The sequence below is a fragment of the Galleria mellonella genome, unplaced genomic scaffold, assembly GCF_026898425.1.
Source record: "Galleria mellonella isolate WM207_F2 unplaced genomic scaffold, CSIRO_AGI_GalMel_v1 utg515, whole genome shotgun sequence".
NCBI classification, from domain to species: domain Eukaryota; kingdom Metazoa; phylum Arthropoda; class Insecta; order Lepidoptera; family Pyralidae; genus Galleria; species Galleria mellonella.
In genome coordinates, this window is record NW_026442107.1 from 1,464,955 (window position 1) to 1,537,043 (window position 72,089).

The following is a 72,089-nucleotide window of genomic DNA, read 5'->3' on the forward strand; positions in this document are numbered from 1 at the left end:
ATACTTATCTCAAATTAAGTATATATTTCTATTTATATACATATATAGGTATAAACAATCAATCAAATTGTACGTCTTATATTTCGTATCTTGTAATTTGTAATTGTCTAATAAGAATATATAGAAACAAAGTAGCAGGCTTTTGTTAAGATAACAAAAAAAAAAAACGCGTAAAAGCTTGGGTAATATAAGGAAAAGAATGCTTGGTTGGTAGTTGCGTCAAATTAATATTATTTAAGCAACTGAAGAACTGAGGAAGTGCTTCGTCGCGACATTTTGTGCGCATGCGTCGACGACATCTCTGAATACTAAGTGGCATAGTCCCGTTTCATATCTTTTTTTATTAGAATAAAATATATTGGACTAGTTGGAAAAATACCTAGTATGAATGCAAAATGCTCGCTTATAGTTAATTTTTATTTCAGTATACGTGATGTTGCGTTATATATTCGTAGTTATGTTTGAATTGAACGTAGGGATTAGAGTGATAAACTGACAGATAAAATAAGGAACGTATAGTGCATTTTCAAATAAGTTAGTAATGAACTTTTTTTTTATCTTATGGTATTTATTTTTATCTAATGCAATATGTTCGCGATATCTGAACTGTTTGTATATGATTATTTATTTTAATCGTAAGGATTATTTTTCCTTAGTATAAAATGATTAAATCTTTCCTTTCCGTATAAATAAAGATTTAATCATTTTAAATTAATGTTAAAATCCAAGGAAAAATAGTTATAAGTGGCTGTAGTGTTGCGAAAAAATAATATTATCATATAAATTGACTACAGTCGATCATGGGTTATGAATTCTTTAAATAAAGGACTGTTGTTCGTTGAAGAATTATTTTGAGGCGTTGAATTCATTGGGATAAAACGTCTTCCGCGTGCTGCGCATATTTTTGTCTTGCGCCGGCGCAGTGAGGCAAACATCGTGGTGACAATTGACTTGACACAGATTATGTAACTACAAGAAAATGAAAAGGTTGAATATAATTAAAAAGGGGCACCTAAAATGTATTATTTATTATTTTGTTTATTACTTTACGTATAGTAAACTGTACTGTAACTATGTAAAATTTTGAACCCCTAAACCACTATGTATTGTGTTATAAAATATTTATTGTACATAGTTTACATTGGACATATTAAAAAGATTTAATGTTGAATGGCGGTCTTATTTTATGGAGATTTCTTACAGTCAAATTTTAGGAAGCTGAAAGAATACTATAAAATGTTCGAGGGTGAAAATTGTACAGCTATAGATAGAATTTAATAAAACTGAGTTAAAATTATATACATACTGTTTTACACTTATGTTACAATAATGAGTATGTACACATACAGAATTTGATTATTTCAATAATATACCTATATTACTGTAATAAATAAATTAGTTCATTACTCAAAGAGGGGAAAGAAAAGTAAAAATACTACACGTACTTAAAATAATATAAAGAAATAAAGATATAATAATATATGAGTATCATTAAATATAGATAGGTTATTTTTGCAGAAAACATACTTTAGTTGCTTTTTTTTTAGAAAACTTTGAATATAAAATATTAAGATTAAAATAGAAAAATGTAGGTTAGTATCATAAAGAGTAGATAGAATTATGAAAAAAATGGGAAGAGTATTTAAAATTAAAGTAATGATATTTGACTGACTTCAGAAAGTTTTTAAAGCAACTTAGTTATTTGTCTTCGTAATTTGAAAGGGTTATTAAGATTAAATAATTATAATTAAACTACTTAGAGTGATATTTCTAATTGTATATGTAATAATAAATCTAGTGTGAGTAAATAATTTACAAATAATAAACCTCATTGAATAATTTATAAATCTTTTTAATGCCGTAATAGATCCAAAATTTCAATATTCATTCTTTGTTTTAAAGAATAACAATAAATATATTTTTTTTTAACATCCACAGGGCCTTCGGTGGACGAACACGTTTTGAAATTGACAGGTTTTAATTTTATTAATTTACTAGCTGTTTCCCACGGTTTTATCTACATGAATTATTCTATCATTATTCTATGTGTTAAGTTAGAATGCAACTTACCTGAGTACTAAATTTATTTTAACTATTCAACTGTTTAAGCGTGATTGAGTAATAAACATTCAAACATCTTTACGAACTTTCACATTTGTACTAATATTATTATAAAAAAAGAATTGATTATTTTTTATTCATTTGTAATATATAAATTTAACAACAGCTCAAACGGCTTTAACAATTCTTTCACCTATAGAAAGTTACATTATCAGCAAGTAACATAGACTATATATTATTTTCAGTAATTCTATTTATCCGTGCGAAGCCGAGCAGCATTACTAGTTTATAATGTTGGTAGGATTACACGTACACATTAATATAAAGTGTCTACCTATCAAATGTATATTTTCTGTCAATATTTGCAGAGTTCTTAAATTAAGTTTTACAAATATATTTTTATTATTATTTATTACTTTATGCGGTCTTCGAGATATTTCCGTAACCAAGTTACATGTTGTTTGGCGACGAATCGCGAAACCGGCAGACCTTCGGGTCGGGCGTGGACGGTCGACGACTTGGTAAATTCTTGCCATCTCGGCCTCTAAAGATAATGCACCTGTATTTTACAATATAATCATATATATATATATATATATATATATATATATATATATATATATATATATATATATATATAATAAAGGCATAAGTGGATTTAAAGTCATAAAAACTTACATAACTAAAGAAACAACATCATAACTTATTAATGTCTTACTTTTGGGCTTTCCGTTAAGTGAACACACTCCATATTAGTCTATGTACTACGATTTTAATATTCGTAGATTTCTGGCGAAATCTGGGCATAACTAGTAGATATTAAATTTACCATAATGGCTACAGCCGACGAATTCCTTTGCCTATTCTATTCAGAATTACAGCTGTGAGTGCATCTCGAATTCAAAGATAGGTAAAGTCTCAATTTTACATATTATTTTTTGTTTCATTTATAACTCGTCTGATGCACATATATGCCAATTCGGGGGCCGAAGAATAAAAATAGAAAGTACTTAGATTAAATACTATATAATACCAACAGTTTTGCGTAGTCAATGTGTAACGATGTGATTGTTGATTTTCAACACTGAATATATATGAAATAAGTTTTAATTGATAAATTGATACGAACGATGATTAGTGCTACGTATGCTACCTATTACAGAATTAATGATGTTGACAAGAATGTGTAGAATAGTAATGGAAATTTGATTGCTTTTATTTTAATATGTACCTACTTATAAATAGATAGTGCAAGCCATAGAAAATCCAACTGGAAAAAATATTCTGATTGTATTATAAACTCGAATTAGTTGTTTGAATCTTAATCGGAATAGCTTTTAATTTAATAAATAAGACACCGTTATTATTGTTCATACTATATTAGAATCATGCATCTGTTATGTTGTTTTCTCTCATTATACATATGTGCTTATGTTCAACACTGGACAGATAATAGCTGAGATGATAATGATACATATATATGTAGATGCATAATAAGTTTTTAATACATAACCGCGCCTTATAAATATGCATAATAATTTTTGCTAAAGCATTGAATAGATTCACGAGTCTAATGCGTTATCTTTGACATTCTATTTATGAGGATACAGTATTGTATACTGAGGCATCTTATCTTTAGAGTAGTCTATAGTCGATACAGTCTTTCGCCTTGTACTTTTAGCCTTCAAAAGCTATGTAACGTTGGAGACAATCGCTCATTTATGAGAAATTAACTCTGGTGTTCCATTCATTCGTTTTTCTTCATGCTTATTTATTACCTTAACCTCTAGTAATGGTGGGCGCTAGATATGTAGTTGCGTTGTAAATATTCGATACTAGCTATATTCCATGGCTTTATGTGAATTATTATTTAAAATATTTTATATATAAATCATCATCATCACCATTATATCAGTCGTTATCTGTCCACTGCTGAACATAAGCCTCCTCACTCGCCAAGTAGTTGCCCCGCTTGGCAGGCGGGTTGGCAACTGCAGTTAGGCTTTTAATTATATTTTATGAGGGACGCTGCTACCCATCTCTTTATTATTAAGTTCCCTTAGTCGCCTCTTACGATACTCACAGGAATGATATGGGTAGCCTATTCTATGATGAGACCATACGGCTATACGTAAATACAGGACATAATCTATCATTATACTAAAATTTACTAAAATCTGTCACGTGAACGTGAATAAGTAATAAGCTTTTCTTAATTTTTTACATTTACAATATTGAGTTCTACAACTTAGATTATATCTGTTATGTAAAAAAGGGGGTATGCTAATGCTGTATGCTAATCTAAGTCGCCATAATGTGGTAAAAAGTTTCATTTCTATTTAACTCTTCTTCAATTGAATTTCACCCTAATACGTCCAACTGTGGTATTTTAATCTCAGAGGATTTATTAAAAACAAACACCATTATTGTTTTAAACGTACAATATAACAATACAATATACCATATAACAAATACAATAATACAATGCGTAATTATTTTAAACTAGCGTTTTACTTGCTACTTTGTACATGTGAATTTTAGAAGTATAAAATAATCCACTTCTGGATAACGTATCATACCCAAGATACTCCAGATATTATGATCTCGAGGAACATAACTTTATAAATCGCATATTATTTGGTGCAGTAGTTTTTACGTGAAGCCAAAACAAATATACAGACAGACAGACAAAATTTAAAAGAATTGTTTTGGCATCTTTTGGTCTTATTAAGAAATCTCAAATAATTTTATGTGAAATACAATTAAACATCCTTGTACAGTACAATATTTATGATTTTATTATATTAGTAAGATGCTATATGATATGTAGATATATTTCTTACATAATAATATATAAATTCATTACAATAATCCTACTGAATATTGTTAATTAAGTTTTGATTAGGTTTAAAATATTGCAACAATTTGTATAAATTTTAGTGTAGAGTTGGAATATATTTTAGATTATCGTCTAGTATATTTTATTCTCCATTCACACAGACAATGTCGCGAGCTGCAGCTAGTATCAGAATATACGAAGACACTATTATCTGTTTCATCACGTTATCGTTTATTATCTAATTATGAGTCATTGATGTTAGATATTACTTTCGCTATCGCAAGAACATGCGAGTTCGCTCAAAGTTCGTTCACACACGAATTAAAATTAGTACTTTTAGTGAATTTTGTAATAATATTCTGTTGAATATAATTTTACATATAGTAAGATATCAAATATAATATAATATTTTAAAAATAGAACGTCACGACATCTAAATTCTACAAAAAAGTATGCAGGAACTGATATTATCGAATCTCATCCCTATCTGGTATAACACGTGTGGTTTTTGTCGTATGAATTAAATTTTTATAATATAATAAAAGGATAAAATAGAAGAAGAATAATTGTGTTTAGGAATGAAAAAGACCATCATTTATTACATTGACAAAAAGTGGTGAATAATTTAAAACAATATGTAACATTATTTATATATGTATCACTAGAATCAAATATCGTTGATGTCTAATATACGGAATATATTATATCGAAATGTTACAATCACATAGAAATTATTGGAATATGAATGTAAACTCTTTATTGTTCTCTCAAAGAATAATACAGATTATAAAGATTAACAATATGCATACAAAAATATGAATATTTAATTACATAAACTTAATTACATAAAAGCAATATGATTTTCATATTTATATTTATATTAATATTAATTATTATTTTTTAATCTTAATCTTCATAACAATATTTCTATTTTATATCAAGTTATTTATTTATTTTATAGTATTGTTATTTAAGATGCAGCCTTATTTAGTTTGTTTCTAAATTACGAATACACATGTTTGATTTAAAATGAGAACTCAATTAGAGTCTGTTTTTTTTTTGTGTGTTAAATGATATTTTGGCTAATTGTGATCCACATTAAACAGTATACTTTTTTAATTGTAAAATTTCTGTTTTAGTACATTATGAAATTATTTTTCTTTTAGCTATTTATTGTGCCAAATATAATTATTGATTTTTTCTATATTTAAAAAAAGAAAAAAAAAATGTGCTTACTATAAATGCATAAAGTCCAAGACAGTTACGAAGAAAGAGCGAAAAATGTCATTGGCACATTTACTCTTAGTTACTTTTTAAATTGTGGCTTCTATAATTTAAGTTCATTTCATTTAAAATACGGTTGCTGCCAAATAGCTGAGACATCGAGGTGCTAATTTGTATGTTTCGTCACGGGATGGGCCGCAACCCCGCGAGCGGCACCCTCCGCGGCCGCCGCTTTTCACCGCTGCGCGTACGCCTACCCAATATAAAAGCCTCTGCCGCCCATTCACCCGCTCGCAGTCTGTGCTCGAACGTAATAGTGTCCACTTCTCCTGTGCAAGGACTTACAGTTCAAAGATGAATTCACGGTGTTTAGTAGTGCTAGCAGCCGCCCTCGCCGTGGGTACGTAGCATTCCAAACATTTAGGGTGCGGCCACGCGAGCCGAACGGAACTGGTGTCCAGCGGTACTAGTGCTTGTTACTCGAACATGAGAACCGATATCACTGTGGCATATCGCGGAGCTGGAGTGTGATCGACAAGTTTCCACACTGAACCGTCGCAACTGTGCACGCGCAACAAAAGTGTTGAGAGAAATTGCAATCAATGTGGTGTAACGATAACTTTTTAGTGCGGTCTCACATATTTTACATAGAGTGGTATTTCTGCAACATGTCGTTGACCTCGGAAAATCTCAGCACTATACTGATCAGTTCATTAGTATTATTTTGTTCGATTCGTTTAAACGTTGTCATGAATAAAATAATACTTATCTAGTAACGAATGGAATAAGTAATATGGAATTATGAAAAATTACATCTGATTCAATATTCTCAGCATTTTTGTTGCACATGCACTTTTGACTAGACCACTTGTATCGTACGGTTTTGCCCGAATGAAAGTGGATAAATTATACATTAATTCAGGATATGGTTCGTCTCTGCACAAGATTTTATTACATTGTTTTTTATATATTTCTCTGCGATTCACTAACAAACATGTATACATTTTTACAGAATTTCAAAATTATAATATTAATATGTGACTTTTATAACTAGAGTAATAATGTTTTTTTTTTTTATTTAATAATCAGTTACATATGAATATAGTCCACTAAATAGGTATATGTTTTGATCTGAAAGTAACTTGAACTTGCCTTATATTATTCACTTTCACTTCGTTTTGTAATTTAAATCGATGAAAGCTTAATAATGTCAATAAAATTCTGCATAACATTTCATAATACTATTATAATTCACCTTGTCTCTCAATTTAATAATATCGTACGCGTGGATTTCAGAAATAGAAAATTTAATTAAATAGACCAATAGATAAAGTATCAAGATGATACAGTTACCGGATTTTAAGTTATAGATTTAGTAATGCAATTGCATCCAATTTCGTGCAGTAGTTTTTATGTGACACTAAAATAAAGACACCTATAAATATAGAAATAAAATTAAAAAAAAAAAAAAACAATATGGCTTTTGCTATACATTGATCTTATTTAGATCGCTCACAATATTTTTTTAAATATCATCCATTGTACATATATCGTTTAGTTACAATTTTATTATATTAATAAAATTCTCATGACATTTTTAATTGAAAAATAAATAACTTGAGTAACTAGAATAATTAATGCAAATCAAATTTAAAACAGGTTTCACAACGATTACTATGGTTTTTCGTAACGAGTATTAACATGGCCCTGGGCTTATAATATATATTCTAGGTTACGGCACACATGCTCCTGTCGTAATGTATCTATTATAATTGATTTATCGAGTACCCATTTGATACCCCATTGTAAAATGTATGTGAACATGACTTGGTATTAATGAAAATATACACTGTTAAATACGTGTAAGTTTCGAAACTGGTCGCATGTATAAATAATAAAAATATTTCAATAAAAACTGTGGAATAATGTATAAGTATTTTGAATAATGTTCATTATCATCATCATCATTATATCAGCCGTTAGCTGTTCATTGTTGAATAGGACTTCCCCATAAAAGAGAACATTGCGAGTAGTTATCACTCTTGGCAGGCAGGTTGGCAACCGCATTAGTTTTTGGCGATGTTTTAAGAGGAGCACTGTTGCCTATTCTTCGATCGTCAAATTCCTTTAGTCGCCTCTTACGTCACCTGCGGGAAGGGAAGAGGTGACCCATTCTATGCCGGGAGTACATGGCAACTGATCAATATTGTATAGTCGAAAATATAATTAATTAATTAAGAAATAACAAATCAGAGATTCAGCAACGGAAGTAATAGTAGATATAATGTCCAAGTACACAACATTTGTCGCGAGATATTCAAGGTGTTTCCTGTTCAAAGTTTGAAAGAATAAACAATATCGTAATCCGAGAAGTTATTACTGAATGTATGTGAAGTAATATATGGAAACACTTACATATTCGTATTAATTGACGAGAGCCTTAATTTCGCGGGCAACGACCCGGAATAAAATGTTGCATCCGTCACAAAAGCAACAGTGTTAGAGGCTTGAGTAAAATATTAAGAGTATGTCTGACAGGATGTTCTGCCTTGACTTTGATAGATATGATTATAGTATTGTTTAGAATTTTCAACACGTATTCAGTTCTCACGAAGCGCAGTGCGCACGAGTATTACGCAAGTCCCAATATTTTGAGCGTTTTCTAATAAAAAAAAAAAGTTATACCGTACAGCCGTTGAGAGATAGATAATAAACGATATGTACTACGCAATCAAATATTCATAGTGTTATTGAGCGTGAAGCTATTCAATTATCCAAGCTCGCGGTGCGTGCACAAATTTCACGTGAAAAAAAAAAGATAACAAGGTGAAAATGATTCAGCATGAATGCGCATGGACACGATTATCACATTATTGATGTTTATATGTATTTGAAAAGACAAATATAAGATTAATAGAGTAATTGAACAATATAAAGTTATAATAATAATATGTGGATAAATTGTGTTAAAGAGAACAAGCTGAGTGTTTTCAAGTATGACTATTAATAGAGATCTATAGAAGAGGAAAAAAATAGTCATTGAGTTTCAAATAAACAGAACAAAATTAAGGTGACGATAACAATACATATAATTATTAGTTTTATAGAAATTGCTAATTGCGAAGAAACTAATTATCTATTAATTCGGTATTTTATCATACCGAAAAGTCATCTTAAATAGATTTGTAAATTCGATGTTTCAAAAATTTATATTATATAGTCTTACTATAAGCTTGATTAGTACAAATCTGTTATTAAAATTTTATTCAAATGACAAAAAAAAGTGAACAGGTTAAACAATGAAATAACACCTACCTATCTCAATAATAACAAATGTACATTTTTTGCCCATAAGTATTAAACTATGACGAAATATCTAATTCTAATCGAGAGATTAAATGTGACTGAATTTATGACTCAGCCAGTTAGACAAACAAATAATAAGCTAAGGAACAAATGTTTGCAAGTTTTGATGAAAACTTACACGTAAAAATCACACGTTGATGTCTATAGTCGACTATTATCGCTTTCCATCAGGTGGGCCATCAGATTGTTTGTCAAAAGAAAACAATTTTAAAAATAATCATCATATAATAATAATATATTGTCATAATAATGAACAAAATTAAAAATTTTGTTGCCCATATACTCATTTGCACAATAAATAAAAATGAATTAAGATTCAGCTATTCTATGCCAATACATATTATTCTAAGGTCATCTCTCAAAGATTAAGGCCTTATATTAATTATGTAAGAGGTCAATTACAACCACCGGAAACATACAAGTAATTAACAATTTTGCTTCTGAACAATACAACGGAAACTAAATGGCAAAATTCTTTTAACAATGCTATCTCACGGTACGACTGTGTTCTTAGGCCTTAGACAATGCATCATTGATTCTAGCACATCTATTCTTATCCTGAGCTAAATACAATGTATCACAATATGAATTATTAGAAAATATATAGATTGTAAACAAGATTATGAAACAAAACTGCATTGTTTATGTGAAACATGGTTCTAATATGTAAATGAATCGATACAATCGAGAAAGTTAATAAAATCGAGTATGAAAAACAATCGTTTTTAGATTTTCTCCGATTTTCTCACTGTTTCTCTTTAGTTCACAGGTAGGTATTGTATTTCTCACATAAACTTGTTTCGAGGCAGCATTGTACTGAATGGTGACTGTCTGTCCTTCAACCAAACGATATAAATAACCTCTTGTTAGCCCTACGTATTGTGTTTTTTTTTTTTTTAAGATACATCCTTTACCGGTATCGGTGGCTTCTTTTGTCCTTCTCTTCAGTTTCTTGTAGCTGTCAATACAATGTATAATAATTTTAGGGGTCAATGTTTGACTCGTATGTTTCCGTGTATAATTTTAATAAAAGTATATTATTATTTAACAATATATAAAAGTAATTAGATATTGTTGAATAATAATATATAATTACAGTATTTAAATATATAAACAGAACATAATATCGATCATGTTATTTATATTGAAATGCAGTATGTTCATATTGCATAATGCTATTAAATATTTTATATTTATTATTTCAAAGGTATACATAAGATGAAGAAAATAAATATAAAAACACCATTGAAGAAATAACGAAGCAGTTAAAATTAACAGAGCAACGGAAGATGGTTGTAACATATAAAAACACATAAAATATGTGTTAAGTACGTAGTAAATGTATGCTGTATTATAGTGTTATACAAGACACATCATATTTGAGAGAAATATAATACATCAAAATGTAACAGATGCTCCGAAATGCCACTATGAAATTGAATTGCTTTACATAACTATTACGTATCGACTACGCAGCTACACAAAGAATTTTAAAAACATTTATTATGTCAGGCAGGTATTTACTGTAAACGTGCAAGAATTAAAATTAGAAGTCTAGTTTGGAATTATTTAATATAATTATGTCGATCGCGAGGCTGCAATGTACCTCAAACGATACTATGCAAAATTTATTGATTAATTAATCGGAGAGTATCAAGCAAAGCTGCTATGACGAGCCAAATTATAAACGTTAAACACATGATAACATAGAAAAAATTACAAACAAAAAATGACTTGTTAATAGAATTAATAGAATCTATAAAAGGAGTTTCTCAATTTCATTGCATTTTTATCTACATATGTTTATCAATATGGTCATGATTTTTTTTTAATTAAAAACCTTTGCTCATGTATTATGTGTCTGATATTATAATCGAGGTAGCGTCGTGTTACATATAATGTCACTGCAAATATTATACTTTTAGACCATACATAATACATAAATTTATCTATACAATTATATCCGTGATCATTCGTACAATAGTATAAGTTTATATAACAATAAATCAAGGACAACTTGATAGGCTTAGATAAAACAACATCATTGACTAGTTACTATAAACGTATCGTGATCATAAAATAACAAAAAACGAGAGCACACGAACTTTCACCGGCGTGTGTTCAACAATAGTTATCTAATGCTGTTTTAAATGTTACGTCAGCGCGGGCCAGTCATGTCAGGTGTGGATAATCGTACCTCGTAGATCACAATTAAAGAAATTACTCTAAGAGAAAGACGTTGCGTGTTGTTGGGTTCTTTTATTGGCTTTCCCAGCGTACTTGCTTGTTGACTGTGAACGAAAGCGATCGTAATACTGAGCTAGATGACATTGATATTGTCTCAATTAGACGTGAAATCGTTAGCTATTTTATACTTATATCTTGCGCTTTGTCAGTAAATAGTAATTTGCTTAATTGCATACTCGCATTGATTCGATTAACATACTTAATTGTGATACTTCGTTGAATTAATTAACTCAAATATTAATGTATGCTTAAACAGTCATCTATTTTAAATAATCATTCTATGCAAATGTAATATAAATCAGATAGTTCGGTTTGAAAAAACAAAAGATAAAGGTCAGTCGTGAGCCGGATTGCTCAATGCACGAGTATAGGCGCGGGAGCATCAGTGCTGAAGAAATCGAAAGTTCCACCCACATTCGAAATTGTTCGGTGGGTCAACAATTATGTTCTCACATACATTACTTAACATACGACCTTTGTTATCTGTTAAATAATATTTATGTAATGTTTGAGTAACATTATTATCAGTTATAAAATTCGGAAGCAAAGTTCAAGGAGCGAATATAAATAATCTATTTATTAGCAGGAAATCCCACTTTCTACATATTATATAGTGTTATTTAGTTATATTATGTATTATACAGTAATATAGTATATATTATGTATTATAAATATTCAGATAATATATATATTTTTACATAATATATATATTTTTATTCCGTTTTATTTCCACTCCATAAACACATTTCTTTAAGCTTAATTACATTTATATTTTTTTTTAATCAAACAGACTGAAAATTGATTTGTTGAATTCGAAAATAAATTTATAACTTTAAGTTTTTGAGTTGGGACAGTGTTCTCTATTAGGTCTTATATACGTCGTTACTATATTAGTCTTCGTGAATACATGAAATAGTGCATATTTGTAACAAATCCTGATATTCTATATCTGTATACAAATGTTATATCATGCGTTATGACAAGGCAGCTCGATTCGATAATCTGTCACACAAGTGCGCAGACGCACGCGACCGCACAGGGCTCTGGTGACACGGGCTTACGCAATGTCACAGCTGGTCACGTTTGCGCACCTCCTCTAGATCTGATGACACCGATCTATACAGACTTAAAGTATAATGTATCAATGGATGAGGTCAGTAAAACAAATAGCTCTCACCGTATTTAACACCGCAATGTATTTCCAAACAGTTTGTACTACGTGAATTAGACAAATGAATAGGAAGTGTCTAGACGAAAAATAAAGCGATCTTAGTAATCTTAGCATTAGGTACAAATTAAAAGATACTGTATAATTTAGGAAAAGTTAATAAGTCTTTCATGGAAATGGAAATTAAACGTTATAATAGATATCCAAGTATATCTTGGATCTAACTTTTCATAAAATGTAAAATTGTTATTAAAAACACTCGAAACGATTACCCGAATGACAAATGTACATGGTGTTCGTCGATCACACGGGCTTTTTAATGAGCATGTTTTTACTATTAGACGTCGTACATTTAAATAAAATTAAATACATTTAATGTTAACAGAGATTTAAAAGAGTAACTAATGAGTTTGTTGTAAGTTTTTTCGCAGATAACAACTTTCCGAAACCTAAATTCATAAAAAAATAACGATTTTAAAATGCTTGTACATCTATTTGAATCAAGATGATATGAAAATTCAAATTTGATAAATTAATAAAGACAATTGATTTATTGTACGGAGATGAAACCGCGGCCATCGAAGGTTAAGACAGTGTCTTAAGCTACTACTACACTACTAAGATCGTCATTTAAACTAATATAATTACAAGAAATATATATGGTTCTTTTTGTTAGTTAACATTTTATCGGAATCGACACACACAGTTTGTAAAATAACATTTTAAAAAAAAGGGCAAAATTTTTAAAAATAATAGAGATATATTGTATAAAAAAATTGTGCATAGCTGGGACTGGTTACTAATGTATACTTCTATAATACAATATTATAGAGAAAATTTGATTTTTTATTTGTATGTTATATGTGAGGATTATTTTTAATGGATAAATTCAGAAACTACTCAACTGATTTTGAAAAATCAACCCAAAGTATCGGAAATTGGCATATTATGTTAATATAACATATTTATTTTTCTATTTATCTACCCATGTGAAGACGGGGCGGAACGATAGTTTGTCATATAACTTAATAGTTATAGTTATATCGTGAAAACTAGTGAAGTTGCAACATTATATTAAACAACTAAGTTTTAAATTACTGCACTATTCATTCTCATCAATTTTTATAGCGGAAATAATAAATTTGAAGTGTTCATTTTGACAGATGAGGTGTAGATGTCTATCATTTATTACTATGATTATTGCACTCCGTTGATTGTAAAGAAAGTAAATAAACATGTATTTTAACATCTAACATTCTGTTAAAAATTTACATATAATAAAAATTTATATTTATTTCAGTCATAATCTATTTTAATAATTGACATACTTGTTTGTCACCTTCGTATAAATATTATATAAAAAACTTTAAAATATTAATACACATTTAGAGATAAATAATAAAACAAATAGTTCTAATTGTATTTCACAACGCGATGTAGTTAATTAACTTAACAGAGCTTATATTACGTGAATTAGACAAATGAACAGGAAAAAATAATAATATGTATTAAATCATGAATACAATATTTGATACATCGATCAATTGAACATAAAATAATTTAACATTATCCTATATGTGAATGCTCGAGTAAAATTCGTTGTTATTTATAAAATAACAAGTTCGCTCATTCGTAAAGAATTTCAGGTATGCAGTGGGCACTAGCTTACCTCGATTTATTCAATAAAATAAGAAAGGTTGTCTAGACTACAAATACTATGTATATAGATGATTTGTTCGAGGGATCGATGCTTTAAAATTGTTATATAAAATTATTGTGTCTAATTAATTCATTACACTTAAATATTTATCTCTCGATATAGAATGGTTTTAAAGAAATATTACATGAATCTAATAAACATAATTATTTTAGTCACAATATCATATGTCCGTTAGTAATTTTATTTTATCTAGAGCTTGAAAGAATTGTATGTTTTTAAAAAATATGGACCTTTGTAATAATGGAATAGGTAAACAATGGTAATAAATAAGAATTTTAATGGATAGTAGTAAATACTTGGAAATAATTATAATGAAAAGAAAAAGAAACTATATTTACTCAATGTCTAGATATGTGAAATCATGTTATGAATCTATCTAGACTATACTATACAGTTTCATTTTGTAAGATCGATATGAACTCAAAACCAATGAGTCCATGGCGATTACATAAAGTAATTAGCGATATTTTCACAACAACGTATGTTCGTGTCGCAATATTGACGCGATTCGATACTTTAAACATTTAGTACTGATACAATTGCAAGTTATTGTAATATTTTGATATATTATATGTACACAAAATATATACGTTTCATTAGTCATTTTAGAAAAAAAAATGTTACACAGAAAAACATGTTTGATCTAGTAGCTAAACAGTCCGAACAAAATTTTTGTTCTCATTTGTTTTGTCTATCGGAGGACCCGCGAAGTTATCTTTGAATAATATCAAAGAATTTCATGTGTATCGAAATGTCTTAGAAATTCATAAATAAAGAGAGCATCACTTCACACGACTAGTATATTAGCAGATTACAGTTTTATATGTACCTGTATGTTAAACGTCATTTAATATGCTTCACACAATTAAAATCCATAAAATTTTAGCACAGAAATTTCTTACATAGTGTAGGTTAGCGTTAAGTAAGAATCTTTCAAAATTTGTCTCCTAAAGAGTTTGAATAGGATATGAAAGTTTGTATGGAATTTACTAATGAGAAATACAAACCAGTTTTTTTTTTTAATAAGTTATGCGAAATTTTTCTTATTAAAAATGCAAGTGTGTCATAATAAGTAATTTTACACAATCTCTTGTTTTCTTATGTACGTGTAAACAAATTCCGAGAGAGTTTATTGCAAAACTGCACAGATGAGTTGCTTTCCTGGATGTAGCCGGCGCAAATGTCAACCGGTGTGGGTAGCCGTTGGCATACGTGATGTAATATGACATAAACGATTACTGTTTTTATCACAAAATAATATTGAATTTTATTAATAGTGATTTTTCAGTACATATTGTAGTAATTAATTATATTTTATCCATAATATCAGAAATAATAAGCCAAATCTTAGTTAAAATATTAGAATTCAAAGGGTTTGTAAGAAAATATATTTTATAGCAGATACATAATAAAATGAGCTTCTTTTGGTTAAAATACATTATCTTTAATTGGAATGTTTACTAAAAAGGAAATGCGTTGTACAACTATTACCTAAATATTTTGTTATTAAGTTAATAGTAGCATTTATGTGAAATTTATGCAAGTAATGTAATATTACGTTCTAATTTCATTTCTAATTAGCTCTAAAAAAATTAATTTAATTCTGGTACCATTTTTACTAGTAGTAATTTAAACATAGGCAGTTCAAAATTGTTCTTAATAAATGTCAATGGGAAAAGTTTGTGTTCAATAGTAGACAATTAATGACTTACGTCAGAAGGTGGTAAATGTTTGTAACGATGAATAAATCGTAACGATGAAGTAATAGTAGATTTGGATTACCGGTTAACCAATTTCCGCAAAAACAATGGCAGAGTGCGTGCGCCGCGCGTGCCTACAATTAGTCAAAACCACAACAAATGTGCCAATAAGGCGTGGTGACAACTGTACCGTGTTGCTTAACACGGGTTTGTCGTGTCGCATACCTCGGAGAAAGAGCGGCCCTGCCCCAGACCAGTATGTTGCAAAATAAGTTGAGCGCCATTAGCGCTTTGCAAACCCCTTGGTGGTTTATTTTGAAATTTTAATTAAAATTCAAGAAGACTCGTGTTTATATTTCTTCATATCGTATTATGCTTTATATTGATAATTTATAATATTTTGTTAAGCATCTCGACCCTGATATACGATTTAATGCAAAATTATGGAAATATTGGAAAACAAGTTGACAAGGTCGCTTGAGATAATCAAAGCTAATATTATAATGTATTTCGAAATTTAATGATAATTAGATAGAATCTTCGATGGACTAGAACTTTTTAGAATGAAAGAAAATTATTATAATATTAATTAGTAACTAGTTAGTCTATCTATTTTTACGCAAAGTACCTTACGAAGTAGGCAGATATTTGACAATCAAGGACTTTTATCCTTATTTATACCTGTCGCTTTATCCACTTTCATAATACTTTCTATGCATATATCTCAGTTTTGAAGAGTTTGATCCAACTCTCAGATAATATACGGTATCTCTAATCAAGATACTTTAGATAGATAGATAGATAGATACTCTTTATTGTTTCCTCCAAAAGATTACAACAGTAAACTTATTATAAATACAAACAATCACAAGAAATAATCACAATGAGAAAACAATGGGCGACCTTATCGCTAAGAGCGATCTCTTCCAGGCAACCTTTGGATGGAGAGGAGTAATTATAAACAATTTGGTAGGAGGCATGATAAAAAAATTTGTTAGTTCTAGATATGGGATATGTAATACATATAATAATATAAAAATTATCCTTACTTATTATTATATATACATATATATACATATACACATACATATACATACACACACATATACATACATATACACATACACATACATACACACATATACATACATGCATATAAACGTTCACGAAAAATATGCAAGAAATAAGTATGCTAAGCAGACATATAAACATATTAAGGAGATGACAACTTGCTTAAATAAAAGTCCTTAACTTTTGTTTTAAAAGTAACCAGACATTTTATACTTCGTATGGAAACTGGTAGAGCATTCCAAAGCCGTACAGTACAAACTTTCCCTGGTATCATCTGTGCTTTTCTACTTTCGGATTATACATATATACCTATTTAATTATTCTTTTATCAGACATATTGTCGAAATGTTCGAACGAACATAAGTAGAATTACTCTCATTATACATGATAGGTAGTTTTTATTCTCTTGTATCTATTACTATCAATAATTAATACTCCGTTATATTTACAGCGGCCGCCCAAGAAAGCTTCAAATGTCCAGATGACTTTGGCTTCTACCCTCATCACATCTCTTGCGACAAATATTGGAAGTGTGACAATGGAGTTGCAGAACTGAAGACCTGTGGGAACGGTTTAGCTTTCGACGCCACTGACTCCAAATACCTCACAGAAAACTGCGACTACCTCCACAATGTTGAATGTGGGGAGAGGACGCAACTTGGTAAGTTCAACTTTGTCTTGTCTGATAACGAAAATTTTCGTATTAACAATATTGTCTGTTCAATATGTATATTAGACTTCTTATATTTTTGGTATGTTATTTTCTATCGCGTAGTAACAGGGAATCTATACAAATCTAAAAATATCTTCGGTCAAGGTTACTTTAATTTGCATAACATAATCTCTAATCTTTATAATAAAACCAGGATGTGGTTAGAAGGTCAACTGAACATTTTACGCACTGGCGACGTGTCACTGTTGTAATATTGTCATATATGTATATGTATATAGACTGCATAAACAAGATAGAAATACTAGCCTTGAACTAGAACCACTCCTTGTTTTTTGTTCACCATAATAAATAAACGAATACTTTTTGTACCTGTTCATCATTTTTTCTCAAGCCATTTTAGGATCGCTATTAATTATATCCTTCATGTCGAAACATGATCTTGACATCACGAGAATGGATTTTTGCTTTAATTTTAAAGGTCGACTATGGTTGCAACATAAATTTTCCATGTTTATTCAACAGAGCCACCTATTTCAACTCCTCATTGCGAAAGGTTGTATGGTATCTTCGCCGACGCAGCCAAGTGTGACGTATTCTGGAACTGCTGGAATGGTGAAGCTTCCCGCTACCAGTGCAGCCCTGGACTTGCCTACGACAGAGAATCTCGTGTGTGCATGTGGGCTGACCAGGTTCCAGAATGCAAGAACGAGGGTACGTTTCAGAAACCACAATATATACATATATGTATTTATTAACAAATTTTGATTCTGTGTATTATAAAAACTGGCAAACAAAGTGATAACTGTTCTAATATCACGAACATTACATATTTGATTAGTGACTAGTATTAATATTTTGATAATCTGACATTTTAAAGTCATGCATAATCTCAAAATTTTGTACGTCAATATCAAAATTGTAACAAACAGTTTTAGTTTGGTAGATACTTATATTGAATTTATTATTGTGTTTCATTTCTCTGACGTCACAATTCTCTGAACGTTACTATAAGCACATTTACTTTAATGCACCAATCTCTTTCAGCGAATTTCCTCCGACTCTGCACAGCTGTTACTCATCTGTTTGATTTCGCCTTCCGCACTTTTCATTCACGTAACCTTTTCTGGTGTTTCCCAGAAGTAGCGAACGGTTTCTCTTGCCCTGCGCCTGGTGAAGTTTCCAACGCCGGCTCCTTCAGCCGCCACGCGCACCCAGAAGACTGCAGAAAATACTATATCTGCCTTGAAGGCGTTGCCCGTGAGTACGGTTGCCCCATCGGAACTGTCTTCAAGATCGGCGATTCTGATGGCACAGGCAACTGCGAAGATCCCGAGGAAGTGCCTGGATGGTGAGTTTAGTTTTTTCTTTTACATAATCTTATTGGATGTCTGATTTAATCGAATAAGTCACCATCTCGCCTTGTGTGTCACATCACATGAACATAGTACTTCACTTTTTGCTTGTTTACTGCTGTTTATATAGAAGTCTTATCAATTAGGTCAGACATTTGTGTTTTTTGAGTCTTGAATTTTAAATTTAAATATACAACGATCCTTTTCAAACTCACTGGCTCTGTGGTGTTTGATCAATCTCTCGAGGTATAGTTAACACTTTGTCTTAACTGACACACCATCTTTTTATCGATGCGTATTATAAATATATATATTTATTAATTAGATATATTACATTATATATAATTATTTTTCATTTAATAGTGTGACAGCATCTATGTAAACATTTGGTGTATCAGTACAATAACCCATTATATAAATATTTTAATATCAGAACCCAGTAACCACTTCCAAGCAACCAATGTCAACCTTGTGACTAACATTTCTTCTGCACTCGTTCTTGAAATTACCACAGTTCAGTTGCACTTGATTCGTACAATAAGCAAACATAGAAGTATAGGTGTATAATTTATTATATAAAAATTGACGCAGTACACTGTTTAAGAATTTATCGCCCACCTAAATACCTGAAGGTAAATGTGGTTTGGAGCTGTTACAACATATTTAGGCCAGTATTGACATTAACATAACTTAAGACAAATTTCAACGGGCATTATATGAGCGTCATACTTATTCGGGCGACCGTGGTCACTGTCGACCGGTGCGTAACGGCTTCATATGGTAATGACCGTTTGTTTCATGCAAACATATCTCAAACCATGCTAGATCCTTAACTGTACTTATATAAATACTTTAAGCTGTCAATACCATTACCTGTTATGCCTATTATTGCCCGGTTCTGCCAATTCGACAAAGTATCAATATTGAAATGTGACTTATCTTTAGAGGTTGTTTTTTAAATTATTATTTACTTCAGTTGCATATAAAATATATATATTTAATCTGATTTAACTTTTAAAGATTTTATACTGATTTAGAAGTTAGATTTTATATATTACTGCGCAAATGAGTTAAAATATTGTTATTATGTTATATATGTTGATCAGTTCACTTATCGAAGAATTTTTTTGCTCCTAATCATTTAGTTGTGTATAATATAGGGAAAACAAACATTACATAACGTTACTTAGAAAAGCGAACGGGTATTATTCTGGTTAGTATTTCAAGGCAATTCACTCAGTATCGCCACATAAGAACGAGATTTTGTTACACAATTCTCTTAGATGTAATAATACAGTAAAACTCGCTCGAAAATAAAAGCCGTCTATATGCGTAAAATAGGCAGTATACGTACCTAATATTAAGAATAGTAGCAAGCGGAAGGCAGTAAGGTGCCCGTACCTTTTCAGCGAGGACTACTACGGTGACTTGGATCTGAAGGCGATCCGCAAGAGCGAGCTCCTGGCTGGACTCCAGCAAGATGGCCAGACCCGCGTTACCCAGCCCAAGCAGCTCAAACCTCGCCCCCAAAAGGAGAACTAAACCCATTTTCCCCACCTTAACCATTTAATACTCACATCTTGAATTCTAAACCAAACGTCTTTGCGCGCCAAAAACAAAATCAATAAAACAATACGGGCAATACAGATAAATAATTGGAATTTGATTTTGGCGCGCGAAGATCGTATTCCAGGTTCAAATTTAAAATTCGAATTTAGTGAGGGTATTTGTATTCGTTTCAAGTTGCCAAATACTTTTACGTTGTAGCCTTTATGTTAATGCAGTTTCACGAGGCCGGTTAGGAAATTAGATGAAATTATACAGCGATAGAAATATTTATTTTAATATAGTTTTGATAGTATCCTATAGCTATCAAAACCGGTGGTAAGTTTGCCCGTCACGAGTACACAATGTTTTGTATGTAATAAAGTTTAAGATCAGGTTTGCATTTAAAAGTAGTTCTGTGTAAAATAGAAAACATTTACATCTCCATCATCCTTTATCAATACCATGACCTTGTAAATATTTTTGTACTGAATTGTTTCGCTGCGACTGAGTGTTGTTGTTTGATAGAAACTGTAATACTTAAGTTTATTTTTAGTGATAATATAAATAAAAAAATATAAAATATTATATTGTTGTATTTATTCTGTATGTAGTTCGCACTATTGCACAGTCTTTCTAACAATTACTTTCACACCCACTCCGTTTCCATTTTGATTGCATTCACTTTCTATTAACATTTATTATCTACTTGGTTCCTTTAGACATTCTCTTTGTCTAATTAAACTGTCTACTTATTCCCTGATAATATTATAACAATTTTATTGGTCTACTGTGACACTCTATGGGCACCTACAGGTATGTTCTTTTAATTTTCCTTAACTAAAACCTTATATAATATTATATTGTAACTGGCCAGTAATTGTTGCATAAAAATCTGAATATTCTATAACCATAGACTAAAGTTTTTTTTTTTTTCTATACATTTCTAAGGCTGATAAATTCTAAGCCACAGCCAAATAAATTCGAAAAAAAAATGACATCTGTTGCTTGCTGACTTGGTCTTTGAATTGTTATAATGGTTTACAGCGAGGATTACTACGGCGATGTCGACCTGAAAGCACTGAAGAAGTTGGGATTCTGAATGACAAGGAGCGGCTCCAAGGACAGACTGAAATTCAATCTTTATGACTTGATATAAAGCCTCTTCAGATAAAATTAGGTTACGTCAACAAAAATACCATCCAACGATAACAATCGTTCGAAAGTCAGTAATTTAAAATTGAGGTTCGTTCTGTCTGAAGAGGCGCTCGATACTTTATTTATTGCCTAGGCTTTTAGTTTCGAAAGTCTGCGACAGTGTCGTCAACTAATTTCAGAGAAAAATTAATTGGGGGTTCAAGTTTTATATCTTCTACTTTAAAATGAGATTGTTTTAAAACTTTTTGGTTAATTAGGAATAATAAAAAGCACATTAAATAACATATTGTATTGTAAATAGTTGCAATATTGTACACATTTTTCTAAAATAATTTCGAAAAGTATTTTGAAAGGAGGTTGCAGCCACCAAATTGTAAATAACCAAATACTGTTGAAATTATAATGTGCTATATTATGATTTACCGGTATAAGATATATTAGTGTGTTAGGTACACACGGTTACGTATTTATTTGCTAAAGTAGGAATTTTGTTTTCGAAAGTATTTTATCTCGAACTACTGTTGCCAAAAAGAACTTTCAGAGATAACCTTGACATGGTGCCAACATTTAAATGTTGGTGCTGTGTCGAAATACATGTTGATTTAGTCATAAACGTAAAATTTAAGTTAAGATAGTATTTTAATGCGGATTTATGTAAATAAAATTACTTATATTCTTCTTTTGCGTAATTATTTAGTTTATCACGTTTCTAGTTTATTTATAGTAAGTATTAAAACAATATTTATTAGATGAAAACTAAAGTTCAGAAAACCAATCAGCTTCATCTTAGGCCTAGTGGTTTTTTTTTTGGATGTAAATGAAAAGGATTGTCCAGGGCAGTTTATGAAATTAACTTTTCTAAATAGACTCGGGATTGACTGTTTTGAATTGAGTGTTCAAATGTTCTTTGTTCGTATTCTTATGACAGAGGGTATTTTAGTTTGGGGTCCAGAGAACAGGAGAAATAGTAATCATACTATTTTTATTTATACATATCTCAGTACTAGTGTTCTTTTTTATAGAACAAAACTATGAAATAAATCCTTAATTATTTTATTAATATTATGAATGCGAAACTTTCTTAGTATTGATGGATGGTACGCGATAACAACTAAACAGATTTTAATGAAATTAAATACACAGTTAGGTTAGGTTTGGATATAAATCCAAACTTAGCACATAGGATACTTCATGTACTGATTCACGCAGGAAAAGCAACGAGATATAGCTAGTATTTACTAATTTTATGGATATGAAAGTAAGTTTGTATGTTTGTTTATTTACTATCCCTTGGCGCCTTAACAGTTAAAGCAATTTGGCATACACACAGTAAGTATTTATCACCGAGAAGGACATATCGCTGTCTACTTTATTTTCCTCTTTGTGAAAAACCAATGAGGAAATAAACATTGCCTTTAGTTTGAGAGCTAATTCGCGAGAAAATAGAATTAAAAAGTTGATATAATAAAAGACTCGTAGTAGTATAATACTTTATTTTCTCGTGAAAAATTAAAAATCGCAGCGACTTATATAATTTTTTTACTTAAATAGACTTTAAATTTCACTAGTGCGTACTATAATTAACACTTGCAAAATGTTTCGTGATTTCACAAATTATAGTTTGCATGACGATGATTTACGTAAAAAAAAAATAGTATTTTGCGATTATTCAATATTTATGTCATTTATTAGTTTTATGTCAAACTATACAAATCAGTATCTCTAGCAGACCATAAAGATTGTTCTCTGCAATTTCAATAGACATACCTATAATATAGACTATGATTTTCACCATTAAATAAACGCTTTCACTTAAATGTAAAGAGAACTTGTTCTGTCAAGAAAATAATAATAGGTGAGGCTTAGGAGAGTTGCAACAGAGGCAAATTGGAATTATTCACAATCTACAAATTGATCCGGCGACTGTGCATAACATTAGCACCGACTGCTATAAAATAAAAGTTTTTAAACGGAATAAAAATATAAATTAATGTATAATAACGTTTATATATTTTTGGGTGTTAATGGAATAAAAGTACAATGTTACAACACTCCTTTTTATCCCTAGATTGTCCACGTTCTGTAGACAATGGTGTTATTAGGATTTTTAGTATACACGGTGACACCTATATTTAGGTATCACTGTGTATCCTGTGATATTCATAGTGTTCTTTATGCCATAGACATTTCTAATACTTTTCATCAGATGGGTTATCAGTTTCTTTTCTATTGCAAATTGGACAAAAAAATTAAATAATAAAATGAATATTATAAATGTAAAAGTTTGTAAGGACGAATGTTTGTTACTCTTTCACGCAAAAACTACTGAACGGATTAGAGTGAAATTTAGTACACGAGTAGCTCCTAATGTAACACATAGGATACGACATATGAGCAAAATAGCAGGAAACAGCTAGTATAATGCAAGTAACAAAATTAATCGTGAATCATTCACGCTGAGCCATGATACGATAAAGAGATCCTGATGCTTAAGAATGATAAAATAGTAGGTATGTTTAGTCACTTCCGAACTTTATGTAAACGGACTAGTGAGCAACATTTATAGACTTTATCCAAAAAACGCCACTTCTTTTTTGACAAAATTGAGAAGGTAGCAACAACAACAAAATAATTATTAAAAATAAAACATCTAAAGGCAATAAGATATCCAATATCTAAAGGCAATAATCCCAGTCTTTCTTAAATTGCTTAAAATACTTAAAAATGACGTGAGATTACAATTTTATAACCCAACACTCACAACACCAGTGACTCACAAGAATAAAATCTGGTTGTAAATAAACTGTTTTGCGTGTTAATGTAAATTTCTGGCTAACTTTTCGATGATAGTGAACACATTATTACTAGTATAGTATTATATTATCTATGACATCATCAACTAATAGGTGGCGATCTAGATGTAGGACAGTCTCCTTCAAAAATTACTCAAAAATATTTGGTGAAATGTGGCCCAATCATAAATATTCTGGTACGTAAATATGAGCCAAACTCACTAATTTCTCTTATCAATATATAATTAAAGTTATCAGAATGAAAATAATTTATATGATTATGTGAGGAATTTTTTGTTATTATTATTGTTATATTAAATTCTAATTTTAACTTTTAAAGTCTTGAAATATCTTTCCATGCGGTTTTTTAATTTTAATTTCTTAACATAAATTACATTATCCGTTAGATTTACTTATTCAAAGTCATTGTATCGCAGATGAATTCAGAATTTATTTAGATGCTATCGATGTAATATAATCATTCCACTTTGATGAAAGAAGAGAGCAGTTGGCGGATTGCATCTTCACGCGACGACGCTTCGTGGCCAGCAATCAAACCTGGAAGTTAAATAAAAGATATTTAAAAGATGTAGTTCTAAATTTGAATAATAATAATTAACAATTTCAGTAAATGCTTTGCCGAAATGTGCTCAAATTTTTTAACCGACTTTAATAAAGGAGAAAGTTCTCGCTTAAATTTTTTTATGTTTGTTACCTTATAACTCCATAAATTATAAACAGATTTGGGAAATTATTTTTTATCTGAAAGGATGGACTTTAAAATAGGTAAAAACAAACAAATTAACAAAAACAAACTGTATCTGAAGGTATTTTTTAAAGGGTTTAATATGAGAAATGGTTTGACATAAATAAATATCTACTAGAACTGACAATGCTCACATCACATAATACTATTACACAGTGTATTGCTATTCTTGAGAATTAAGGCGTTATGCATATCCACCCTGTAGGTTTATTGCACACACACACACATACACACACACATATACAAACCACTCTTCGAGCTAAACATAGTCATACAAGTACAGCTGTTTCACGGTACAAATACGAAAGCAAACAAAAAAAAAATAGAGATCGCTTTTAGCGGTAAGATCGTTCATTATTTTTTCATTCTGATTATTTCTTGTATTTGTTTATATTTATAATAAGTTTACTATTGTAATCTTTTGGAGGAAACAATAAAGAGTATCTATCTATCTATCTATATGTATGTATAACGATATAATCTTACCTTCATCATCGTCATATCAGTCAACTGTCTACTGCTGAACATAGGTTTCCCCCATAAGGGGGGATTATTAATAATATTATTGTACTTTTTATTAATATAATACAATGGTAACTAAACAATGTCTGTACATGAAAGATATTTAAGAAGAAGAAGTGATTTAATAAGACCAATAGATGCCAAATCAAATTTTTTTTAGAAATTTTGTCTATCTCTGTCGGTTTGTTTGTTACTGCACCAAATTTAATGTCGTTTTAACACTTGTATTTCTGAAGATCTAACTTAAATACTGGTGTATATTTAATCTTAATGGCAATCTTGAATTACTCATACTATTTGTTTACCTGCTTTTGAGATCCATGCATACAAAGTAGGGGGAAAAAACTAGTGAAGTTATAAAATAAGAGGGCACAAAATTACACCAATTGCTTGGTTCTCAAGCTGTGTTATGAGGTACCAGATAATAAATATATGGGGGCACAATCCAGTACACTTAGATTAAATTTTTTGTACAGACAGGTAATTTAGAAAAAAACATTTACTAAATTGGCGCGATCAAGAATCGAACCCAGAGGGCCTACCATGAAATGTTTTCTAAAATTTCGGGGCTGAAGGAAACACAAATTTGATGTTAAAATTAAATAATATATAACGTTTCAAAATATTAAAATATCATTCTTTTATACTTTTATGGTAAGATGCGGATAAGTACTGGGCTAATTTCGATATGAACGCAATTAAGAAATTGAGTCTGAAAATTCAGAATTTTATTTCATGGTGGGCCCATGAGGACTTGACCTCATTTACACGAAGCGATATGCGTTATTAGTTTATTTACTTACTTTCGCTGTTATATATCGAATTTTTGATGATAAACGTGTTCCCCATATCTTTGCTAGGTGCGAATGTAGGTAAACTGGGTATCGTCGGTTCAACATTGCTGGACGGGATAGTTGGTGTGGAGATTGGCAGAGGTGGTGGAGTGGCTTCTACCGGTAGATCAGCTTGGTATACTCGGCAGTTAACATTGTCCGCATAGTCGCAAACTCCAAGCCTCTGTAACATTGTTGATTTATACATTTTTACCTTATTAAAATTTAGTACCCCATCAGCCTGACAGCGCAAGCTGCGTTATCATTCTATTAATCATCCATTAAAAAATCTGGCGAACTACCTGATGTTAAATGTAACATCTCGCTGAAAGGCGTTAAGCATTAAGAAGAAGAAGTAGGTACAGTACTTGTAAATAAGAGGATATTTATTAAAAGGATAGGAGGTACAGATACGAGTACATTATTTATTGGTAATCATAGTATAATAATTCCAAATAGCAAATACTCTTATAATAATTAAATAAAAGATTGAATAGCTGATTTGAATATTTGAACCTGTATACCAAGAAACCGGTATTGAAACTACAACACAATTAATATAAAATTACTTATACGAAAAAAAATTGCAAAATATAAATATACAATTAGGAAAATTCACGAATTAATAAAACTGGTTAGGTACCTATGTACTTTTAGGTATCATCTACAAGCAAGGTTAAAATTAAGGAAAACAAGTCGAAAGAACCTGTTTCGCATCAAATAAATACCTACTGATAAACTAGTTTTATTGTCATTAATTTCGAAAAAAGTTAATGTTATTGAATGAGAGGCGTGTGCACAATATAGCAAGCGGATGCTGGTAAATTTTAAATTTAATTGGATGACTAGATAGCATAAAATTAATATGGGGATTAACATTACTATGGAAACATTATGGACTCATGTGAGAGAAAGTCCTATAGATTGATAAAAAGAATTGTAATATTGCTTCATGTAAGTACTTCTATAGCATTATATTTTCTGCGATATAAGATATAGAAAATGTAACATATAAAAAAATCTATATAATCATACCAAGAACGTTTCGTTGGAGAGAATTGAAAACTATTTACAAAACATGTAGATACCCTAATAAATTCGGTCTGATAGTTTAAATATTCTTTATGTAAATAATATAAATTATTATCAAAGTTTGATTAACTTTGATTAGATGGTAAAACGATTACATAAAATAGATTAGAAATTCTCTAATCAACTTTTCACTAAATAATTTAACTGACTAATGACAAAAGCTTAAGAGAAAACATCTGCTTTCATTATCTCTATTACTTTAGTGAAGCATATCGCAATTTGTTTAGCTTCATACAGTCAAGAGTTTAATTTAAAGCTCAAAAAAGAAGCGGCGGTATAACAAAGAAGAAACTGGATATCGTTCTATCAACGGCAAGCAATACCTGACAACTCGATAGAAGTTTATTGCTAACATTACTAGTATAGTTAGATATATTATCTGTGCTGGTACATAGTAAGGTCTATAGAGCGGTTTATAAAATATCATTTTAATTGTATTATTGAAACTTCATAAACAAGAATTCTTTGGAATCGAAAATATGTTCGGCGAAATGTGAGCTTGTTAAATACATTTTATTTTATAGTAATCGAAATAACTATCAAACATGGAGTGGACTGTTTTTACCGACCTTAAAAAAGAAGGAGGTTTTTTTGTTACCTTATAACTCTGTCAGTTGTAAAAGGATTTGAAAAGTTATTTTTTTATCTGAAAGGATGTATCTACAAATCAGTCCTACAGAAATTTAATCAAAATCTGTTTAGTAGTTTGGTTTTTATATCAGAATAATGGTTTTGTCATAAATTAAATAATTTTGTTGTGGAACAGTCTTGTTTGTATTAGATAATAGATAGTTTTAGATTTTATTGGATGATAGTTATTTAAAAAATCCAAAAACTGTTTTGAGGGCAATAAAGTCATCCTCGTAACAACTCATTAACCTACTGCTAGCATGGGTATTGATCTCTCCCCATATGAGGAGGCTATTAGCCTGCTATCACTACGCTGATCAGGTGTTTTATTTGCGAGTTTTACTCATAGGCACTGCTTTTGCACAATGTGTTGTGTATCGTTTCTCTAGTTTACTTTTGTGACAACTCGGTAGTGAAAAAGTAAAGCATATTCAACTAAATATGATCCATACTCTCTAACTATAAATCATCTTTGATCATAGATGTAAATTATAACAGAATAATAATGTAACTTTTTTTCTTTTTGGGAGTGAAGAGAATCGGGAGTAGACGATGCCCCGTGTTAAAATAATCTGACTTCCATACTCGGCCGTTTGCGTAGAACAAACGTTGAAAGAACACGTAGAAAAATCATATATTAAATTTGTATTTCTGGAAATTTCTACACGGATTTAATTATCGTAAAATTGTAGGTATTTGTTATTAGACGATGTTTGTCCGTCTGCATATACAAAAATTTATATAAGAGGTGTCTTAATAATAGTAATAAAAGTGAAAACTATACTTTTAAGAATTTTGTCTTTCTATCTGTTTCTTTTTTTTTTTATAATTCCGGTATTACGCAAAAACTATTGCACTAAATTGAATGCTGTTTTCACATTCCTTCCTTAAAGGTTCCTGAAGATCTTATTTGAAGTCTGATGTATGATCTAGTAGTAAATGTCTACTCCAAAATCCACGCATACGAAGTTGCAGATAAATGTTTGTTTTAACATAAAAATACTTTAATATTTTAGTGTCCATCAACGTTTCAGAGTGATATATTATTATTACAATTTTAAACATTGTTTTTCATGTGTCACTTGTATTGAAAGGAGAATGCGGATGGTGAAACAGGGTTGCCTCGTATGCGAGGTCGGTCGGTCACTTGAATTGTCGGGCATTCCCGGTTGGTAATGTCTGCGAAACGAGTGGCGAGCTTCATTTTCCCAATGAAATGTCATCGCCAAGGTTGAAGTTATTTCTTCTTTGATGTATTGAAAAAATTAAAAGGTGCAATGCGCATCTCAAACAATACTGCAATTAAGACGAGTAGGCAATTGTATTGTTGAAATATTTAAACGGTTCGAGTAATTTTGTAGTGTTTTAGTAAGTGTATACAGAATGAAATGAAATTTATTAGTATACCTTTAAGAGATACGACATACAATAATTTTGAGCATCCTATATTTACATATACGGTACGTCAATCAAGTATGGTAGCCTCAATTTATTTTTGCATATTTTTCTTTAGTTAAGAGAATAATTATTATTTTTAAAATTTTATTACAATTATTTTTAAAATTATATTACACTTTTTTTTATTTTACGGAAAAAATGAGTTTATTATATTTACACATATGTACTTACCTCACTATAAGCAAGATTCGCCGGGCACTTGAATTTAATTGGCTGTCTATTGACACAAACGAAAAATTCGTTACAATTGTATTGATTTCTAAAAGTTTCAAAATCCCTGCTGCACGTGGATCGACTTGATGCTGAAAATATCAAAAAATATTATATATTATTGTCTCTTTGTTCTACAATAGTATCTGTTTATTATAAAACTGTTGCAATTACATCATATTACGTCATGTAAGCTTTAGCCCACAGTACTTTAGTACTAGTATTCTTTATTACTCTAGTATTAGTACAAGTTATATTGCCAGCATTGGGGCTGGTGATCCACATTACTAATAATCCCGTCCCTGCCCCCTATGAGAGATGTTACTCGTAGGTGAGGATTAAGTCAGATGAATCGGCCAATCTTGATAAATTTATCAGAAATTAAAGCACGATTGTTTCTGGAGAGAAGGTCGACATATCGGATATAATAATGAGGTCACTGATCTCTATTATAAAAAAAAAAAACATATCTCCAAGAGTGAATGGGGACGTAATATTCCTGTTTAGGTTAATATTTTTACAAATTTTTGGACATAGTTTCGTATATACTATAAGGAATACTATACTAGAAGGAAATCATCCCATTTTTGGCAGTTGTGTGACCATGCTCTTTTATTATTTGATATACGACCTCCGTAACGCAGATGTTGCTTTGCGTAATTGAGAACTGAACTTGGGACGGGTTCAATACTCGTTAGGGTTAATTTCTAAATTTCCTAAAACGAAATATTTTAAAATTACCTCGGATCCAGATGTTCTGAATTATGATTATTAAAAATATCTAAGATGTTTGTTGTCTGGTTTCTTATAACATAGTATCGTAGCTTGGAGACCAGGCAACTAGTGTAATTGTGTGGCACTTATGGTAACAGGCGGATGTTTAAGGTGACTCGAACGCGATGCATAAAATTATAAAGGTTACAAACATGTGTTCAAATTGTGTAACCGCTGGCTACAAATTGATGCCTTTACATAATATCCACTTGACATTTCCATCTGTCGACATCAGTATTATGGTCACACATGTCATTTGCACAATATTAGGTATTTAGCGTTGTTTGAATATGTTTACTGTGCGCTATGGAGAAGCTTATTATGCACATTATATGACATAATATATGTGAATATTATCCATGTGTCATATGACATAAGCATAAACACATGAGTTGTAGGGTGCTAAAGTAAACTTTGTTTAGTTTTTGCAAGAGTAGTGTAAACTAATTTAAGTAATAGACAAGTATAGATTCTGCAGTAATATTGTTTGATATATCACACAGCGCCATCTAGGTAAATCTAAAGTAAGTAGAGCTTTTACTAGAAGTATTAAATAACATATATTTACTATTAAATATATACTAAATATATATTATAAATATATTATAATAATATCATATATAATATAATATACATACTTAAATTTTCAACCGAATTAAAAAAGAAGCAGATTCTCAATACGGTTGTTTTTCATGTTTGTTACCTCATAACTGCATCAGTTTTAAACTGATTTGGAAAATCTTTTTTATCTAAAAGAGTATACTTACAGATTAGTCCCATAGAAATTTATTAAAATCGGTTTAGTAGTTTAGTTTTTAGATCAAAGTAACTAATTTCTAATATTTAATTATTTCTATGGTTTTATTACAACTCAAAGTCATTTTTTTGTGATACACAATATTTAATTATTTATTATTTGAAATAGATACATAATTATATATAGAAAAATTACCTGACCATAACCAATAGTACCTATAGTATATAAATGTTCGTACTGTTACTCAGTATTGAATATGTTATCAGGATTGAATTTATAACCAAGGAAAGGCATATTATTCGGATTTCAAAAATTGTTTTTCGATAATTGAGGACAAATTGAAGAACCAATAATTGTTTAGTTTATTTTTATGATATTGGAATGGCAAACAATTTGATGGAAATTGGCAATCATCGCGTATAAACATGAGCAGCATCATGGATTTCATAGATTACACTGTGATATTCAGCGTATACATTTCTCATGCGTTACTATTCCTGAGGACTCTGATCTTAGGATTTTCTAAGATTTTTGTATATTTTGTTTTTCTTTGAGTGTTTATTATTATTATTCCATTAGAGTTTGATGAATGAGGTGATTTTCTTTGTGATGTGATTTGTGTGACGCATTTTTATATAATATATATAATATAATATCCAATAATATCAACGCAACTTTTATTTTTAATCGACTTTTAATAGAAGTTTTGAATTTGACTGTATTTTGTGTGTATATTACATGATATATTTTTTATTCTGTATCCATTTTGTAGAGTCTATTTACAGTTGATAAGATTTTTTCACATACTAAATAATAGTTCATTTCTTTTATTTAAAAATTATGCTTCTTTTCAGTTTATTAAAAAAATCTACAGTACGAATAGTAATTATATTAACTAAATTTGAAAAATATAAGTGTATTTAATTAGCCGACTTAGAAACTGAATAAAAAAATCACATACAATTTACATAAAAAAAAAATATATATATAAAAACCTTAAAAATTAAACTTGTACAATTTAATTAAAAAATCCTAAACAGTTCTTTAAAGATTATTCTCATTATAATTGCTTAGTTTAAAAAGCAATACTTACATGGAATCATTCTATTTTTGCAATCCACATTATCAGCGTAGTCACAGAAACCAGCGTTGGAGAACAATAAACCTTGAGGGCATTCCTGCTGGAACGCCCAGCCATCCCAGCAATCCAGAAATGCCCGACACGACTTGGGAGATGGGAAGGAACCTCTTCTTCCAGCACAAAGTGCATTAGGTTCAATGACCGGTTCTTTCCTTGACAGGACAAGTTTGTTTTGGTTTGCCGGGTCCTTGTTTATGTTTTGAATCACATTATCTGATACGGGGATCATATAACATGCCGGGACACCGCCAATATTCAATGGCTGCGAAATTTAAATTATTTATTTTAATTCATTCTATAATAATGATAGTATTTCTTTTTTTATTTAAAAATATACTATAAATGATTTGAAATAGTAAGAGAACTTAACTAATTAACGTATGTAAGTATACCTATGTAAGGATAGAAGCCTTTGACACTTGGTTGCCTATCCGGCAAGAGTTTTGATGTGAAAATAGAAAGGTTATGTTAAACATGTTTGTTACTCAATTACGTCTAAACAACAATACAAATTCAAATTAAGTACACAGATTTTTTTTTTATTTTAATATAAAAGTAGTATACAAGTTGTTAAAAACAATTATGAAACTAGACTTATGTATGTTTTTTTTCTGCCATAATTCTTCATCTAACATCTTGTTTAATATTGTTTAATGAAGGAATTGTTCAATAAATAAATTGAAAGAAATGAGTTTACAATCTCATTTCTATCAAATTCTTTAATGCTATTGAGTAGTATACATAATTATAAAAACTTTAAATAGTGATATATAGTGAAATCACTTCAATTATAGGTTCCCATAATAATAATTTCATACATATTACACTTGATGTCAAATAATGCGTCACTTACCCGAAGGAAATTGAAGAAGGGACTCAATAGAGCACCGAAGAAAGGATAATTGTTGGGGTTTAGAAAGAAGTTTCGCAATAATGAGTTTCCATATGCATTCACTAAGTGGCCTTCTTCATCGTAAACTGAAAAAAAACTTATATAAATAAATAAAAATAAAAGAATTATTTTTATGACCGTGTTCCCTTATGGGGTAGTAAAAGATATTTGTCGACTATTAATGTTGTAGAAAAGTACAGTATAATAGTGCTGAAGTACAGTATGGACACTTCCTGCTTCCCGCTGTGATCTGACTTCATCATCATCATCATCATCACCATATCAGCCGTTAAGTGTCCATTGCTGAACATAGGCCTCTTCAATAAAGGGCATTTTGTCAGTAGTCGCTACGCTTGGCAAATGGGTTAGCAACCATAGTAAGGATTTGGTGATGTATTAAGAGAGACGTTGCTGCCCAACCCTCGACTATGGGGGAAGGGGTTGTTAGTAATGTGGATTACCAGTCTCATTGCTAGTAATATGCCCTGTAAGGTCGACGTCCACGTGATTCATCGTGCTGAATTCAAGGCGTATTCATCATGGTGGGCTGACCTGCCTTTTTTATTCTAACCTATCATCCTTCACTGGTGCCTCGCCAGCGTATACCGTTACTACAGGCAGGGTTACCATTCCACTATCATCCAAATAAAAAATCATCAATCATTAAGTTCCCTTAATTGCCTTTTACGACACTCATGGGAAAGGAAGGGATGACCTATTCGATACCAGAATCACATGGCAATATACATATTACATGGCATTAATATTGTCACCAATTTGGTTGACGTAGAGAGCTTTCACAGTTAGTTCCCTGTCATAAAACATTCTAAGTACATCAAACTCGATCTATATAACAAACTGATATTAGTAATGTACCTACATAAAAGATTTACCACTAATGATGCCGGACAGGTATGAGAAATTACAGAAAATTCGTTACAGGGCTGTCCGGTACCGGTTACAATACATATTAATATTTACTATAGGACCTACGCGACATACCGACGAACCTAGGATACTTTATCTATGAGAATATCATTTACACAGCATTTTCATTAGGCGAGTAAGACATGTAACGGCAGTTCTATAATATATACATTTCTTTTATCGCTATCGTGGGTATTTTTATACGATATGCTTTTTACCGTTTAGTCTATTCAGGAGATATAGTGTTCTCGAATTAGAAGTCATATTTAAAATCGGCCAATAAACTTTCTCTCAGTGGCCGTTTCATACATAAATAGATTAAGCACCTTTTATGCCAAGACGTGTGTAATAACATTTACAAAGAATTAGCTCATTGCTTTAGTACTAAAACACTACTACTAAAGTACTAAAGCAATGAGCTAATTCTAATTAAACTAAAGTACTGAAGTTTTTTTTTTTTTAAATTACTTATACATATGTAATATATATTCATTATACTGCTGTTAACTGTCCACTGCTAAACATAGGCCTCCCTCATGAGGGTAGCTTTGTCAGGAGTTGCTAATTTTTACAGACGGGTTGGCAACCGTATTTAGGCTATTTGTCAAGTTTTAGAGTGACGCCTATCAATCTCTACTTGTAATCGTCTCTTACGACACCCACGGAAAAGGATGGGATGACGCTTTTTGTACCAGGATTACATGGCATTCATTTAATGTATGTAATGCAAAAAATAATACACAAATAATACAGGTACATCAAGAGCTTTCTTTTTAAAATCATAAAAGTTCATCGCATTACTGAATATTGCTGTAACTGTTATTGATAATGATGTATGAATAATGTAAATAAATTCTGAACGTAAATAACTTGCGTCACATTTTGAAGGTGATGTTAACACGATAGTGATGTTGGTACCGAGTATCTCATGTGGCAATCATTACCATATAAACGAAACTTGATCAAAATAAATGAAGATTTTGCTTTACAAAATGCGGGGTTAAACTTTATTCCTTTCAAAAGCAATCACCAAAATCGTTGCATAGTCTATGATATATAAATAAAAATGAATAGTTGTCCTTTATGTGTTTATTTATTTATTGCAGGATCACTGAGTGGATCATAATGAAACTATGCTAAGGTATTGTAAAAAATTATAAAGTATGTGATACGCCTGCAAAAATTTCTGAGTTAAAAAATACTATATAAATAAAATAAAGAAGTTTTCGCTTTACATAGCATTGACACATTTAAAAGGCCTATGCTGTCCTTTTTATGTAATGATATTTGCTCTGCAATATAGTAGTTATATCAATAGATTTTTATAACAACAATGACACAGAATAAATTATAATATACAAATATATATTTTTTTTTTATCGCCCCTCCCAACACAGGATCGACCTTTTTTATTCACATAATGCACAATATTACACTCGTATTTTCTTTAAAAGCTTTTATAGATGTTACAACGTCATAAGATAAAGATGCAATATGGCACGAATATTGCAACGTCATAGTTCACTTGATTATAAACTAGTGTGTGCTGCGGGCAATAACCTTTAGAACATACTTTCAAAAGGAGGAGATTCTCAATTCGTATTTTTTTAATATATGTTACGTAGTATCTTTACGTAGTATCTTTATTAATCCTGATGAAAATTTAATAGTTCTTTTAACAATCGATAGAAGTTTTGTTTGAAGGGTGGGAATCGTGAATTTACAGGGTACAGAGGAATAACATCTGAGTCCTCAGGAATTGTTGGGGGTATCATGAGCGAAACAGTATACTCTGTTATATCCATGGTATGCTATTTATAGGTGAAACTTTCCATCAGGTGGGCCGTGCTTGTTTGCCATTCTAAGTTGTATAAAAAAAAACTTATATTAATTATGTAAGAAATGATAGCTGTTTTTCTTTGCTGAGTAAATTCCTGCTTGTTGTAGAGTAAAATTTATTTATAGGCATTTTTTTTCATAAATGTAATAAAATATAATAGGTAAAATTTCGTATATTACATTATAATGTCTCTAACTAAATTATTAATGATTACTCTTCTTTAATCTTCATCTACCAGTAGCTACCAATTAGCTAGTGACCAATTTTAGCTACCTCTTATTATTTATAATTTATTTCTAATAACTTATAGTACGGGTAAGTATTTTACTATACTTAATCTTTTAAGAGGAATTATATAGAGTATCTATTTATAATTGTTCTTAATATATAACTATTTAAATAGGCTATAATAATAGGATAGAAACGTAGATAAGAAAAGTATACACTAGTATAAATACAGATCTATTAAAAAAAGAGTTGTGTGTATTATTTTTAGTTATATGTATAAGTGCCTACATACGTGAAAAAATAAGCAAAAAATAATATACACGAGAACTGCAGACGAACACTTTAATCTTGGTATCATAAGTTGAAAATCTGTTATTCATTTTGATATGAATCAAAAAGATCTTAATATAATCGATCGCAGAAACATTGACAGTTGAATACAACTACTTATTCATCGAGTCACAAATAATACGCGATGGGTGAACAAAACGAAAACATGTATTATTGATAATAAAGAATTTGTGTTTATTTATACACTGAGTAAATATTTTATATATTTACTCGATATTTAAAACTTAGCAAACAAACAGAGAGTTCAATGATTGTTATGAATTTTTATTTATTATTTTCTATTGCATAAATATATAAGCTGATAGTTACAAATAATATTATACTGTATAATCTTTAATATACGAAGATATTGGTAAAAATCTACTATAGAATCTCAAACTAAGCGTAGAGATAATATCTAGTAATTTTTTAAGGAGATGCCAGAAACAGACTATTTATACACTTCTTTACCTCCGTTTTTTTCATAATTGGCCGGTTAGTAGCAAATGGCCCATCTGACGAAAAGTAGTAACCGACGTCTATGAGGGTGGAGGGCAAAAGGAATTGTTAATAATCGGATCTAATATTATGCCTCCTGAAAAAGACTTCCTTATAAAGTTAAAACGATTGTCGAAAACGAGAAACACAGTAAGTTCATAAAATTCCCTATTGTGCGTGTATATAGACATGTTAAAGTGTTCTCAATTTTTTTTTTATTGTACATTCTTCTACTCATGGTTCTTTGGGAACAATATTCAGTGTCAATGATAGTACACTCTCTTAAAAATATGCTCAACATTTCGATTTGATCATGTATCTGTAATCTGCTACCATGATTTTCAAACTACTTCTTAATTATTTTATCCATCTATGTGATAGAACATAAATTTATAAAATGTACACAATACGCGCAGCTTCACAGCTGGTTTGTAAAGTGCCCTATAAATAATTCCATAAACATACTTGTACCATTAAATTATTCTCTGTTATAATAAAAAATGAAGGTTCTGGAGTACTTTTACTATACTCGATATCGAACGAGTAATTCCCCGGGTTAATTTCGACTCGAATTAAAATAAATGAAGTTATTATTTTTTTTAACAGGAATATGGAATAATGTCAGTATGATGATATTATTATATACAGAATATGGTTTGTAGTATAATTTATATATTTTTTCAATAATGTACCACATCAAATTTAAATATTACCTGTGGTAGGCATGATATAACGCATAAATGAACTTTCGACTACAATTTTCTGTTTTTTTAATTTGGGAATTGAATGTTTATATAATACCGAAAAAGCTCTCTCTTATTTAGAGGTATAAATATTTGTTGATATTTTATTAATTACTTAAATACTTAATAAAATAATTACTAATTTTATCCTTAGTAAATGTATGCTTAATATTTGTAACTAATTTCGTGAGAACAAATTAATATATACTGTTGTAGACGGTACATCTTTGAATTGTACATGGGGTTTAGTTATTTATTTTCTAAATTAATAAATAAACTATAATCTTATAATAGTAATTACAATTTAAGCTTTAAAAGTTAACACGTTCATTAACTTAAAAGAAATACATCATTTTAGTTTAATTAGAAGTCAGTGAATAAATGACCAATTTTTTTTTTAAAATTATCATAGAAACATCCTTTAAATAAAATTAGTAACACAAAACATTCAATAAATTATTCGATTATTTATTAGTACTACTTATGATCGCGTCAATTCTGCGTTTGTTTACATTTCACTGAGTTCTGTATATTTATAAAGTTCGAGTTTCTGTAATTATACTCACTAGTGTCGTTACGAGATGATGTCGCTCTATGCAACTGGTTCTGCAGTTGCATTAATAGTTGCATGTTAAAATGAAATCGACAAGTTAGTATGCGCGAACGTAATAAGGATTTAGTTACTTCACTTATGGGAAAGATATCCCGTATGGAAAATCAACTTATTTATCGCTGACCATTGCAAGAAAGTGAATATTGTGTTGATTGCAAGAGTAACCAGAATGACTTACATATATATAATTATTTTAGGTAAAGACTGCTCAACTAGTTTCGAGATCATTCGGGATCCTTAAGAATATACACTTATGGAATTTTAAAAATAATAAATCATTAATAACAAAAAAATAAAATGGAAAAGTGGTTAATAATAAAATAAGCAATCTACCAACTAATATTATTGTTTAAAATTAAATTTGAGTTCACAATAAACTTTTCAGAAGTTTTAATTTTTATTCAGTAACTAGTACAGATTATTGTATATAATTACCAAGTGTATTGATATTTGTTTACAAATACAATGAAACACATTTGTTAATATACTATATGTAGTTTTCATTTCCAATTTATACTTTGTAGTTTGGAAATTTATAATTTATTTACCATCATATAAGTTAATAAGAAGATTGGTTAGAAACAAATAAAAAAAAAGTACACATTTTATCTATTTTCAAGATCTCCATAAAGTTAAATATGTACATGTACGAGTACGAATGAATGAATAAAAATTTATTTATTTATTATGAATAAAACCTAAACGAGTACATATATGTATATATTTTATAGCAAGCAAATTGTACGGTATTCCAGACAATCCTCTGTGGTTTTTTGTATGCTTGTTTATTATTTTAGTTTTTATGATGAAAATAAATAAATAAAGAAAATGTAAATGATATATTTCCTATAGAAATAATTAAATGAAAAATAATGTCTAAAAAAAGTACTGAGTACAAAAATAAAATAAAATTAAAACTGCGTTACGAAAACAAAATATTACAACAATTGGTAAACAATGTAGTTTTACTAAGTACAAAATAAAATTACTCACATAAAAACCTCTTTTGTCGGTTGGTTTCTGATGTGGTACCATCGGCACGTCCACGGACCGCGAACACCAAAACTGTCAGGATGATAAACTTGATCTTGTGCATCGTCGATGATCCTTTGCCGGTGAATGTACGAGGACAGTACTACAGGGCAATGTCAGGGATAGTCGCAAAGGCTAGCTTATATAGTGTCGGACGATGAAAACAAGTACTCACCTATATCTACATACGTGGGCTCTAGATTTAGCCTGGATGTAAAGGAATCCTAAAAGGATATGCTTGTTCTACAATATGAGCAATAAAATTAATGGCAACTTCTTACCTTCGCTTGCACTTTTGCGAAGTTATACGTTGTTGTGCCCTTTTTAGATATTTCCATAGGAGTTATGTAGGAAAACATGCTGCACTAAATAATCATACATTACTATATTTGTTAGCTGTTAAAATCGTGATGAGTCAGCTTTTATTACTGGACTGGTACAGTGATATTATAATAAATAGGCAAAACATCAGTAACTTATTCATAGGAAATGTTTAGTATGTTATTATATCATTCATTACCTATATACACAGATACAAAAATCTGTATTTACACGTATTAGTACTGTAGATACTAAGGTCTATTCTAAAGTACCATTACTCTAAAATTCACTTTTAACCTCATATTTTAACATGATAGTTTTGAAATTTTTGTTTTATGGATCATTATAAACTAAATTTATAATAATTTTGATTAAATTTATTTAAATGGATTAGAAATTAGGTATATATTGGTCCTTAGAATAAAGATAATGCTATAATATTAAAGAAGAAACTGTAATTTTAGAAATAGGCTTATAAAAACGGCTTTAGAATCGACCTGACTCTTAATCCTGTATTCTAAATATTTATTTATAAATTTAAAACATTTTTTTAACAGTATTTTGAAATTACTTAATATATATTATTTATATATCATTCATTAATTTATTATTAATTAAATGAATTTTAATTCAATATTACTTTTACATATTACTGTAAAAACTATTATTTTAAAAAATAAACGTTACCTTAAGTATTTTATAATTATGTATTATTACCAGTACACTCCGCATCATTCGTAACTCTATGACTCTCTTTATTAGATAATCTATGCTTCTATTCCAAGCGCGTGTGAATAAAGATTTACCTGTTATCTAAAATCTAAATGTATTTATGCAACACAGCCCTTCAATCTTGATAAATGCATCGGGTTTGCTCGACGTATACACGACTAGATATCGACTCATCTTCATCATGATTACGACTACATTGCGAATGATTACTGGCACTTCGTATTTGTGATTGCTTTGATTGTGTCAGAATAATCTATTGTAAATATGAATGTCTGTAAAGGTATTTGAATATTATTTGCTGTATCATATTTAATTTAGGTTGACTGGAAGAAATCTCTTTTAGAGATAAGTTCGCCTTTGCTAACATTGTTATTAACTTATTGTTGTTAATGTATGTTTTAGTGCATATATATATATATATATATATATATATATATATATATATATATATATATATATATATATATATATATATATATATATATATATATATATATATAGCTAAATCTCAGGATATAATTATTTTTATGTTTGCTATTCAACCATATTTTATACAGCTCAATGAAATTTGGTATTCACGAGCCATATCACATAGTTCTAGATATGAAAAAAATCAGCAAACTCAGTTCTATCATAATCATTCTATAATCATACAAATAAAAATGATAAAAATATAGTCGATTTAAAATGTTCTCCTTCTTGAAGTCGGTAAAAAATATATAACTGTAAATTGTTTTTAATACTTCCTGGATATGAAACGTAACTGGTTTTTTTATGAACCATATAATAAATAAAATTTTACATTAAAATTTCCACTGTAGTAGTAATTTATGAACATACTGTGTATATTGTTTGTGCACTGTCATGAAACGAACGGTATTTAATATTTTTATTAAATAATTGACACATTATATAGACCAGAAATGAATTTACTTGTCTATAAAATTTACTGTTCGTGATATTTTATGTTTTATTTTTCATTTCTCTCCTAAGTGACAGGACCTACGCATGTTGATAAAAGTAAGCATCTTTATTTATTTAGTTACCCTTTATTATATTTACAAAAATATATAGTACAAAATATGGACTTAATAGCATTATTTTCCAGTCAACCATTGTGTCGTTCTCTTTTATTAGTTTTATTCATATCTATTTTATTATATATATTTTCTATATCATAATTATTAAAATGTTAGTTTATAAAACAGTAGTTGAGAGTAATGGTGCCTCTGAATCGGTCGCATACGACATTCCACACGACAGATAAAAAATGGGTTCATTTTTTTAAATAGATGAATTATTCGTGTTATTTATTTAATATCTTTTTTGCACATTCATATTCCGCGTTTGAAGGGGAATGGCCAATTGCAGAAGTGCAGCTGGCCGGAGTCCAGGGTCTCAAGAAGACAAATTAAGCGCTCTATTCGGGCAATATAAATTTATACATAGAGTATATCTTTATGTATCTTTCCTGGAAGAGAACTGATTCAGAATATCAACCAACTTCAATATGTAGAAGAAGATCTAAGAGGATTGAGATTTTGATTGTTGGTTATCCACAAAATCATTGGAATAATTTCAGTATGTTTATATACTTTTAATTTTTAGTACTTTTATATTTCCTTTATTAAATTATTATTAAAAATAGTATCATTTAATACTAAATTTGTTTCGAAAAACATTATAACTATGCGTTCATTCTAGCACAACATGGTCGTTCCCGCATCGTATGTATGGGTGCGCGGTAGTAGCATGTTCCCTTAACTCTTATTTTACATATCGGGTTTAATTACGAAGACGCCAACGCCTTCCGCTATTAATTGATATTATTGTTTTATTAATTATCTTTATGTCTTACTAGCTAACTCAATAGATGTCTCAGTTCTGATTTTTTCTTTCTATGTCTAAAAATATTAATTGGACTATTATGGAGACCAAAAGAGAAACAGGGAAATCGGTTCAGCCGTTATTAAGTAATGTGCTTACTAATGAATAGCATTTTATTTTTAACTAGAGATTTGCACGGGTTAAATATATAGAGATATAAATTAGTATTTTATATTAGTGTCTATGTTCATCTATGTATATTGTGACTTGTGTGCTGTAAATATTTTAAATAAATTTTCTATCTATCTAGTTAATTTTTGATACGTTAAATTGTATTATTGAGGAAGATTTATATGTATAAAATAATATAATACACAGGATATAACTGACAGCACGTAGACGAAGCCGCGGGTAACATATAGTTTAAAAAAATAAAAGGATTTTACTTTGCTATGTTTTATAAATGCGTAAGTGCATATAGAGATTTTGAAAAGTGAAGACAACAGGTCCTAGTATTTCAGCGGGCGTACGGACAGATTTATAGTGCCTTCCTTTGACAGAAGACGAGCTGACTGCACGACACGAACAACCTGATATACGAGTAGGCATGTATTCGTACGCATCTTGGATATCTGCTCATGAATTTAATCAAATGATTGTATTCTTCTTGACAGAGGACAGAAGATTATAAGTTAGTGATGTGTTCGATTTTTCGAGATGGTTCTTATGTAACTGGGATCTCTTTTGACGCACCATTTCTCACATTTTTGTTTGATAATTTCTCGAAATTTCTTGTTTATGGATCATCATAAATTAGAATTATAATTTTGAATTAAATCTATTACAAAATTAGTTCATATTTTCAATTTTTGAAATTCTATTCAATTCAAAAATTTTAATTTTAAAAACAGGTTTAGAGAAAAAGTCGCTTCAGGATATACCTCAATATCTTATTAAATTATGTTTTTAATAAAGGACGCTTTCTATAATATTAACTTGTAAATTACTTAACCTTTCTTTGCATGCTTTTTTTATTGGTGAAATAAATCGAGGTAATAATTCATATTTAAAATTAAAGATTTAAAATCCAGACACGATCAACTTAAAGTGAAATTGTTCTTAATTTTTGTTGTTATTTGTGTTTGATGTTATGATGGAAATTTCCACCACTATGCAAAGAAGGGTTAACAAATTACAAATAAAATTAATTGAATTTGAAAATAGAAAATATGCTGAAAACTATAATCACTAATGGGAAACGTACCAAATGACACGCTCGTATTAAAATTAAATTAAAACTACTTCAATTATTACTACTAATTGAAGAATTACTACTTCATTAAAACTACTTCAATACTATAACTATTTCAATTATTTTCTAATTATATTACACGTTTTGCCCTTATCAGGAATTGTTTCTGTTTTCTACTGCTTTGATAAATTACTCCTTGAGGCCTAAAGTCTGGTTTGAGGACTGAAACCTGTATGGGCTGTATGTATGGAGGATGTAATAAAAGCGGTTTCACGATTATTTCAATTCTAATATCGTAGATGTTTCTATTTATTACCACTAAATTTATCTAAAGAAAGAGCAAGTGCACCAAGTCCATTATGGCCCATCTTTTGTCTCAGAGTCCATTAGACATTTAAATACGACAAAGATACACTTTCTACTGGCGCACGAAAGTGACGTTAGAAAGATTCGCACGCGACGCTTTTTATCGACACTTACTTATTTCTTTTGTTTAATAAAATGTAAGCTGGTAATTTTTATTAATTTTATAATTTAGATTAGATTAGGTTTTACTCGTGACATGATGCCGTGACCGGTAATGTTCATTGACCGGGTTAAAATGTAGCTTGTGTCCATACCATATATTAAAATATATATACATATATTAAAATTCATAAAGCTTGGCGCTTAGAGGTGCAAAAATAGAAATAAACAAATATAATATAATATTATTGAGGACCAGTGGACTGTGGACGAATTTCTTGTGAATTTAATTTCACGTATTATACTTATTTTTCTGTTTAATCCCAGTGGCATTTTAGCCTCTAAGGCTGCTTTACTAACGAGGCTATTTCATTTTATGAAATATAGGTATTTCATAATTTTGTCTCATTTTATTTCGAGTCTTTTTTTTTATATCAAATACGTACACACTTATTGTTATTATGAAACTTAAAAATAATTAATGTCTCTCTGTTGAGCCAGTAATAATATATTTAAAATGACTACTGATGACTTATTTAGTCAATATAATCATTTATCCAAATATTAGTAAAATAACGAAGTACTGGAATTGTTAACCTACAATTTTGGAATTAGTTGTTAACTAATTTCGAATACTATTAGACAAGTATTATTAAGCACATTAAGTACTTAATGTGTAATTTTCCAGTATACACAGAGGTAGCCTAAAACTTGTTTATATAATTATCATACACATTTATTTAATAAATTTAATGGCCTAGCTAATTACTATATCAAATATCAATCTATAACGAATCTCTTTTCAGAATCAGCAACTAATATTCTTGCTGTGCACGTAAAATCATAACAGGATACGAAGTATACCATTTGCTTTAGCTCGTGAATGAAGAGTGCAGGTATATACAGTGGAAGGTTTGTGCGAATGAGATGCTGCTAAAACGTAACCTTTCGCTGAGCCGCTGAGCAGCTAAGAGTGGATGACAAAAAGTGTTAAAGTCAGTGCGCCATTGAGTGCGGTGCGGGCGTCATTCAGGCCTAAAATAAGTTAGAAAAGTCACACAATAGTGACATTTAAGTGACTGATAAGTAGATATAGTGTTTTCACACCGCGCAAGATGGCGTTTAGGTGCGTAGGAGTCGTTCTTCTATGTTTAGTAGGTGAGTTCAATTTTTATACGATTATTTTATATTGTTGTATTACCTTATCCATTTAATACATAAAGTATCTACTTTATGACATAAATTATCATATTAATAAATATGTAGTTTATCAAGTATTGTTAATAAAACAATACAAGTTTAATAACATTGTAGAATGTAATGTTATTTAAAAATATTTTGATTTTTTTTTCTGTTTAAATAATTAAAGAAATTTTGACCTTTAAAGATATGGATGGATTGAGTTTTCAAAAATTAAATACGTATATAAAATAAACAATTGATTTTTGTACCCAAATGTAGGTCAAAAACTTAAATTTATGTAATATTAGTAATTTATATGTATAAATGTTATAATATTACAAAACATTAATTATATAATAATATTATATGTTGGTCACTATAATTATTACCAAATTGATAAGCAAATTAAGGAAAGCATAAATTAATTTGTAATGTAATATTTTCATAGTAAATTTGAGTAATATGTTATTATTTATTTATTAATATAAATAAATATTAACTTATTTATTATTATAATTTAATATTTATATGTATATTAGATCGTGTCGTTCTACGGATTGTTTAATCTAATAATGTAAAAGTAGGTAAAATTTATTTGTGATATTGTATACAAATTGTATGCTGGGTACTTAAAAAAGTGTCAGTTATTCTAATATTGTAGAGATACGCCTATTATTTTCCCATTAAAGAACTTTTTCAGATTCTCAATTTAATTCTTTTAATTAAACTATAAATAAAACAAATATACACTATTTCAGACTAGTGATTACACGAAATAACTGTAAGTAGGTACATACCTACTGATTTTTATACAAGTACACACAATTTCTTAAGTAATTAATCAGGTATTCGTTGTTGTAACCGTTCTGTAATTTTGAACTAAAATGAATAATGTTTTTTTTTTTATGTAACTTGGAAAGTTATCTGTCGCTTATAAAAAGGTACCATGCTCATTATAGAATTTATTATGATTATCCATTGTGTTCATAAGTTCCTATTGTTGGGAACTAATGTATTATTGCTTTCACGAAAAATTAGTTCTTAAAATGAACGAGTCATTCAACTTTGAACGAGATTATCGTTCAAAGTTGAATGAACTATTTAACCCCCATACGAAAAGTATGCAGAGGAGAGGCAAAGGAAATTGAAGAAAATTGAAGATTAGAACCTATTGGTGATAATTTTTTTACCTACTCGTACTTTTAATACAAAGAAGCATTAATCTTTATTCATAATTACTATGAATAAATATTCAACTGTAAGAATACAAGTCTCAGAATATAAATCTAACGCTTTTATTGTTTAAGATGTTGACATAATATTCCACCACTGTCAATCTATATTTTATTTTGTAACTGTACGGAGATTGTGTAATTATCAAGGTAAAATAATACATAAAAAAATTCAAATTAGAAAGGTCAGTTGGCAACAACACGAAAGTCATGATAGTAATATATTTTTATGCCTTTATTGTATCAAATTGAATCGAGGGTCTTATTTTAAAACATAGAACAGACATATAGTTACTAAAATTATGATTTATCTATGTACTACATATTATATTATAATTATTTTCCTTAATGTTCTTCGGACTTCCTTAATTATACAATATTATCATACCCCTTTGTACAACAATTATTTCGTTACCCTAAGGTAGTCTTAAAAAAATTGCTCTTAGCAATAAGACCCTTACTGACCTTTCACAATTGTATCGTTACATTTATACTAATAAAAAAAAAAAAAATATTTATTCATTAATAGTACTATACTACTACAGCTTTATCTTGTACAAAATTGAAAAAAATAATGCGAAAAAAAGAGAAATACAAAAGTGAGTTTATTTATCAATTTAGTCTTAAGGAATAACAACGCATGACAGACACCATTGCATATTTTATAAGTTCATATCTAAAAGCGACGATTATAAATTTTCATTAGGTAAGTTCTTAGTAAACCATTTTAAGTTGTATAAAAAATATAATTGCTATGTTTTATATAAATATATTTGCTATGACCAAACTACAGCATTAAATTTCCAAAGAAAAAAATGGTGTAAAGACAAATGGCACTAGAAATTGGGCATACAATATATAATATTTTTATCTCCCTTTGTCATCAATCTTCAGACATTAAATATGTTATGTCTATATAAGTATAAATGATTCAAGAATAAGTTAGGTAAAGAAGATACGGTACATTACATAATTGAAAAAACACTAAGGCAATTTAATTCATTTAACTAGATTTTAGACTGGTAAAAGTTTTGTCTAAAATTGACCTATTTAATAAGCTACTTCGAGCGTACCGACGGTAAATGCGACGCGTGATTAGGTAACTGTGAAATCAGCGCTAGTTGTTGCTACACCCTTATTGTACGATAGATATTTGCAAATATATATATATATGCATCAAAATATAGATTATTATTAAGTATGCTTACGACTTTAATTTCAAATGAAGAAGCCAGAGTAATATTGTCAAAAAATTTTTATGGAACTTTAATTGGTAAACGAGCTGAGGGTCCACCTGATGGAAAGTGTTAACCGTTGCCGATATACATGAACAGTACCATGAACATAACAGAGTATACTGTGTCGTCTATGATATCCTTCATGACTTGACATTCCTGAGGATTAAGGTGTTATGCCTCTGTACCCTGTAATTTCGTTGCCGTTCTAACTGAAATACAGTCATACGAACACAACTACTTCACGGTAGAAACAGGTCCCCAAGCAGACGACTTTAAAATGATGTATCCATCTGATGTTGTTAAATCATCATCATCATCATCATTATATCAGCCGTCAATTGTCCACTGCTGAACATAGGTCTTTCCCATAATGACGGGCCGTGCCAGTAGTTGCTACGCTAGACAGTTGGTAATCACAGTTAGGCTTTATTTTGAGGGACGTTACTGCCTATTCCTCGACTATAAAGTTCTCTTACTCGCCTCTTACGACACCCACTGGAAATGAAGGTGTGGTCCATTCTATGCCGGGACCGCACGGTCATAATTAATACTTCATACTTATATATTTGTCTCCTTTAATTTTTCTATATTTATACTATAGCCAAAGAAATATATAATAAAACAATTAACAAAATATTTGTAAATACACAAAATAAAAATAGAACACTTAAGTAACTTTTGTACTAATTTATGAGTTGAAATTCGAGACTAGCAACACACTCGTGCAGTGTAAATAGCAACAAAACAAACGATGCCTACAAAACTGAAGTCACTATTTATTTAACAGCATAATAATATCAACAAAAGAAGCACGTAAAATATATATATGTATTGTGGTTCAGAACCGTTGTACGGACAATACCCTGCAACCGAAGTTCGAAATTTAAATAACCCATAAATACTGTTTGGTCACTACGAAACGTTAACAGAATTCTGAGCAGGCAGAAACTTTCGCATAATGTTGAAATAAGTTCGCAATTTGTTATGCTGAAAAAATATTTAATAGTAATGTTGAAAAAATATTAATTATTATTTATATATTATTTACAATTTACGATGATTATATAATAAAGTATTTATTTTAACTATCTGTAAATGATGATCATTGTGCAGTAATAAATATTTTAGGTTTTTTAAGTATTTATATTTTCACCCTGAGTGTCCAGGCAGAATAAACTTGTTGTGTGTGGTGATAAACATGATGATAGAGAGATAGATACTCTTTATTGTTTCCTCTAAAAAATTACAGTAAACTTATTATAGATATAAACAATTACAAGAAATGATCACAGTGAGAAAACAGTGGACGGCGTCAACAAACATCAATGATGATAATGAGAACGTAATATCATGTGTGTTATTAGAATATATTGGTTGACCGGAATAAAACGAAGCCTAAATCCTTTTCCATTCTATAACTACATGGTGTTAATTCAGCCCCCAAGAGGGGATAAACAATCTCATTTCATATTTATAATATAAGTCAGGATCTAATGAATATAACCTATTATTATTATTTATTACCCATTACAAATTTAGAATTGAAACTAATTGGACGATCTAAAAATATACCTGTAGCATTTTGTAATTAATTTAATTTTAACTCTAACCTTCGAGTTTTACGATTTCTAATTAACAAAATACGGATTTGTATATATATTTTTTTACATTCTACTAATATTATACATTCATATATAATATTATATATCCATACGTGATGGATTTTAAATATAGTAAAGATGTTCGAATATTTAGTTATTACTTAATTCTATGAGTAATAAATAGTAATATATATGTATATATATATATATTTCCAATCACTGTACGCTTTACATACAGGGAATCCCAAACAAGTATACTCAAATTTAAAATACTTTTTCTTATATCTTTGATTAATTTTATAGCAATTATTAACTTTGAATTAAATATTTGTCATATAAAGTCAAAATAAATTAAAAACACCATGTTACAACATTTTTATTTTAATTGATATTGATTGCAGGAATGACGTATGAAAACAACTAAATATCTAGCTGTGTTGTTTTTGTGTACATATTATTATTTTATTATTTTATAGTATTTGCAATAAATTGTTACACTTCTTTTTCATTCTTATTTTTATATTTACATGGCACAAGTAATAGTCGTATAAAAACCGATAACATTTTTGTATTATTAAATACTTAGTAAATGTTATTTTTTCCATTCTTACTCAACTTATGTAAGTTTTAAACTTTTTTGAGAAATTGTAAGATTTAGAGCAGAATTATATATCTTTGATAAAATATTCAGAAATTCATCATATATAGGGTTATTTTTTTTTCTAATAAATGTAGCTAAAGTCACGGAAGCTGTTTGTCTTTAAATAAAGAAAAAAAAACACATCAGCTTTTAGGGACCAACTATTTAGGAAATGGTGAAGTTGGCTAGGTGTGCTCTACATTCTTAAACTAAGTGCAGGAAGTCTATATGTACTGTGTAACCTACGTAGCTCAATGCGAACAAGTTGATAGCGGAACATGCGACCTACAACAACTGTTTACATTCAATTATTACAAAACGTAATTAAAAAAATATCTAAGGTCAAACGACTGAACAATAACATAAAATAAACTAAACGTGTTATATGGTATTTACATTAATATTTAGAAAAGTTCTCATGTGGGTATTTCACGATAATAGAAATGATTATAACTATCAATTCACGTTTTTGATTATCGTAGACTTTATAATGTCTGTGAAGATATATACCTAACTATGAATGTATCATGGAGCAATTCTAGTTAATAGATACATAGATAAAAAATTATATCAATAACTTCAGAAGTGATATAAAATTACAGACTATAGATCAATAAAATTCCTAAATTTGTCATTTCTATTTATGTTAAAATAATTTGCAATAGCTATGTTTTTTTTAGAATATAAAAAAAAAATAAAGGAAAAAAATACTGGCACTTAATCAGGTATGCTATTAAAAATATTAGCAAAATACTGGCCATCAAGGAAATATTTTATTATTTTCTATATTTTTATTATAATACGTTCTGAAAAAGGGCGCGAAATTTTTTAAATTATTTTATAAAAAAAAATCCGTGAAGTTAAATTATTAAAGAGCACGTATTCGTGAGTAAAGCATTACTGTTCAGTATTAAAAAGTATTTTCTGGATAATTTTGTTATTGAATTTACAACATACTTTTACATTAATAAATGAACATTTAAACACAAGATTAAACAATTGAAATGTCTGAATATAAATATAATTATCATCACCTCAGCCATTAACTGTCCACTGCTGAACATAGGCTTTCCCATAGTCTGCCAAAAGAAACAGTTCTGAGCCACCTGTAACTACTGACTCCCTGCAAAGCATTTGAGGTCGTCGCTCCATCTAGTGGAGGGTTGTTTTACACTATGCTTGCTCGTATGGTATAAAATGTTACTCGATAAATTAATGAACTCAACAAATTATTATTACATTTTGTTTTCAGTATTAGCATCATCAGCAGTACCAAAGAATGCGCGGAAAAAGCCGGCTAACCCTCCAGCGCGCGCTGCAGCCGATGCCGAACGGGATGCAGAAATCACAAACTCCTGTCCTGATGACGGGTTTTTCGCAGACGCTGAACAGTGTGACAAATATTACGAATGCAGGTGAGACTTATTATACTTTTGGAGATATTATTTATTTGTATATTATTCTTCGAAAAACATATAATAATAAAACAAAATAAATAATCAAATAACAGCGCATTCTGCTCTTAAACGAGTTTATACTATGGTATTAGAAACTGTAAGAAACACTTTTTTCGTTTTATAAATATATACATAATAAAATATAAACAAAAAACAAATATATACATGAGAAACTATAGAAAGAATACAAATAGAAATACTCTTAATTATAAAAATGTTTATATTGCAAAAGTTTATTTCCAAAATTAGCCTGGACGAAAAGCATGACGAATCTGGAAAGCAATTTTATCAAATATTTGGACATGACAACTTGATAGCTTTCATTTATTATTTTATATGTCGTAGTAGAAGTATATAAAATACTACAGTCATTAAATAAATGTACGAGTAAACAGAAAAAACTAAAAGAAATAAAACGACGAAATTGAGTGTCTCTGAGGATGCATTGGTATAAGTGCAAACTCAAACATGTTGTATTTTTCTTTCATATTAAACGTCAACATTTAATTATCGTTTTCCTCTTTGGTTTAATGCCCTTTGCTTTTCGAAATACGAATTTTGCAAAATATTTTTTTCAATTCGACTAAAGTCGTGCTTCATATAAAAAAAAAAAGTAGTATTTATAGTGACTTATAAGTATATTTAGCATAGAATCAACTACAGATATTATAGATTTATTAATTTTATTATGGAACAAACTAAAAGTATTTATTTTTCTATACTGTAAAGCTAAGTTTTAAAAGGGGAAAATGCTATAAAAAATATTAAATATAAACATTATGGTAGTGAATGGCACGATATATTATTGATGACATTACTATCACAAGGTAATAGAACAGTAAAATATTTGAAACTGTACGGAGAGTATTTTATATACATACTCATATATTTAATTTTTCGTAGCGAAATCGTGAACGTTTTTTTATTATTATGTTACGATAAAATCATGCTATAATCAATAAAAATATTATTATTTTATTACAAAATGCTATACCATTCCATTCTTCATACTAACAAAAATCCCTCCCCCCTCTCCGTCCTCTCTTATATTTCTCGTACATACACCCCATAGCCACAATGATTTTTTTCAATCACCTTCTTATTGAAGTATTACGTGACTTAACTGGCGATAACATCTTAGTTATCGGAGGCACCACATTTACACTGGCCAGCTTTCGCCGGTAACCCGTATGATGGTGTTATGTCGCTTTCTTCTACAATTTATTACACTTGACAATTACCAATGGTGAATAAACTTGTGTGTATTACAGAAACGGTGAAATAATAGAAAAGCTCTGCCCAGACGGTATGGTGTTCAACGACTACAGTCCTGATGAGGAGAAGTGCGATTTGCCTTTCAACCTTGATTGTTCACAGCGGCCCAAGCTACGTAAGTGTCTATACCTACCATAGGCATACCAATCCGGAGGAAAGGGACTATTAGTGAATAAGTCTAGAAGCTCTATTGTTAACAATATACTCTATAAAGTCGACTTATATATGGTTCTCTCTGGAAACTATCGTAATTGTAATGGAATTTATCACTACGAGCTAAGCGACTTTTCTTTTCTTTTTCATCTATCTTCTTTCAGTGGTGCCCTATTAGCGTATACCGACAGCGCTTTCCTTCTTTGTCATAAAAGAAAACCATAGTAATCCACAAACATTCCATTCCTGACCACGGGTATGTCTTCAACCGAGGAGGATATTTATCTATAATTACCACGTGGCCTTGGCATAGGACTTTTTTATTTTTTTCTTCTCCTACACTGATATATTGTATTTAGTTTCGGTAGTGGCCTCTTAGTTGTTTGGTGATGCGTATTTGTATTCTAACTGCATCATCACACGGGGAACGTAGTTATATGTAGTATAATATATAGAATAAGTACCTATAGTTTCTAACACTTGACCGTTTACCTTGATACGAAGCAGTGTTGTTTCATTGCATACATAATCATGACCATTATGAATATCGGTCAAGTTACGTCCGAAATCTATAGTTAAAACTATATATAACCTACTAATAAATTTGTAAGTTACGAATACATATGGGTATTATTTAAATTTAACCGACTTTAACAAAAGGTTTGTTACCTCAGAAATCCGTCATTTGTAAACCAACTCAGAAAATTCTTATTTTGTCAGAAAGAAAAATATATTTTATCAAAATGGTAGTCTAATTTTTAAATCATATATATCTGAGGGCCTACCATGAAATGTTTTCCAAAATTTTGGATCCAAACGAAACAGAAATTTGATGTTAAAACTACATAATACATGCCGTTTGGAAATATTAAAAATGTTAAAATATTGTTCCTTTGGACTTTTATGATAGGATGTATGACGAACGAAATGTTAAACTCCATTTATTGGTCCGATTTTGGTATAAACAAAAACACGAAATTGAGTCCGAAATTTCGGAATTTCATTGGTAGACCCGCTGGATTCTGTCATGATTGAAGTTCGTATTTCGTATTTTTTGTGAAACAAAATCTTAAATTAATGGACTTAATAAAGCATATACATTACTATTATTAACGCGTATCTACATTACTATAGACTGTCTATTCATTAATTACTTAATTACAGTACGTAATTATCATCAAAATCAATTCAGAATTAATGAGAATTGATAAGTTAAAAAAATTTAAATATACGAATTGAGACTGCTAATATTGAAGTTGTTTTGTAACTATATTTTATTGCGTATGAGATCCGCTTGTTAAAAATAGGTATATACTTGTAGATACTAATATAAAACATTCATCAGATTTGATTTGTAAATTGTATCTTGCTTGAGATAAAAACTCATTACTTTATTAAAGGATATCAGACATATAAAAACGATAGTTTTATAGATATACAAACCAGTATCGATGTAATCTCATCACCAGTATCTTATTTTATTTGCATCTAAGTAGTTTTTATCTACATTAGTTAGATTTTTTTTTTATTACATTTACCCTTGGGTGAATTGCTTCATTATTATTTTTAAAAGATGGCTAAAGTGCTTGCTTTTTCTATTCGAATTTCGTCTTTGAGTATTTTATTCATTCTGCAGTGCAATACTTTGCATACTATTTTACAATATCGTATTGCGTAGTTAAAAATTAGTAATCTCGAAATATGTCACAGTGTACAATATTCGTTAAGTATATAACAACTCGTGAATTTACCCTTTTTAAATACATTTTACTATTTTTCACTTTTGTCTCGGAAACACCTGCAAGAGTGATGAATGAAATTACAGAATTTTAAATTTCTGACTGCAGTTAAGATGTGATACGTTGACAATCAATGAAACATTTATGGCAGTAAATCTTATTAAAGGTCATGTACATGATACATACCGGAACAAGATAGGTACGTGTCAATGTGAAGTATAGCGCCCCATCGCTACGAACTGTATACCGACCAGCATCACTCGAAACAACTTTCCAATCTCAAGGGAAGCGCGGCCTTGAATCGCCGAGAGCGACTTATTGTGCATAGCTGCATAGGTCTCGTGAACGGGAAATTATAGGTATTTGTCATTTAAATGAAATTAATACCAATTGGAACTCGGTCTGACATTTAGTTCTCGTGTCTAAATATTTATTACCTCATTTTCTTGCCGATCAGAATAAACCTGAATGTATGTATTGGGTTTTATTATTTGGTTTAAGTAGTTAATGTTTTAGAATTAATGGCCACAACATCTATTTTTTTATATAGTTTTAAGGCATTCCGTTCTCGCTACTGGATACGTGTGATGGGATGCCGGTAGTAGTGGGTACATGGTGTATTAAATAGTCATTTAATGGTGATATTTGAGGAGCATGAAGAAGGTGGGTGGACGGCCGGAGACTGCAACAAATGAATAAGTAGTCAACCTCCGTACGTGCTACACCCGCCAATATTAATATTTTACTCACTGTGCGGTCATGTAAATAATTTAGATTGAAAGATTTAAAAAATATTTAATTGTCATCGTCCCATTCAATTTAGGGAAATTTATCCAATTGCGTCCAAAAAAATGACATGAAATATTAATAATGTTGCAAGAACAGGTTTGTTACTTCTATTTATAAATATTTTTATGTCCATTTCTACAGAGACACCGATCCCTGCGCTACATTGTCCGCGCCAAAATGGTTACTTCTCACACGAGGACCCGAAGGAATGCGGCAAATTCTACTACTGTGTGGATGGCAAGTTCAATATGATCACGTGCCCTGATGGACTAGTGTACAATGATAAAACTGGTATCTGCACGTGGCCTGATGAAGCTAAGAAGAAGGGGTGTGGAGCCGCTGGTGGGTATTGTTTAATATAGTATGTAATATTTACTACATTACTCCTCGTAAGTTCTGTATGCTGTTTGGTTCCGACATAAAATGGGCTAACCGTTCCTTTCCCGTATGTGTCGAAAGAGGCGACTAAGGGAACTTAATGGTCGAGGGATGGGTAGCAGTATTCCTCTTAAAACAACATCAAAATCTAACTGCGGTTGTCAACCCGTTTGCCAAGTGGTAGCTACTGGCAAAACCCCTCAATAGTGGCCTATGTTAAGCAGTGGAGAGTAACTGCTGATATCATCATCATTTTCAAGTTCTCTATACGTCTACTATATGATATGATACAAATGCATCCTTCACCATCATCGCAACTGTTAATTGTTCTCTGCTAAATATAGACTTCCACCATAGACTGCATGAGTGTGTGTGGGCTATTTAAATATCAGGTTCTTGTTTTAAAATTTTGCTTATTATTATATGGTACTCATTATTATTTATTTATATTTCAGAGGTGTTCCAATTCGATTGCCCGCCTGTTAATGAGACTTTTGGACTAACGCACCCTCGTTATGCCGACCCTGAGGACTGCCAGTTCTTCTACGTGTGCATCAATGGCAACACGCCACGACGCTCCGGCTGCAAACTGGGACAGGCCTTTGACGATGTCCAAAAAAGATGCGAGTGGGCACGGAAAGTTCCAGAATGGTGAGTTTTCATAAATTTTATCAAATTATTACTTTACTCGTCCCAAAAGAAAGTCATCAATTCATATTGAAATATTTTTTTACTAAAGAAATTTTTTCTCTAGTTGCATATAATACGATTAAATAATACGATTGATTTTCAATGTGTTTACGAAATAAATAAAATGTATCCTCACTTCTTTTCATTCTTAAGATGTTGTAAGAGACAATTAAGAGACATATTAAGTATTAATTAACTGGTATAAAGTGGGGAATTCTGACTACTTCATACGTTTTCTCTAAGAATATGGAAATTGTATGGTAACTCCTCCTACGCTATCGATCTACGCTGGCGGGGTATCAGAGAATGGTGAGAATAATAATAGATAAGGATAAAGTCAGGTCTGTTGGACCATCGTGATGAATTCACGAGAAATCAACTACGATTGTTGTCAAGCGGTGCCACACGTAAATTGGTGTTGGAGTATTTTGCTAGCAATGGAACTGTTTGACCCTTTTCCTTCACTTAGTAGAAAACCTAACCTAGTAAACAGTAATACGAGTAGTGGAACAATGTTTCCTATATTAGCCTTCTATTTCCTACGTTGGATTAAAAGTAGGTTAATATTTTTTTTTATGGGGAGAAATAAATATAGATTTCTTTATTATAACTACCCTAAAGCTCTGAGGAAATCACTTTCTAATATAATCTGGAAGGAAAATTTTACTTACAAATATAGACTACCGAAATGAGTGAATGAGTACAAATTTTAATAGAACAAAAAATATATATGATGAAGCAAAGAAAGATATTTAGTAAATTTTGCATACTAAAATTCTAATTATTATTACAAAATATTGCCTAAAAATGTTTGTTTTTATCCATGGAAAACGTTTTATTTAGTTCAAGGAGTGGTAACTATAAGACAAATTCGTATCTATCTACATACATACATATATTAAAGATTCATTATCATTATATTAAAAAATATAATTGGTATTTTTTATCCGTTTAAATATAATAAGTATGTACAATATTCTATGATATAAATAGGCCTGCATACAAATCACCTACATATGAATAGATATTGATCAGTCCTTGTGCCATGATTACTAATGAGAGTCAAATGAATGTTTTGAATTTTGATGAATGGCGTGTAACTGTAAATTTTTTGTACTATGTACTAGAGACATCATGCTATGCATATTGGACAGTTTAGTTATGATTTAAATCGATAAAATTTTTATTATCATAACAACCTATTATTATTATTATATATTTATATTATTACTCTACTCTTTGGCATAAGTCTTCAATCATAAGAGTATATACAGTGAGTGTAGAAAGTATTCGTACACCTAGGGTTGTAATAAAAAAAATACGAATTTGATAGACTTTCTTTTATTTATCTAATTTAAATCAATACTATTAAATATTTTAACATTCCCGCACTTTGTTTATGATAATTTTTGTTTTTTAATAAAAAAAATTATACAACATAAAAATATTTTTACGTTAACTAAGCAAATAATGACAAACAAAAAGTATTCGTACTATAAAATTTGTAAGTAAATGAATATTAAAATATTAATACTTTGTTGGACCACCGTTAGCATTGATGATAGCTTGGAGTCTCTCTCTCAACTAGTTTGAAAATATAAGAAGACGGTATCAATGCCCATTCTTCGCGAAGCGCAATTTTTAGTGTTTCTTTACACGAAATTGATTTCGAATTTTATTATCGAGATAATCCACACATGCTCTATAATATTAATATCAGGTTATTGAGGAGGAATCTCTAGGTATTTTGATCCATGCTTTAGTATTCCATGTTTTATGTTTAGGGTCATTATCTTGTAAAAATATCCAATTATTGTTAAAACCCATTTGAGCTGCACTAGAGAGAAGATTCTCTTTTAAAATATTAATATACGTTTTGTGATTTATTGCTCGTAGTATACAAATACTGACCCACCACCGTGCGTTGGACATAAATTTTCTTTCTTATATTCCATATTAGGTTTTCTCCATACCATATGATGTCCATCCGATTTGAAAATATTATATTTCGATTCATCTGTAAATAACAGTTTGCCAAAAATGATTTTTTTCATTAATATGACTAATCTTTTTTTTTCTATTAATATCATTTACCCAATACTTTTTAGTTCTTCCATGATAATCGATACTACGTGCAGTAATACGTTCCGAACGGACTGACAGAAAAGATGAATTTCTTGTAACACTCGAGCGGCACTAATTTTTGGATTTTTTTTTTTACACAATTTAAAATTTTCCGATCCAATCGTGATTTTTGATGGACGCCCCACCTCTGGGTTTGTTTTTTAGTGTTTTTTATATTAGTCTGTACGGTTGAACGTGGTCTATTGACAAATTTTGCAATTTCACATAATGAATTGATTATGCAAATTAATAATTATTTTTCTCTCCTCTTCACTCGTTTCTTTGCTTTACGACCCATTTTTGTAACTAAACACGTCTATACTTGTCACGAGTGCAACTAAAACGTCTAATATCTATACCTACGTATTATATGGCATTGTAGATATATGAAAAATTCGATTGAATAAATGATTTATACAGAATTTCATTTAAAAAAGAATGAATGTACGAATACTTTTTGTTTGTCATTATTTGCATAGTTAACGTAAAAATATTTTTATGTTGTATAATTTTTTTTTTATAAAACAAAAATTATCATAAACAAAGTGCGGGAATGTTAAACTATTTAACAGTATTTTTTTAAAAAAATAGAGGAAAGTCTATCAAATTCGTATTTTTTTTATTATAACCCTAGGTGTACGAATACTTTTTACACTCACTGTACTTACCGGATGACATGGTAGATATAAACTCTTATTTCGAGTTTTTTCTGTCTTACCCAGTACAAGAATGTGTTATGATTTATTCTCGTAGTAGGCTTTTATAATATTCTACTTTAGGTATGACAGGAATTGACGATATATTACTATTCTAGATTAGGGTTTATTCTTGAACTAGCGATCCAACCCGGCTTAGTGCAGTTAGACAGAAAGATAAATTAGTATTTTATGCCAGACAAATTTTCCATTGTCACCATAGCAATAAATTAGCAACTCTGTTGCAGGTAGAACGAAAGGATTGTTAGGAATGTGGACTACCAGTTCCATTGCTAGCAATATACCCTGTTAAGTCCACCTTCACATAGTCCCTCTGGAAACAGTCGTGCTGAATTCTAGGAGAATTCATCATGATTAGCCTATCATTGACCTGCTTTTTTATTCTTACTTATCATCCTTCACTGGTGCTCTGCTAGCATATACCGTTAGCGCAGGCTGGGTTATTTAATTATCATCCATAAAAAAAACCCTGTACTATCGGTATACGCTGGCAGCATATTAGTGAGAGGTGGGAATGACTGTAACGAGAATAGTGTAGGTTAGTTAGCCCATCTCGACTATTTTCCAGACTGTACAAAAGTCGATTGCTTGGGTACCTCTGTACCATTCGTGTTTCTACCGTGAAGCAGTTGTGTTTCGGTTTAAAGAATGGGATATATCGTGAATTTACTTTCTACAGAGAAATCCTTTTCCTGACTCTTGGAATGACAACCTCTATACGGTGGCTCAATCATGCCCATTTTTAAAAACAGTTATACCTATCTGTTATGTCCATGGTACAGTTTTATGTGTGTTATATATATGGTGACGGTATATTTTACCACTTTCGTATATATGTATATGGTATATATATGTATATGTTAGCTTGTTGTGCCATTTAAGTATATGTATGACTAAAAAAAATCGATCTATCTTTTTTAACGCGCCACCTGACAGCTTTAATCCTTTCTACCCAAAGGTTGTCTGGAAGAGATTGTTTAGCAATAAGGCCTTTTGAGACACTATACGTATTGAAAATTGTTTTAACCAATCATGTTATGTTGGTGCAATAAAGTGTTAAATAAATAAAAATAAAATAAACAAACCCTTTATTAATTCCCTATTTATAAATCGCACTTTGCCAACTTTTGAAATATGAATATAATGAGATTGACAGATATTTTATAATCATGTTTGTTTCCAGCGCGGACTGGTACAAAGGTCAACTCACTGATGCCGAACTTGATGCGTTGGAGAACCCGCCCACAGTAAAACCCAAGCCCTCAGGGTCCCAGCCGTCTCGCCGTAAGCCACAGCGTCCTAAAGGCAAATCAGCGCCTATCGAAGTTGATGAAGAGTAGAGCATTTATGTAGTTAGTTAATAAATAAATAAATTTTAAGCTATACTTTATATCTATGTCTTTTATTCAAAAAAAGTCTAATAAATTTTTACGATTGTTCAATTAAGAAACAATCTTTTTTGATAGAGTTTATGCGAAGTTGAAATAGCAATGGTAAATTAAAATACAAAACAGGTTGGTAGTAATAAAGCGACTTTAAATTTATAGTAATAAATATTATTAGTTATTTAAGATACTGAAATAATGTAAAAGAAACTGGATTTGAATACGGAGATTTAACTAATAGCGATTGAGGAAATGATTTTAGATTCTTGGTGTTAATTAAATTATATGGAAAAAGTAGATGGAGGATTTTGTTTTACAGTGGGAGATAGATTTTACGATAAAAATCCCGGTTTCCTACCATAATGCTACCCATATTACAACATGGTCTTGTATTTAATGGGAAACAACGATTACTGAGTTTTGTATTTTCAGTTATCAGGTAAAAAATAATTTAAACACTGAAATCCATTAAAGTTTATTTTATCAATATAATTTAATTTAATACACTTGTGATCCATTGACTATGGATCCTAAAGGCAATTGGATATGAGAAAGACACAAAAAATTCGACTGTAAAATAAGTATTTAGGCAGACTGTATTCACATGTGGAACCTGATTACCGATTCAAGTGAATGGGGGCAAATTATGGACACCATTTTTAGATTTCCGTACAAAAATGGTACAAAGAAACCCTTATGCGACTTCATCCATCCATCCGTTCGTCTAATACAGCGTTAAATCTCAGCATCTAATAATGTAAGTAATTTGAAATTTGGAACAGTTTTACATATCATTGTATCGTATAAAGGTCAGGTTTTATTGAATGTTCCTATAAACCGAGGGCAGTTTCTTATGCGATTGAGCGTAAGGAAGGCAAAAATAATGTGTCGCTTCAGATAAAGGACGTACAAAATTTGACCCATCTAATGAGATTTAATGATATATATATATATATATATATATATATATATATATATATATATATATATATATATATATATATATATATATATATATATATATATATAAATTAAGATGACCCAAATTATCTTATAGCGACCCCATACAGAAAACGCAGTGTAAGACGACCTCTTATTAGTAGCATACATGAAAATCTATCGAGCATAAATATGCAACCAAATATCCACTTTTATATACATAAAAAAATTCGTACCAGAGGGATTTTGTACAAAAGTAGTTTGTTTGGGCATCTCTGTCCTATTGTGTTCTTACGGTGAAGCAGTTGTATTTGCATGGCTGTGTTTCGGTTTGAAGGGTGTGATATGACTGTGAATTTACAGTTTACAGAGGTATAACACCTGAGAGAAACAGTATACTCTGTTATCTTCATAGTATTGCTCGTGTTACCTATATAGGCAACGGCTACCACTTGCCGTCAGGTGGGCCGTCAGCTTGTTTACCATTCTAAATTGCATAAAAAAAAGTTTAAATTTAATATTTTATATAACCTAGAGAATAAATTGAAATGTAATCCTAAATAAAACACAACCGGTAACTTTACAAAATGTTTATATTTCATTCTTTCGCATATAAAAATATTTTTCTATTTACATGTTCACTTTTTTCGTAGTATTTACAAGTATAAAAATATATAAATATTTTGTTTCATTACTTTCATGTAGGTGAACAAATATTAAACAGGTATATATTATGTATTTCTACGGTAACTAATATCACGCACAAATCATGGTTTATTTGGCAACTAGGTTTGTAATCAAGAATTGGTTGTTTAATCACAAAAGTATTATACAAAAATAAATAGTATTCGGTGGAAATAGCTTTCCAGGTATTTTACATTGAAATTAAATTAAAACATACAAAAATATTACAGTATTACAAAACGAAAACGATAAATAAAATAAACTAAGTCTTCGCTATACTCATACAATAATTAGGTGAATTATTTTGTAGCTTGTATTAAAAATATAGTAACTGATCATGATTGACTGATCAAATGATCAGGTCAATTATAATGAGGAAAATTTTTTATTCATGTTTTGAATTTAATTTTTTTTTATTTTGTGTGTTATGTTATGTTATTTACAATTGTTTATTTATTTATTTAATTCTTTATTGTACACACCAGTTATAAAATATGACAGAGGTAATCAAATGTACAAAGGCGAGAACTCTAACAGAGTTTTCTTCCAGCAAACCCAAAGTGGAAAGGAACATCAATGTTAGCAGTCAATATTAATAAAACTGTTAGAATTTTTTTTATGTAATTATTTTCAATTTAAATAAAAAAGTGCAAATTATTGCAAATTATCTAAGTAGATATAAATTAGAAATGTATGGAAGACACAATTTTCATTTTCATTTTGCAATACTCAACATCAGTAAATCACGCATGACCACAGTGTGGGACTAGCTCTGGGTCTTCACAGGTCAGGTTCTGATCATCAAAGACCTTGCCTTCTTCACAAGTGATAAGCCGGGGCTGGCCTTCCACGCACGTGATCAGTCTGTGGCAATCACCAGGTACTGGGAATCGAGGGAAGGGCCAGAATTTGGCCGACTGAGAGTTGGAAGGTACCTTCGTGGGACACTTGAAGCCGACGACCGCTGTGAACAGTTTAATTAAATACTTAATTACAGAGTATTTTATTTATTAGAGCCGCTAGTTGATATCATGTAAGATTGATATCTTTTTAAATTGTCTAATTACATAAACAACTCTTACATTTTACGCTGCGTAAGCGTAGTTATGTGATGTTTATAAAGATTTTATCTAAAGAAAGTTCTATAAACTGATGAGAAAAAATTAATTTAAATCGCCTGATAGATAAGGGAATTAGGGATCATACAGTCAATGCTTATGTTGTCATTAATCATTTAGATACTACTTTTTTTTTCGTACTATTTTTTGCTGTTAGCCGCAGATGGCCTTTACAGATTCACCGGATGAAAATGGGCTGAGTGCAGATGGTACTCCGAACCCGCGGAAGGACTTATGGAGCAGCCTTTCGCCGTCTCCTGCCCAGATATAATTACAACTACTAGATACAATATAACGTACAACCCAATTTATTCATCTGATACAAAGACTTTAGTTAAGTACCCTTTAGTACAAAGACTACCACGTCGCTTGTTGCTTGGGCACCTTTATCTCCCTCGTGTTTCTGCTATATAATTTCCATTTAAAGAGTAGGATATGGCCTGTAGCTTGTGTGCCATTTTAAATTATATAAATTAATAATAATAATATTTAAAAAATAATAATAAAGCTAAAACATTTACCTTCAGGATTGCAGAATGGTTGCAATAAATCCGGCCAGTTGCAGCCATGGGTACGTTCGTCGTAGACAAGACCAGGGGTGCAGGGTTCCTGGTTAGGGATACCAAAGGCACACTTGACGTAGCTCGTGGAACATTCGTTGCTATCAGGGTAGATACCGAATTGGTATTCGCAGCCGGGTGTAGACAAAGGTGTCACTGTATATGAAAAAAACATTATCATATTTATTTACTTTGATCGGTACGATAATCTCTGAAGTAAAATTATGTTTTAATAACTAATGCTATTGAAGTTAAGTGTTACTTCAAAAACATTCTATCTTGACAAAATTTGTTATGGTAACAACATGGGAATAAACATATTTAGTTGTACATAAAAAATGGTTCAGAGTTGACGAAGATATCGTGTGATATTTATACAAAACCACTGAATCGTTTACCATCAGACGGGCTGTATATACTTGTTTACTACTATATTACTATAGAAAAGAATCGAATTGATAAAGATGACAAAAAATAAAATCGTTTGAAAACAGAAGATAGCTCACAAGTTAACTTTTATTTTCCTGTTTCCTGCATGTTATTACATCTATCCACCTTCCAAGCTTTTCCCTTTTAATCTCGTTACCTAATATTAAGGTAGTAATAGGTAAGTAGTTTTATTTCCCGGAAAAAAATAAAATGTTGCCAGTCTGGTTTTAGAAATGATTAGTATTATGCTATAAATAGTGTAAAAATATCATGATATATTACTTGTTGCTATATTACTTGTTGCTGTATAACTTGTTGCTATATTACTTGTTGTTATATTACTTGTTGCTGTATTACTTGTTGCTATATTACTACATATTACTTGATTTTTTCCTGCTGTGATATATGAGTAGATAAATAGACTACTTCCAAATATAAAATACATCAGATTTTAAGTTAGATCTTTAGTAATACACGTGTGAAAACCGCATCCAATTTGATAGTGTAGTTTTTACGTAATGTCAGAACAAGCATACAGACAGACAACAATTGTAAAAAAAATATAATTTCGGTATTTATTGGTTTTATTAAGACCTCTTTATATTAGTTTTCAACAGACAACAAAAAGGAGGTTAGCGATAAGGTTGAATTTTTTTTATGTTTGTTACGTACATATCTCAGTCAGTTGTAAACCGATTTGGAAAACTCTTTTTTTAAGAAAAAGGATATGAATTTACTGGGTACAGAGGAATAACACCTGAGTCCTCAGGAATGGCAACGCATGGGGGGTATTATAGGCAAAACAGTATACTCTGTTATGTCCATGGTACTGCTCATGTCTATAGGCGACGGTTACCACTTTCCATCAGGTGGGCCGTCAGCTTGTTTGCCATTCTAAGTTGTATAAAAAAAAAAAAAAAATACTTACAGATGCATCCTATAGTAATTTTATCAAAATCGATTCAGTAGTTCTGAAATTGAAATAACTGGTTTTACCACAATTAATGTCGGTTTGTTTTTTGTGGAACACAATCTTAAATATTCTTAATTGCATATTATCGATAAAATGTGTTATTTTTTCTCAAACTCAATCTTGTGGAAATTCTTAAATTATCAGCATTGTTTAACCGCTTTATTTATTACTTTATTTATAAAAACTAAAACCTTTCAAAGCTCTTTTGTATAATAACTTAATAGTTCGAAAAATGTTAATGCGTAATTTTTAATAGAAATTTATGACTTGAATTTTATTAGGAATTTAAGATTTTTATTAGTAAGTGAATTCATATGCTGTTCTTATCTATAGAGATGGTCAGTTACAGTAGAATACGGTTTCTTGTTGGTGTTTTACAACAGGCGCTCTTTTAACTGTAATGCAGGGTGGGTTATAGAGAAATGAGCGCCTATAAAGGACGTAGCGTGAAATTTTGACTTACAATCAGTTTTTCTCTCGCCACAGTCCACGGCCCAGTGGTAGTTGCAGTGGTTGTGGACGGCGCCTTTACCATCGAACAATAATCCATTTTCGCACGTCTCCACTGTCAATGTACCGTTCGTGCACAGGAAGAATTGATCACACAGCTCCGGATGTTGGTACGCCTGGAAAGTCAGGTAAGGCAACTGTCAGTTTAAATAGTTCATAGATAACAGATATATGTACATATGTATACAGTAATTCATCCGAGCTTGACAATTTTGTAAAGGAATATAGAGGCGGTAGAAATTTTGAAGTGAGTCTAAAAATTTTGCAGTAAGTTGTAAATCTATATTTATTTATCTTTCATGTAAGTATTTCAAGTATAAATCGTGGACATAAGATCTACAAATCTCGTTCTCTAGCAAGCAACTAGATAGAAAGCAGAGAAGGTTGACCCTTATCAAAGTCAATAAAAGTAAGTTCTTCATTTAAAAAATATTAATATGTATGTAAAATATCAAAGTACACACAAAAGGGCAATGAAGTCTGCAATTAAATGTATATACGCGATATTCTTATAATAAAAATAATTCATAATTTTTTTGTGTTTTTTTTTTATACAACTTAGAATGGCAAACAAGCTGACGGCCCACCTGATGGAAAGTGGTAACCGTCGCCTATAGACATGAGCAGTACCATAGACATAACAGAATATACTGTTTCGCCCATGGTACCCCCCATGCGTTGCCATTCCTGAGGACTCGGATGTTATTCCTCTGTAGCCTGTAAATTCATGCCATATCCCACCCTTCCAACCGAAACACAGCCATGCAAACACAACTGCTTTACGGTAGAAACACGAATGGGACAGAGGTACCCAAGCAATTGACTTTTGTACAAAGTCTCCCTCTGGTAAACTAATGGTATATCCTGCTTTAATCAATGTAATACTCCTGATTACTATATATATGCTTTGTGGAAGATCTAAGAATATTTTAGGAACTACACATACTAAAAAAATAATATTACCTGAACACCATATTGCTCTGGGCATGCGGGCGCATTTTCAAGAAGGATGCCTGCGTGCGCTGTAATAGAAAAAAATACACTTATTATCATTTAATAGATATAATCATACAACTCAGACAAGGCAACTAATTAATAAATAGAGAATAAACAGGGCTAATTACTGGTTACTGGTATTCAGCTTTGTAAATGAAAAATCAGATTGGTCGATCTCGATAAAAAATGCAGTCGCAATTTCCTGTCATGCAAAATGAATACAAGGATTCCTAGATTAAGTTTAGAAATAGTAGATTTCACAAGAATTTTATAAAAATGATTTAATTTAGAATTAAATCCTATTAAATCTTATTAACTATATTATTTTGATATAATAGATAACTACCATTTAATACTCTAATGATTTCCTTATAAAGTATTTGTTTGGAATTATTAACCTACCCCATCCCATCTATGGTATCCATAATATGTCTTATGTTTGTAGACAACAATTATCACTTTTCAATGTCGGTAAATATATTTAAATGTCAAAGTTGTAGAATCGCTTTTAATTTTTGATTACAAATTGTAGGTCGTGCACAGTAGGATCAGGTTTTTTTAGAGGATGATAATAAAATGATAACCTTGTTTACGCTATTAATTGGCGGGATATTGGTGAAGGATGATAGGTGACGAGAAGTTACTAAGTCATGTCAGTTGGCCCATCATGGCGAATTCATTTGGAATTAACAACGATGTCTTTCAAGAGGATCCGTGACCTGGCAGCATATAATGCTACAGATATGCAACAGAATCGCTACTCGCAATTACTATATATATAAAAGATGATGGGTAAAGATGAAGTCAGATCAGTTTTTTTAATGGACAAAAATGGAATAGTGCATTCACTATGTTAACAGGATACAATCACGGGGCACTAGTGAAGAATGAAGTCAAGTGTGTCCATAATGGTGATTTTACTAAAGTTTGTTAAAATGTAAATTTTATTAAACACAATGTTTTTCAGTAAGGAGCGCGTGAAAATCGACCTGATAGAGTATATTGCAAGCAATGGGAACTAACTTCTTCATAAATGATAATTCCTCCCCTCCTAGTCAGATCAGTTGGAGCAACTCACTACATCATCTTCAGAGAGATTACTAAAGCTCATAGTTATTATATTTTTCAATCGACTTCAAAAAGAAAGGGGTTCTCAATTCAATTGTATGTTTTTTTTTAAAGTTTATTACTTCATATGAGTAGCTCCGTCAGTTGTAAACCGATTTGAAAAATTCTTTGCATGGAAACTTTATTAAAATTGGTTTAGCACTTTAGTTTTTAAATCAAAATAACTGGTTTTGCTACAATTTTTTTTGAAAAACAATTTAAGTTTATTATTTATAAGACTTTTTGGTTAGAGTAGGTTTTTTTTAATGGATGATAATGGAATGGTAATCCCGTCTGCACTATCGGTATACACTGGCGGGGCACCAGTGAGGGATGATTGGTGAGGATGAAAAGGCAAGTTAGTTAGCCCATCGTGACGAATTCAACGATAAATTAGTTACGACGGTTTCCAGGGGGAACTATACTGATAGCGATGGGAACTAACCTCCCTACTACTAACAATCCCTTCCGCTCTTCCGGTTAGAATAGGTTTAGTATTATAAATTAAGAGTAGTAGGTACCTAGAACATGTTGCAGCCCTGGAGTTGTCAATGCGTGACCTTATTACTGAGTTGCACTTTCGTAGCAATAGTACATGCGAGTACACCAGTGCCGGCGTGTAATCACACGTGAAGCGTGACCGTTGAGTAATATACACGAGGTCAGCGGTGGCAATTAGACATCGATTGTTTCGTTGCGTTATTGGAAACTTTCTATGTTATAATTTAGCTAACCACTTAAGTCTCCACGATTAGATTTTGTTTCACAAAAAAAAAAATACTAACTTCAATCGTCAACAACAAATTCAAATTCAAACAACACTAAAACAATTTTAACTTAATTTCTATGAGAACTGTAATCTGAATGTTTAGATTGATCTCATAAAAATGAAGTATTAAGTTTGTAAAGTAAAAAATAAAAAAAAATGTAAAGTATAAAAATAAAACATATGGAAATAAAAAAAATCGTTAAAATAATTAATTTAATTTGGAATTTAATTCGAATTTAATTAAACTGATGAAATTGAAATTGAATTATTTAAATCTTTATGAAAATTTAAGGATCAACGCCTAACGCTTCTAATTGCTGTGCCCGACAGGGTCTACAATGTACTGTATCAATTATTAACATCTTTCATAATAATATTGTAGAATGTAATAAATAAATTGAGATTGAAACTTATATTCTTTCAGTTCTTGAGGCAACAAGCGTGATAAAAATACAACCAAACAATTGAAAATCTCCTTTTTCCTACAGTGTGCCTATCGGTATTAAAGTGCTTGAGGAGAAGGGAAGGGATCGTAACTTTTTTTTAATGGAATGATAATGGAATAGTGTGTGTAATGGGAACTTTTTTTTAATGGACGTTAATGGAATAGTGACGCTGCCTGCGCTATTGGTATACACTGGCAAGGCACCAGTGAGGAATGATTGGTGAGAATGACGCAGGTCAGTTAGCCCATCGTAACAAATTCACTAATGAATTAATCACGATGGTTTCCAGAGGGAACCGCAAAGAGATCGACCTGATAGCCAAGTTGCCAACAATATGCATTGAATTTTAGTCAAGGTATATTTTTATGCAACACCGAATGGCAAGTTAGTGGCCCACCTGATGAAAAATGTTAACAATCACATATAGATATAAACAGCTTTATGACCATCAAAGAAAAAATTGTGATGTTCAAGTTATATCTCAATGTCATCATTACCCTATCACCCGTTAGCTGTTATGATAATTATTACTATTGAACATCGATTTCCCCCATAATAAGAGAACTTAATGGCCAGGAGAAATCAGCAGCAGCGTCCAACTAGGCAAAACCAGGGGGGTTTTCCCAATAGTTTCCACGCTTGCCAGGCGGGTTGGCAATCGCAGTTAAGTTTTGATGACATTTTAATAGGGACGCTGTCGCCTATTTCTCGAAAATTAAATTCCTTTTGTTGCCTTTTATAATATCCACTAGAAAGCAAGAGTATATCTCATGTATTTCGTAATTTACAAATAGATATCAACAGAGAAACATCAATGATTTATGTAGTGTAAGTAATGGTGATTTGTATAGATTACATTTGTTTCTAAACACGAAACACGTGGCCAATCTAAATTATTGTTATTGTCAGTTCGTGTGACCAGACAGTTCCCTGACGCGGCTACGACTGTTGGTCGTCACGACACGACCAATCTCGGCCATCGTACCAACAACTTCGTTCACTTTTACTTTTACTACATTGTGTAGTGTACGTCGCGAAGACGAGCGTGGCTTGATACGAGATAAAGATCGAGACCACTGTCCAATTTTATTATAATTACACAAACATGTACTTATATTTCTATACTAAACATGTACTTAATAAATAATAAATAAATGTAGGTATTTTATCTGATAAATTAAAAAAAAAATCATTTCCATGGATTCGATTCCTATTTGTTGTATTCATTTGTATATTTATAGCGTTCTTTCTTTCTTTATTCTTTATTCTTTATTCTTTATTGTACACAAAACATACTGGTAATTACAATTCATTATAAACATAATGTACAAAGGCGAGCTTATCTCTAATAAGAGATTTCTTCCAGCAAAACCTTTCCATGTTAATGTGTTATTTTAAAAATAAAAATAGGCAGTCATACGATCTGCATATATTGCATAAACGCATAAGTTATGTATACACAAAGAATAATACAAACTACACATTATAAATTACATAAAATACCCTGTAAACATACACATATATTTACACAAACATACATATACACATACATATATATACACATATAAACATATATAAATATACATACACATATACATAATACGTCAGCATAGTGATAAGTAATGCTCTCTTAGACGACGCTTAAACATGCCTATTTGCCGATTCCCTTATTTCGGATGGCAGACTATTCCATAGTCGAATGGATATAACTGTAAAGGAATTCCCAAAAGCCTGAGTATGATGTGGTGGAGTTCTTAGAAGTAATCTATTATATATTATATATATATTCTTAGAAGTAAAGCGTTATGTGTTTGCGAAATGGATAACTTTCTTTTATTAACATATTCAAAAACTTTCAGTAAGCACCTTATTCTACAATCATTATCGCAAACTATAGCCACTTTATATTCCCGTATAGGCACTGTTTAAGTCATTATAAATATATAAAAAAACAGCGGCAGAATAAAAGTTAACCGATTAATTTTATGTATTTTTCTTTCCCATAGGTATCGTAAGAGGCGACTAAGGGAATTTAACGGTTGAGAGATGTGTCGTCCCTCTTAAAACAGCATCAAAAGCCAACCCACCTGCCAAGCTTGGCAACTGCTGGCAAAACCCCTTCTTATGGGGGAGGCTATGTTCAGCAGTGGACAGTTAACG

General features: G+C 30.3%; 4 protein-coding genes across 4 annotated transcripts in view; 2 read left to right on the top strand and 2 right to left on the bottom strand.

The window, feature by feature from the left end:
- Positions 1 to 6,299: 6,299 nt before the first annotated feature.
- LOC113522676 (protein obstructor-E) lies at positions 6,300 to 21,554 on the top strand. Its single transcript, XM_026908441.3, is given in 6 exon segments — positions 6,300 to 6,452; positions 6,455 to 6,524; positions 17,848 to 18,057; positions 18,592 to 18,780; positions 19,207 to 19,417; positions 20,831 to 21,554. Coding segments are annotated over 6 exon segments (966 nt in total). The 3' UTR covers positions 20,964 to 21,554.
- Positions 21,555 to 23,602: 2,048 nt separating this feature from the next.
- On the bottom strand, positions 23,603 to 40,330 carry LOC113522672 (uncharacterized). Its single transcript, XM_026908436.3, has 6 exons — positions 40,164 to 40,330; positions 33,953 to 34,077; positions 33,052 to 33,361; positions 30,389 to 30,519; positions 27,008 to 27,221; positions 23,603 to 25,474 (listed from the first exon to the last, which is right to left on the bottom strand). The coding sequence occupies exons 1-6, from the start codon at positions 40,264 to 40,266 to the stop codon at positions 25,395 to 25,397; spliced, it is 963 nt and encodes a 320-aa protein (XP_026764237.2). The 5' UTR covers positions 40,267 to 40,330; the 3' UTR covers positions 23,603 to 25,394.
- A 5,444-nt stretch (positions 40,331 to 45,774) lies between these two features.
- On the top strand, positions 45,775 to 61,403 carry LOC113522911 (protein obstructor-E-like). The gene is made up of 6 exons (XM_052898675.1): positions 45,775 to 45,957; positions 51,945 to 52,107; positions 53,421 to 53,539; positions 56,247 to 56,447; positions 56,939 to 57,134; positions 61,197 to 61,403. The coding sequence occupies exons 1-6, from the start codon at positions 45,915 to 45,917 to the stop codon at positions 61,351 to 61,353; spliced, it is 879 nt and encodes a 292-aa protein (XP_052754635.1). The 5' UTR covers positions 45,775 to 45,914; the 3' UTR covers positions 61,354 to 61,403.
- Positions 61,404 to 62,912: 1,509 nt separating this feature from the next.
- The window catches only part of LOC113522620 (protein obstructor-E), a 19,733-nt gene continuing 10,556 nt past the window's right edge, over positions 62,913 to 72,089 (bottom strand). Inside the window, exons 2-5 of the mRNA XM_026908367.3 lie at positions 67,575 to 67,633; positions 66,565 to 66,727; positions 64,661 to 64,855; positions 62,913 to 63,985 (exon numbers count right to left, since the gene is read on the bottom strand). Coding sequence (XP_026764168.2) covers positions 63,765 to 63,985; positions 64,661 to 64,855; positions 66,565 to 66,727; positions 67,575 to 67,633 — 638 coding nt within the window. The 3' untranslated portion in view covers positions 62,913 to 63,764. The remainder of the gene's footprint in view (positions 63,986 to 64,660; positions 64,856 to 66,564; positions 66,728 to 67,574; positions 67,634 to 72,089) is intronic.

Coding starts and splice junctions, on each gene's coding strand:
- LOC113522911 (XM_052898675.1), top strand. CDS start 45,915: ATGGCGTTTAGGTGCGTAGGAGTCGTTCTTCTATGTTTAGTAG. Junction 53,540..56,246: donor TTCACAGCGGCCCAAGCTAC/GTAAGTGTCTAT, acceptor CCATTTCTACAG/AGACACCGATCCCTGCGCTA. Junction 57,135..61,196: donor GCACGGAAAGTTCCAGAATG/GTGAGTTTTCAT, acceptor GTTTGTTTCCAG/CGCGGACTGGTACAAAGGTC.
- LOC113522672 (XM_026908436.3), bottom strand. CDS start 40,266: ATGCACAAGATCAAGTTTATCATCCTGACAGTTTTGGTGTTCGCGGTC. Junction 30,520..33,051: donor CAAAAATAGAATGATTCCAT/GTAAGTATTGCT, acceptor TGATATTTTCAG/CATCAAGTCGATCCACGTGC. Junction 27,222..30,388: donor CGAATCTTGCTTATAGTGAG/GTAAGTACATAT, acceptor ACAATGTTACAG/AGGCTTGGAGTTTGCGACTA.